Raw genomic sequence first — 72,089 nt, 5'->3', positions numbered from 1 at the left:
CTTGAGGCCTTTTTCTACGGAACTCAACGATTCGAATCCTAAGTTTTTGACTTTCGCTCGATAGAAAACAATCACGAACATAGGTCTAAAACGGACTTGAAATATTCGTAACAATTTTGGCACAAAAGATAAAGATATGAAATTTGCTTCTAATAACGCGCAATCTTATTCTTGATGGAACTCAGTGATTCCTTTTTTTTTAAATTGAACATTAAATAAATATATTCAAAGACATGATATCAGCGGTCCCGTGCACGCAACTTCTTTGATTCAGATGGCCGCTGGCCTCGGACGAAAGCGGACGCATCGCGCTTTGGAGCTCCATGACAGCTTACTCTTGACAAATAAATCATGTACGTATACGAAAAAGTATACCAGTAGACAGTTTGTATTAAAAGAAATAGGGTAAATAATTATCATCACGTAGAGCTCGAGTTTCATTTTAAATTAGATTTGCTGTTATTTACGGGGCATAATGGTTGAAAAACGCAGTAAACTATCTTAAAACAATACGATTACAATATCATTTAAGTAATTTGCTCCTTGAAATTCCGCTTAAAATGAAAAAAGTTTGAAGTATCATTTTTACTGATTGGAATTAATTTTCATTATGCTGGTATTAATATAGCGTCATTTTAAAAACATTCCTACGTGACTTCTGTACGTCAATGAACTGTGATGACAGATGACAATTTTGTGATTTTGTATTTATGTTAGAGAACTTTTGTTCTTCAAATATTACCTATTAACATTCAGTGCCGATAACCTATCGGGTATTTTATGATTTCGTTCCCAGGCCGGACGACCCGATAGCCGACCCGAACGTGGTACTACAGCTTTATATGACGACATTTTTGCGGCCTATTTTGTTGCAGTTACATGCTGTTCTGCAAACCTTCATGAAATCAAGAAAAAATAAGCGGCTATGGTCTAGCCTCAGTCCTAGCGAGTTTTTGCGGCTTTTGAGACCGAGATATACTTACCTACGAGGCTTACAGGCTGGTTTGTGTTTGTGGTTGTTTGGATACATATAAACAGTATTATACAAATTTACTAGGTACCAAATAAACAAAGTTCAAGTTCAATGACATCCTGAGCATATTTAATTTTTATACCACGTCGATGACAAACAAGCATACTTACGTCTGATGGTAAGCAGTCTCCGCAGCCTATGGACGCCTGCAACTCCCAGAGTTGTTACATGCGCGTTGCCGAGCCTATCACTCCGTACCCTCGTTGATAACTGGCCACCTTACTCACCGGCAGGAACATAACACTATGAGTGGGGTAGGGTCTAGTGTTATTGAGCTGCGGTTTACTGTAAGGTTGAGCTCTGCTCTAGATCTGGAATGACATCCGCTGTGCTGTGCCCTACCAGTAGGTGATGATATTCACAGTACCCATACCTCTCTTTTGGACGTAGTTCAAGGACATACCCTCTGTCCATATACCTTAAGTATTTGAAAACAAATTAGAATAATTATCCTAAAGCACCCAAATATAATTTAAAAGTATAAGATAATCTATATATGTAAATGCATATACAATGTTTGCGTAATTTTAAGATTTTTTTTCAGATTACTTTACTTTTTACTTTAGTAATAAATACATACAAACATGAACGCTGAAAACAATACACTCTTTTTGTTTCGGCAGTCGTGTAAAAAGCGGTACCTACCGTACTGCTTACACCGTAGCTAAATCAGTCCCCGCTTAGTGCAACATTCTATGTATATCAAATTTATCTGCAATCCTAATACATACAGTAAGTAAGTAGGTAGGTTACATTTCTACATGTATAAAATACAATTTACCTACATTAAAATTTTGATAATAGTACCTATTTTCCACCCGCCAATTTCCACCCTGCCAGGACTTTATTTATTGATAAAGATAAAGAAATGTTTATTTGCAAAAATGTAGTAATGCATAGGTGGACAGTAATTCTGGATGCGTACAGTTCACTTGTAGAAGCATGCAATTTTTTCTTATTAGCTAGGTACAGTCACCTGGAATAGTATCGATACCTTTGGGTTCAGTTGGCGTAAAGGGCAAAATTTTAGTATTCATAAGACGCGAAAAACAGCGATTTTTTTAAAATGTTGATATTTATATAATATTTTTGTTGTTTATGAAGCTACATTTTTAATGTGTATTAGAAAAGTACTCAAAATTTTAGTAACTTTACCCTGAATTAGCAGTCATTGTATGAATTAAATATGAAAGAAGTTACTCAATGTCCTTTACAATTGGTCAAAATCACTATGAATGTCTTTTACACCCATACATTTTTTTGGTAATTTAATGTATCTTGTTTAGTAGGGGGTCGTAAGTGACATTCTCAGACTATTTTATTCCAAATTCGGGGTGTATTAGTTACCAGTCACGGTAGTTACGTTAATGAAGACAGTAAACTAAATATCCCAGTGCTTAATGCTAGCCGCCTTATACAGGGTGGATTTTCTTTTTAGGTCAGTGAGGGCAGCTACCAGATCCCGTGATGCTACGAGAAAACGGTCTTAGAAGACTTTCCTTCGATTTCAAATTAATGAAGATTGGCTTTTACAGATTTTGGAAAAAACATACAGGGTGCGAGAAAAAGGAAATTTTTGACAAACCTTTTTTTTATGCCAATCGATCCCATTCCTATTGAGAATCAAAAGCTTGTACGCAATCAGAGAAAAAATCCGGCTAGAAAAATCCCAAAAAGCGAGGAAAACTTTTCCCAGACAATTTGTATGACAATGAAAACTTTTATTTTTCACATGCTATTTTTGGATTCCAATCGATTCCATTCCTATCCAGTATCAATAGTTTCCTAGGGGGTCAAGTTACGGTAATGTACTAAAAACTACTAAGCCACAAATTAACTGCAGCCTATGGATCAACTACACTAAACGGGCTCTCAGCGCCCTACGCGTCCAATATAATAATAGCTTTAGGATGCTGTTGGGGCTGCCGCGCCATTGCAGTGCATCGGGAATGTTTTGCGAGAGACGTACGGATGGCTTCCATGCCATAATGCGCAAGCGCGTTGCGTCCTTGGTGAGGCGCCTGCGCGGCAGCCCGAATAGCCTCCTTCAGACGGTGGCAGAGCACCTAGACGGCCCTTTCCAGCTTCACTGGGATAAGCTGCACAGGGCGTCTATCTGACTGTTTTTATGTATTATTAGTTTTAATTTTTAATATTATATTTTTTACTTATTGTTATTGATTTTAATTTTAATGTACCTATTTATATTGTTTTTATTCTAATTTTGTTAATTAATTTGATTATTGTGTAATTATGGATCACTTATCTGAAATAAATGAATTTATTATTATTATTATTAATAAAAACTTTTTCCATACATTTACTAGAGTCTGGCTAGCCAAAAGATAGATAGCTTTGTTGAGAGATATTTCATTGTTGTATCACCAATTGCCTATGATAGAAAAAAAACTAAAAGTCAGTTGTCAATTTATGTCATTTATTCAAATTGTTTGGGGTTTATAATGGGTTTATTTTAAATAATATTAATAATGTCTATACTGAGTGAGGTCCGCAAACTAATATTTAAGCTCGTAAATAATTACGACAATGTGCGAAGTCGACGTGTAGCGTTGTATGACGAAAAACTGCAATGTTTACAAGTCGTAAGCAAATGTAAACAAACTAGGAGGTTGGGGCTCTATAAATATTATGATACTTAGCATTTAAGCAAATTTGGCATAGTACTTATGTATTTTTGGTGATGGAATAATAATACGGTATCATCGAGCTAGGTCTTATTTACACTACATTTAATTTTTCGACTTGTTACAATGGTATATGGTGAGAAAGTGTTAACATATGTGTAGAAATTATGTGACCTGATTTTGAGTGCACGTCAACGTATATTTAACTTATATTCTTAGGTACCTTACGTGTGCACAGAAAATGTAAAATGTTTTCTAGTATCAAAAATATAATTCCTACTACAAAAAGTGTGACCAGCCCAAGATTTTTTTAATTTCCCGCCAAACATTTGTGTAATATTTCAGTAGCCAGACTCTATGGAGAAAACGTGAAATAATTATTCACAATTTTCTATCTCGCCCATCAGTCCTACAGCAATGTCTTCGTACAGTATTATGGTCCTTAAATGTAACAGGACTCATTGTGAAACAATTAAGTAAACGAATTAATTAAAACCGATTCGGTCTTTAGTCATTAAGTATTAATTATCAGTTCGTCCTGATATGTTCCAAACTTTGTGAGTGTGTTTGAAACGAAGCATTGTTCTTTATTTCAACTAGTTATTGTAGCCGAGCTCAACCAATGACACAAATAATTAAATTACGCACAAACAACAACAACTTCCACCGCTCAGAGACGGAAAATAAACAGTCATAACATAACCCTACGCCAGTCAAGCTGCGTATCCGATGAGAATCAGGAAAGCGACGCAATGGGCAGTCGGTGATACACATGTTTCGTTCTCCTAACCAACAAGAAATGCGAGCCGGAAAGGTTCAGAGTGTATTATGCACAGGCTAGTATGTTGTCGCAAGACTATAAGAGATTACACAGCGAGTAAAACAATAATAGTTGGGGGAAAAACATTTGAATGGCAAACATTATATTTTGGTAACAAAGGACTCATAAAACTATTCATTAATTTGGCATTATAGACCTTTACGTCCATAATCAAAGATAACTGCGGAAAAAACTCTTAGCGTAAATGCTTTCAAATTTAAGGGCAAAGATTACATTATAGTAATAAAGGTCACAGAAAACGACTTATTTGATATTATACACCGCTACGTCCATGTTATTTGTTTTAAATTTAGAGTTAAGAAACTGATTTGTGGTAGTAAACGACAGAAATATTAGAAAATTCCTTTACAACCTGGTTCACCTCGTATACTTATGGTTAAATCATTTTAGGGCGGGTCGTAAAGGGCAAGTAAAATAATATCAATAGGAAAATATGTCCTTTACGACCATCTTGACGATACGACATGGAAAATTTTATTATCATGACAAATGACGGGCTTAAAGGACGACAAAAGACTTGTAAGTCCTTTACAATAGTATTAATATTTAGTGGTAATAACTAGGGATGTACCGACTAGTCGGGAAAGCCGACTATGCGGCCACATTTGTAGTCGGCGATTAGTCGGCGACTAGTCGGCAAAAAAGGCCGATTAGTCGGTATTATTAATTACAGAAAGCAGGACATAAATAAAATAAAAAGCCAATATTAATCAAATGTTACATGCCCATTTTACTCAAATACGTATTTAGGTTACAAAATGAGCTTGTGTTCATATTAAATTCATGTATAGGTAATTATGTAGGTGTATCGTCGCAGTAGCATAGAACATCTTTCAGTTGATATTGAAAGCGCGACGACGCAAGGAACTTGAATAAATAAATCTACTACAGTTGCCATACATATATAATCTTTATCGGGAAGTAACGATTATGAATTTGGCCGACTGGCCGACTAGTCGGCTAGTCGGCCAAAACCATAGTCGGTACATCACTAGTAATAACCTTTACGATACTATCTTTGAACTTATAATTTATAACTAACTGGTCATTTACGCCCCTTGAGCTAAGCTGTTTTTGCAAGCTCATAGTGTAAAAATTGGGTCGTAAAAGCAACTTTTCTCGAAGTATCGAAATTTTAACTATGCAGAACGCCTAGAATTCTGAAAAAAAAATGTATACATAACTCATTTTCGTCAAACTGTCCTTTGCGCCAATTGAATCCAAAGGTATATATATATAGATATCTATCTCTTTGAAGGCCGCAAGAATATGTGACACGCTCTTATGGCTCTACAAATAAGGTCGTGTCAGATATTATTGAGGCCTTTCGTTGTGTAACATATTATTGCAGGTGACTGTCTTAATAACTAAATAATAATTATATACAATTTGAAGCTAAGGTAAGTTATATACTAATAACATCATCGGAATACACATATGAGTTCATTGAAATTGTCATTGAATTGATTTTGCGCCTTATCGAAAGCCGGACAGAATACAGTTGGTACCTAAATAACGTATTACCTACATCTGAAGACTTCTGTATTTATTCGGTTTATTTAGTATGCGCAATGCGTATCTCAACAACAATCAAATGAATTAGATTATTTACATTTAAGTACGTCACGTTTGACATTAACAGACAAGGAAAGCAAGATAAAATGTATTGTTTCTCTTTCTTCTTTCAATGGAACGCTTTTACAGTTCCTGTTCCTCTAAAAAGGCCAATGGTTAACACTAAACTCAAAATGCTCTCATCTGCATCTTAAAAAAAACAGCTTGGGTCACTGACCTGTCCCAGTAAAGTGAGGTAGTGTGCGTGAAGTGTGCTTGTGTGTGAAATGGGGTAATTTGACAGAATCTGAAAATTTTCCCCGGGCATACCTCGCCTTAAATCCTTCAGTGGCAGTGTTCTCATGCGAGTTAGTCGAGTGCTTTAGCGGGCCGAGGCTCGAGTTCAGGAAAACAGCTCAGCTTAGGGTCACTTAAACGCTGCTTTAGTGGGTTAGGTATGACATATATGACTTCTCTTATCAGGTAATTCAGGTATGACATATATGATATTGGTAAATAAATATAATTGAAGTAGGTATGGCTCATAATTTCATTTTCTTTCTGCGGTTATTATGTATGTTAACATTATGTACTCGTTAATGAACCTCCAGGTCTGTTTCTTAAGTATGTTAAGTACACTACATTGTACTAATAATCCATTCGTATTATATGACTGTTTGTGTTCTAAATAAATGAAAAAAAAAAAAACTTCTACAAGAAACGAAAATTTGTACCTTAAAGCAAAATATTTTGCAAACGGATCGTAATGGTGAATTGATCGTTTTCCAGTATAGACAGTTATTAAATCCTTGCCCGGTTGTTCCAATGCGTGTTGGTAGTTACTGGTCTTAAACGTTACTTTAGTAGGTTAGATAGCTACATGAAGTAATTAACGTAAACAGGAAACGAAAATGTATACCTACTTACATTTTTACAAAAGGATCTTAATTATAAATTGATCAAGTATATAATGCCGTTATTAAATCCTTCAGTGCCAGTGTTCTCATGCAATTGCGGAGTTATTCGAGCATAGTCGTTTAACGATTTAGTTGAGTACTTGAGTGAGCCAGTGCGCTCGAAGTCAAAAAAATTGAGCGTACCTGTGCTGCAATTGGGAGAACGTTGAAATGAACAAATCCTTGTTTGTAGAAAGACACGAGAAAATGGTTGAATATGGAATCGCCTTATAATGTAAATGAAAACAGCTATAAAGTGAAATACATATTTGCGTAGTAGGCAATCTAATATTTTCTTCTAAAAATCTTTTTACAATGAAATATTTTACAATTACTCATACCTAAACAATATTTACAAAAACGTTACTAATCAAATGTGATCGAAGTATCGCGGGGCACTTTTGGATGATACTAGCACAGGACCGGGGCAAGTGGCGTACACGAAGAGAGGCCTATGCTCAGCAGTGAGCGACCGAAGGCTAAAATGATGATGATGATGATGTGGACCATTGCCTCACCCTTACTCGACAAGCGACGAGAACAGCACCCAACACATGTGTCGATCGTTTTGAGTCAATATTGGAGTAATATCATAAGTCGATTCTAATCCTGTAGGCTTATACTGCGTTTTTCTTCCAAAGATGCGATTTCATTTTGTGCTGAAAACCTTTTCATAAGCTCACGACAGTAAAAGTGAAGAATAATAGATGGAGAGCTAGCTACGGAAATGAGTATTATGCTATTTATAGAGCAACGAAATTCCTCTAGTTAGTGTGCTATACTATCATTATTAATTAATCCGGGCGCAGTACTCGCTTAAATTTCTAGCGAAAGGGAATCGAACCAAAATAAAGTTGTTAAATAATATTCAGGACGGGACTTTATTTTCGAATACTACTCAATTTGTAATTATACTAACTATAAACTAAGTAGATTTTAATTATCACCCAAACATTATGAGATAATAATTACCTAGTGCAACTATAATAATTTAGCCGAGAACTCAGTTTATAGTGTCGGGTCTCATAAAGCGGGTTCAGAAGTTCGTGGAAGCTCGTTTGAAAACGCTGACTTACCTACCGCTTTACCTTTAAGGCGAAAATGCGTATAAGGGTAAGGCCTGAGTGGACGCTTGAGTTGAGCGTGCAGCGGGGCGGGGCGTGCGGCGTGCATGTTAAGGCTCCGTTAACGATTTTAGAGCCAAAATGTAAAATTGATAGATTTAGTCGTTGAGACTGTACTCCGTTTGTTACGTAATATCTAAATAACAAGTATTGGTTTCTATTAACACGTCTAAGAAATCACACGTATAAGAATCTTGCCTTTTAATAATGAGGTCCCGAGCGTGCGTCACCGGAAATATATGACGAGAAGGGGCAGTTTTTAAAAAATCATCAAAAAATTATAGTTATAAATTATAAAAAATTATGTATAAGAACAGTTTCAGGAAATGTTGTAGATTGTTTAATCTGTCAGCTCCCACGGCTCATATATGAGCCAGAACGCTTATGGCGACGTCATATCGTGGGATTCGACAGGTTAAGTATCAAAATTACGTTAAAATTAAGTCGATTTTCACGAAAAATGTTCACCTGTTTTGAAGTAATTTCTGGTGAAAATTGATTTCGTCTAACTTTCATTTACTCTTGTTCAGTATCATATAACAATAATGTAGTTTATGCAAGTTGGAGTACAGGATATGTGTAATACAAAATTACCATTTTTAGCAGTCCAAACTTTACGAAATTTACAAATAAGATCGACTAAATCAGTGCTTTACGCGCGTTTACCTAAACGTCCATCAGAAAAAAAAATCATTACTAATTTATTAAGTCAGTTTTCAAAAAAATGATCTATACAAATGCAAGATAAGAAGACGTGCTAATAGATACAAGTGCTTGTTATTTCTATTACGTAACAAAAGGTGCACAATTTTATCGACTAAATCTATCAATTTTACATTTTTGCGACTAAAATCGATACCGGCCTCTTAAACAGATGCAAGCATATAGGAGCGGCCTTAGTGCACGCTGCTCACATCACGCGTGAGCCCGACGTCACGCTGCACGCCCCGCCGAACGCTCCGCTTCGAGCGTCCACTCAGCCTCACTCACTCACTCACTCACTCAGCTGGCCTTACACTCAGTTGTGCGAGAAATGCGCGTCAATTATGAAGACGATCGTCAAATTCTTATCAAAACCATAACAATTTGTTAAATCTGAATCGGCTTCAAGATTGTAAGTCACACAGCTACTCCATAACATAGTCGGAGTGCACCGCGCCTTAATAAACACGACAGTTCATACGAAGAATACAATGTCTAGAGCAAACTTCATAACTTTGCTTCATAAACCATAACATTAAGTCCTAAGTTAAGTAAGAAGATACTAAAACTTCAGTTCCTGGTCATAAACTTAGCCCAAGGATGCACTGTTTTTGTTGGTGAAGTGTATATCTGTCTATAAAAACCTCTGTAGTTGCTAGCGTCCATGGGCAGAGGTGTTCGCTTAGCACCAGGCATCTCGAAGCTTTTTTTTTGCTATTTGGATATACAATTATTATTTTCCCTGGATATTGAAATTACCTATGGAATATATTTTTATTTATCACAATATGATGTATTTAAAAAACACATTTTTTAATTATTATAAGAGTTAGGAGCGAAATTTTTTTTTTTAAAGCTCTTAACTAAATAGTTCAAAAATTGAAAAAAAAAATACAAACAAGTACCATAGATATGTGGTTGACCGTCACATGAAATTGTGTCAAAATATTTTCAATAATGTTAATAAACAGAGAGGAAAATGGGGACTACGTTTGTATGAGAAGGCGGTTTCGTGGCGGTTGACCTCTTTCGTCGTAATCCATTGCAATAACGTGAAAAAATGTTTACATATTTGAACTGTATTGCAAGGACATAGGGTCTACTGATAATCAGTTTAGTATTAGTTTTCCTGTTAGTATTTAGGTACAGTCACCACACGGGATTGTTATGCCATTTAGGGTTCTTGCTAAATTGGAAATTTTTATTTGTGCCTAGGATTCGAATCCCTTATCCCTTACTTCACCCGGCCGCTGCGGAACAATTCTAAAATTTTCTAAGCAACCTTAAAAGGCTCATCATTTTGAACGCCGTTTCAAAATAAATTTGATACAATCCCAGGCACTGACACATGCAAAGGAAAGGAAATTTCCTCTTTTCCTGAGAAAATTTAATAAAGTAAATCTGTTCACCCAAAATGAAGGGCACGAAAGCAAATTATCAGCGGGAAAGAGTCACGCACGGAGGTGCCTGACAGCGTAGATTACATCCCAAAGACACCGCATGTTACAACCTATACGACCAGGCAAGATTATCACACTAAAGCTCTTATAGGTACCGTAAAACGACCTAACTGAAGTCTAATACTACTACTTCAATACTTAATTAACAGTTTTTTGGTCTTTTAATTAACATCATCTAGGTTTTACTCGTATGTATGAAATCAACTATTTTGCCTTTTATGAATATATTTTGCTTTAGAACTGCGTCATTCAAATAATGATCACACCCAACCGAAGAATTAGTTTTGAACCATAAGTATTTGAGATATTTTGGACCACAGTTAGGTGGTGTTTCTGCACTTGAAACTCACCCACATTAGTCACACAACTGTCTTCTAAAACCGTTTCAACTGATTACGTGTTGCGGCAAACATATTCGCAGCCCAGATTTGTTTTCCAATGTTATGTACCTACATGGGTCAGAAAACCTTATTGCATGATTCGTTGCACATCATGGAATACTAACTTTAAAATATATTTTCATTGATTTGCTTGTAAATAAGTACAATGACCTTTAAAACAAGCGGATTTTGTTTCTATTAAAACAGTTCAATTTCTACAGCTACAAAAATACTAGGTCGGTGATTGGAGGACGCGAGTAAACATACATGCGCCGTCTATAGGCACATGATCTATGCCTGACAGTGTTCGCAAGATGTTTCATTTCCGCTCAACTCTTGACGCCACTAATTAAATGTTTCACGAACTTGTTGCCGGATTTCATTTAAATCTCACAAGGCCGATCTTGCTTAAACAATTTGATATGGATTTCACCTTGTTTTGACACGACTTGGGTCAGTCACCAATTAGTGAGAGCCGCATACGCTAATTAGTGTTCATAAAATGCAATCAAGAAGCGCCTCGGCATCTCGCTCGCACGTATTGGTGCGGTTGAAATGCCTGATGACCATATCCTGAGATTTTGAGTGCGTGAATGCCTAGCACTAGGGCATTTCTATTTAAAGTTGTAAAAAGACCAAAAATGTTTGTGTTAGAATTGGAAATTTTATATTATTTCTACTCAGAATCACGAGCTTTTTCCATTTTTACTGAGAAAAAGTGTCCTCAAAAGTTTTGCTCCGTTTACTTACGGTTTTCAATATAAGCTTCTGTGGCCGTAACAAAACAGACAAAATATTTTTTAATAAAATTTTGGGGACACTTTTTTCTCGTATTAGGATTGAAAAAGCTCGTGATTCAGAGTGGAAATAACAAAACGGACAATTGAAAGATGGAAATAATACAAATATTCCAAAATCCAAATTGCAAGGAGGAAACATTTATAAGCATATTTAGAGTTAATTCATTGTTGACAACAAGATTGTTTAATTTACTTACAACAAACAAAGTTATAAATACAACAAAATATTCCCACACCCAAACACACCCAAAACCGAGGTATGCTGGTATTGCTGATGCCAAAACTGCAGGTCGTATCAAAACAAGTTAAACCCATATCTAATTATAAAACAAAGAATCGGCCATCGAGAAGCTAGACGCAGCAAAATGCTCACCGTTTTTATTGCAAAAGTTTAGTTTCGCACAGAATCGAGTTTTGCCTTTTTGGAAAGTTTTTCTGTTTAATCTACGTTTAATTTATTTTTGAAACGGATAGGACTGAGAACAATGATACCGTGGCAGAGCTGTCCGAGTAAGGTGTGTTGAAGTTATTCTGAAATTTTAAATAATTTAAACTAAGCAATACCGATGCACTGTCGAATTTGATTTTTTTTGCTTTCGCTGCCGTTTGCTCTGGTCACTAGCTGTAGGCATGTGATTGATTACGGAGCTCACTGCTGTTTGTGTTTGCTTATACATATATTTACGTTTCATAATAATTATAATATTTTATAATAGCATAAGAATCTTATAAACTTTTTTGTTGTTTTGTGTTGTTTTATATTAAATTGTCATATTCTTAAATCAGTGATTTTCTCTAGCTGCGTTTTCAAAAAACGTAGATTAATTATCCAATACATTGATAATGGTAACAATAAAAAATAAAGATTTCTATATAATTCCTTTCGAGCCTAACCACTAACATCGATTCGATTAAAAACCTACCGAGATAACCAATGAAATATGTTCGCATTAACGCTTTTCTACATTAGACCTGTGAATAACCCATACACTCGTACATCTTATTTGTAATGTAAATCTCCTCCCGCCGCACTGCAGCTTCCAACATTAATATTCAACGTGTGCAAAAATTCCTGTGATCGGTTTCCCCGCGATGTTACATTCAGCTTAACCAAGTTGAGACACTTTTGATCTAACTTAGGTACATGAATTATGTAAACATCGCGAAAGTTCTGGGGCATTCCGTCAGAGTGTTTTACCTAACACTACTTACTCTTTTAAGACTTTTGAAAGTAGACAGTTTTATTTTAAGTTGTACATTGCACTTTAGATTTGGTATTTTTGTGTTATTTCTACTTAGACTCACGAGCTCTTTAGATTCTAATGGGAGAACCAAATTGGTTCAAGGTTTTTATTTCCATTTTGTTGCCAAATTTCAGAGACTTTGTAGGACGGTAACGGAATGGAATGAATTAAAAATTGATGAACGTTCTAGGACAAATTTTCGATCATCTTTGATTATTTCATCGGGTACCTATTGCTTCAAAAGTATTTTTTTATAAATTTTCTAGAATATGATGTTCCTAAACACGAAGATAGCTAACTAATTTTATTATTTTTAAATCCTAACCACACTGACGCAATCTAAAGGAAGAAATCGAATAACTTATTCACCCAAAGTTGTTTTGATACTCGGGATACCAAGTTTCCAAACCATTTCTAAGCATAGACTAGGAATCCTCTAGACGGAGTTTAGAGCAATTATTTCATGAAACCGATGCTGCCAAAAATACTGGGGTGCGGGGCACGAGGTGAGCGAGTCCCGTACCGTGATTGGTCCGTTCAAAGACACGGACGTCACACAAAGACACTTTGACTCGAAAATGGAGTAAAACTACCGTATATTTGTGGCAGAGGGGGTAGCGCTACAGTAGCTATAGTAACTATGCTCAGTCTGGAGGATGTCTTGTCTGTGTTTCTAAGCAACAGTTCCCCAAATTGGCCCATTAAATTATTCAATTTGTCCCCATGATCTTTGAGTGTGCGCAGTGTTTATTGAATCCGAGCAGAGTCAATAAACGATTTCATGCTCGAATAACTATGTTAATGGCCTTCGCTACCACAACAAAAACATTCGTTGTCTAGAGGCCGATGCGAAGTTTGGAAAATTAACTTGATTTGGCATACGATGGAAATGGCTTTGAGACTAACTAGAATCGAATCGTGTCAACTACCTACTGATATGCCGATGAAAAGCTTAAATACTTAATGCAAACATTTTGACATAGATTTTCGGATTATTCTCACATATTTAGGTATATGGGGAACGAAATTTTCCATTTTCGAAATGGAAAATTTATTAATTTCTTGTGAAAATTTCCCGACGTTTTCGGGATGTTTTCCAGCTTTTTGGATGCTTTCCGCCGTAGTGTTAACGTTTCCTTTTTCCGTAGTGTTAACTTCGTATTACACCAATTAAGAATCAATTTCTTCTCTAGCAACAAAAAAAGTACGGACATTTTTGGGCATTTAATTTCTTTTAGGATCAGAGCCGGTGGTGATTCCCAGTAGAAATATTTTTTTATTATTTGTAACAGAACTGTAACTGTGTGCAACTTTTAATAAAATGACTGAATTGAGCGTTTTATATTTCGAATAGGCCTCCTAGTCTTAGGGAGCTCGTTGGCAACACTGAGTTTTTCTCTATTTTCATACTTTGAACAATGGTGACCACCTTGGCGTTTTATTGGTCATCTATCTGCTCAATGGTGTATGGACGATTAGGCTGCTTTCTAAAGAGAAATATGCTTTCCCTAAGCCGCTTACTGGGCTATTAAGATAAAATTCTTGTGGATATCGGTCACGTTTAATTCAATTCTTACAAAGAGAAATTACTAGGGGGAGTGTAATTTTATTATCTGTGGTTATTATAGTTCTTATCTGTTATTTAAGTTAAGCATTGGCAATCTTAACCTCTTGTCTGTGTACAATAAGGATCCTGACCGAATGTATTAGTCGTAATTGTGTATTTTATTAGAGAAAATTTTTTGGTGCCGTAACTAGGTTATTTTTACTCAGAATCACGAGCTCTTTTGATCCTTAGGAAAAAAAAATATTACTTATACATTTTTACTTCCTGCTATTCCGTTATTTCCGTTACTGTCATTAAAAGTCTATGAAATTATGGTAACAGAATGGAAATAAAAACCTCGGGCCACTTTTTTTTCTCCTATTAGGATCGAAAGAGCTAGTCTTTCTATTTTGATACAAAGAAAATGTAAGTACCAAAACTAAAAAAAAAAGTCAATGAATAAAAATGTACCCTATAATGTAACCTTTAAATTAGTTTAAATAAAATGGTCCATTATAAAAATAAAGCTAACCTAACCTAACCGTACAGTTTGGAATCAAATTGCCCCGTCAAGTGTGAAATTTTGTAATTACATGTATGTTTGGTATGTGGCCTTAAGTGAATGGTCGACCTTGACCTTGCAGTTAAATGAACCTCACGACGATTGATGTGAAAATTAACGAGAGGCTTAAGAATATAAAATAATAGTAGTTTATGCAACAGTGATATAATAAGGGTTCTTAAAATTCAAGGGTCGAAGTTACAAAACGAGACGTAGTCGAGTTTTGTAAAAAAAGACCCGAGAAATTTAAGAACCAATTATGAGCTGTTGCATACATTACTTTTTCTATGACAGCTGCAGCAAAAAAAAAAAAAAAAAAAAAAAGAGTTATTATTAAAAAAAAGAGTTATTATTAAAAAAAAAGAGTTATTATTAAAAAAAAAGTTATTATTAAAAAAAAAGAGTTATTATTTAAAAAAAATTGAGTTATTATTTAAAAAAAAAAGAGTTATTATTTAAAAAAAAAAAGAGTTATTATTGTAAATGAAAACATACCTCTTTCAATCAAGATGATCGGAACTTGTGTCTTTAAAAAAAAAAAACAGTTGTATTATACTCATAAGATGACTGCTAGCAGTCATCTTATGAGCCTATAGACAAAGCATTCAAATAACATTGCTTTAGATATCACTGTCAGTCATTTAATTGACACATTTAAGTGCTGGAGTAGAAAAATATAATAATATTTCATCATGCATTTTGATATTATGGTGTTTGTTTCAAGTGTATTGCCAGTTTTTGACCTTACTTAAGGGGCCCACTTTAACAGTCCGCTGGACGGTATCGGCCTGTCAGTTGTTCGGAACTGTCAAATTTTTGTTCTAATACATAGATTAGGTATCTATGAAATACTCTGGCTTTGTTTATAATGTGTTATTTGTAGCTGAGCTAAGCGCGTGAAGTGTTCAAAATGATTAAACTGAACTCAATTTTATTGTTAAGTGATAAAAATAACATGTGTACAACATTTCACCCTCTGATGATAGTATCATTTTGTATAAAATGATAATATTTTGCCAGAAGTTGCTAAGCGGGCCAGGTGTTCAAAATGATCTTGACGCGACTTTATTGTTAAGAGAATAAGAGCGTAATTTTGAACACCTCGCTCGCTTAGCAACTTCGGCTGCTGACTGTATTATAATATTATTGTATATTACTAAATTCATGGTAAAAATAAAATCGTAGCTACCTATATCAGTACTTCAGTAGGGTACTTAATCGATGCTGAGCAATAGTCTTACTTAAGTAAATTGTATACCACGTTCTCGTGTGGCAAGTACCTATAGCATATAGCAGCAGATATAATAGATACTATTAAGCCGCAGGGGAACAATTTAGACTTCGGGGTAATTTAGACTAATCGAAATATCTTCCATGTTTTCCATTATTAACTAGTGTGCCATATAATATGTCCAGATAGTGAAAAAGACGTGTTGTTTGTATTGTGTGTAACATAGGTAAAATATGGAAGATATTTCGAAGAGTTTAAATTACCCCGCAGTCTAAATGCCCCCCCTGCACCTTACCTATAGTAAACTTTGCAGTTTAAGTATTTTGGTTAACGCAATTAATAAGATTGATACTATTGATATTGATAGACCGATAAAGTCCCACCTCTAATAATATCCTTTGATTTCAGGTAAGTTCATCTCGCCCCAGAACCGCCATGTCTACAAAGCGAAGGTTCAATCCGACGTGATTTATGAACGGGTATGTTCGAACACCCCTCAAGAACCCAAACGATGGATTTATGCTTCGATAAATATGTAAATTCCTTTGGCAAGGATAGCAAATTAATGCTTAATTTCTCTGTTCTGTTTCGCATAAATTTTCTAAAATATATTCAGGGAACTCTTTTGGTAAACGCCGGCGGCGGGAATTTAGGCAACCGGCTATCAAAACAACTGTAAACTGACTGAATTGAAACGAATTGTTCAATTCAATTTTAAATGTAAACAAAAGCAAGTTACAAATGGCTGGTACTTCAATATTCAGGATTTTGTAGGAGGTAACGTAAGCTGTGCTTTTACTAATAACACTCATTTAAAAATTGTAATATACAGAGTGCTTCCTGTAACAGGAGCAATAAATTAAACTGTAGGCTGTACTCCTCAAACTGACCAACATTTGTTCAGCAACTTTTGAAAATAACTCAGGTTTTGATTTTTACTACACTTTTAATATGTAGGTATATTAATCTTATTGGAAAAATATGCAAAATCGCTGACCCACAGGACGTATCCTGGTGTAGACCTGGGTGCGTAGCCAACATGACAATCTTTAACAGTCTGTAACGTATCGTAGTCATCTCTCTATATCACTATTCCCCTCTAGTGCGACAGTGACAGTTGCGTTTCGTTCGCTACGGAGCGTTAACGATTGCAGGAGCCTGGGAGGAAGTAGGTACGTTTGTATTGAAAAATACTGTCAATTTTGGCTTGAGGCTTTAGAAAAATTTATTTACATTTACGCCATTTGAATATTGATCAGATAACATTATATTTTCTTGTTAAGTAAAGGTATAAATTTCGAAAATCCGACGCTTACAAATTATGTCATTAACATTCGGAATATGCTCAGAGCAAAGTTAACTTTTTATATTAATAAATTATTTTAATAAGTCATGAGATTAGGTTGTAAGCCCATAAGGGCTATCATAAATTACAATTTATTTAATTCATATTAAAATTAACCACCAATTGGGCCCCACAAAATCGAACTCGAGGTCGCGGCAAACCTCGACGGCGTTGGCGGGATGACCTCGACGTCTTTGACAGGAACAACTGGTGGGAGACGGGTCAAGACCGGGATACGTGGAAAGGGAGGAGGGAGGCCTTTGCCCAGCAGTGGGATACTCTAGGCTCATATAAATAAAATAAATAAAATTAAAATTAGTGACAATTAATTATTTTAACTGTCGATGAAATGCATATTCACTTTTGACTTTTAGTTAGCCTATCCAAAACGCTTCGACTATTCGTTTATGTATAAAAAACGTCAATAATATAATGTACTTATGGAAATTATTACATACGTCACTTCTCGTCGTATCTGTCATCCCGATACATTTTTTTTCTACTCCAGCACTTAAATGTGTCAATTAAATGACTGTCAGTGATATCTAAAGCAATGTCATTTGAATGATTTGTCTATAGGCTCATAAGATGACTGCTAGCAGTCATCTTATGAGTATAATACAACTGCTTTATTTTTTTTAAAGATACAACTTCCGATCATCTTGATTGAAAGAGGTATGTTTTCATTTACAATATTTTTTTTTTACAATAACTTTTTTTTTGGCTCTATGTTTTGCTGTGTGCATAATAATTCATACAAAGTAACCCATTTTCTTAGTCTCAACTGTTTTGTGTCGGGTGCAGCTGTCATAGAAAAAGTAATGTATGCAACAGCTCATAATTGGTTCTTAAAATTCTCGGGTCTTTTTTTACAAAACTCGACTACGTCTCGTTTTGTAACTTCGACCCTTGAATTTTAAGAACCCTTATTATATCACTGTTGCATAAACTACTATAGAAAGAAAGAATATTTATTAACACAATCACATAGACTTAAATAAAACCATAGAGAAAAAAATACATAGAGTGCTCACTCCATACATCAGTTTTAGTACCAAAAAGACTATTAGCATCTAGCATCGAGTAGCGGAACTATCAGTACTGCTCCTTGACAATAGATGTAGCACCGACCGGAAAGTCTTATGCTGTTGAGATAAGACTTTCCGGTTGGTGCTACATCTATTGTCAAGTAGCAGTACTGATAGTTCCGCTACTCGATGCTAGATGTAGACACTGAAATTAATAGTCTGAACTGATGTATGGAGTGAGCACTCTTGTCTTACTTATTTCTCTATGATAAAACTAACTAAAAATAATTACACAAAAAATAAGAGTTGCGCTAAATGGCTTTTAATTTCCTGTTCTGTCGTAAATTTTGAGCCATAATTTACCATATTTATATTTATTTATTTAAACTCTTTTGCACAAAATATATACAACTATGTACACATAATTTTGTAAAACAACACTTTATTTTTTTTTGTCTTAAGGGGCCCATTGATTACCAGTCCGGACTATATCGGCCTGTCAGTTAGAACAAAAAGTTGACAGTTCCGAACAACTGACAGGCTGATATCGTCCGGCGGACTGGTAACCAGTGGGCCCCTAAGCGGAAGGCGACCAAACTCATTCATGACCAAAGAAATGTCGATGTCTTTTCAAGGTTTAATTTAAACATCTTTTAATTCTAATACTTCTTGATGAATAAGCTGATGTTTACTTCGACGATATTTATTGCAAGCGAAGCCTAAGGACCCTTCTCTAATGGAAAGCCACATATATGTGAAATACTTCGTATTCAGCGAGTGGTTGGTAGAAAGCGTTCAGCCACAACTTAAGTGTGACGTCTGAGGGTCGGGTCGCGTATTGAACCCGCCTCCGGTTCACAAGTGTCATTCCAATAGTTTATGAACATCGTGGAGTCGAAATATCTAGCAAAAAATCTATCTCTCGAGCCAAATGATCGACCCTATGATAGTTTATTTCAATATGGAGCAGCTGTCGCATAATAGTTATTTGTACAACAAGAGATCAAAGTTTGATATTTCTTCGAGTGCTTATTTTGAGTCCCGTGCAAGCGAAAGATTCTATAATAGATTCACGAGCGTAGCGAGTGAATCTAATTTAGAATCTTGAGCGTAGTAAGGGACTCAAAAGCGCACGAGATGTAAATAACTTTGATCTCGTGTGGTACACAACATTTTTCACCTCAGCAGTGAGAACATATTAGAGAACCCGAAAAACGTATTCCTTCTTCATTACTTACTCTATTCACTCATGTTTTCTTAAGATATACCAACAATTAAATTTTCACTTCAGCAGCTCGAACAAGGGTACTTTGCTACTTAAAAACAGTGAGCAAAACCGCATTTTGCTCATTTTGTCTCACTCAGTGAGCAAAATGCGATTTTGCTCACTGTTTTTAAGTAGCAAAGTACCCTTGTTCGAGCTGCTGAGGTGAAAAATGTTTTTTCGGAAGTTTAGCACATGTACATATTTAGAAATGTAACATTTAAGTAATAAAATACATACATACATATATATAATCACGCCTATTTCCTGGAGGGGTAGGCAGAGACCACGGATGTCCACTTGCTACGATCCTGACATACGAGTACCACATACCTCTTTCGGTTCCTTCACTTTCATAACATACCTCATACACGCTCGCCGGTTTAGGGTGTTCTTGACCTGGACTTACATTCGGGTCAAAATGTACATTCGTATCGGCGTTTTAGTCGTAAAAGTACGCTTGCAAGGTCACATTACACTGGTATCCCCAAGCACTCGACGTATGGACACATCGGAATAGTGAAAACACACGGCTAGGGTAAGCCGCGAGAAATTGAGTCCCTTCCGCACAGTAAGACACAACTTTTGAGGGTTCCGTACCCCATACGACCTTTTACGTTTGAGGTAGGTACCAATGTAGGTATCAATGGTACCTATCAAAAATCATACCCAGATAAGTAATTAATGTAATAACATAAGTATAAAATAATAAATATTAGCTTTTAATCTTATGCCTTGAACATAAGTACCAAAATGCATTTATTTTAAATTATGTACCTACACATGTGCCTGCACTGCACCTCCTAGTTATAGTTTAGTTTTAAGAAACATTTGCTGTGCCCTAACAGGGTTCATGTGTGAACTTACCCTGATGTAATATCTGTCCTGTACTCGTACCATATGATTATTATGCAATAAATTATGAATTATTATGAATTATGAATTAGGCACCATGGGGTGACGGCGAATTTCATACTGGATAGATTGGGTGTAGAGATCAAACGACGCTTGCTACTTGGGCCTTTGGATAAGTAATTTAATCACAATTTTACAGGTGTCAGTGAAATATCAAAAACACTCCATTTTTTCTCTTATGTGCCCTATGATTGGTCCCGTTACCATATTAGATTAGGTACCTTTAAATGTTAGCTAAAATCGACTACAGCGCGCAACTGCCTTTAGAGTCTGTTCGGAAAGAGAAGAGCCGTGGAATGTATTGGGCCCCGTACATGCCACGACTCTTGTCTTTCCGCACATACTCTACCAGTATTTAGCTTGAAAATGGCAACCAATAAATGTCCAAAAGAACACCCATTAATAATTAAAAAATAAACTCCAAATGAATCCTTTTGCAACGCAACACGGATCTGTCTGTTAAGCCTGGTTTAATTAAGCATACATGTGAACATAATGTCGGAACGTGTAAACAAATTGGAATCTCGTTTATACCTTGGACGCCTATTCGAAGTTTTAAAATCAACTTGATTATTTATTGATATGATACGAATTAGACAAGCCTCGCAGTGCATCCCACGCTTATTGGTGTAATGTGGATTTTATAAGAGAAAATAAGTGTCCCAGAGGGCCTAGCCAACATGCCAATCGTTTGCGCCGTAGCGAACGAAACGGCAATCTTTCTATCACTCTTCCATATTCGTGCAACAGAGAGACATTAGTGCATCGTTCGCTACAGAGCAAACGATTAGCATCTTGACTAGGCACAAGGGCAATTTTTTACATTCCTTTAACATTTTAATTATACTTTGTGTGACGGTATGAATATTTTCTTTTATGAAGAAATACTTAATCTAATACCTTTAAACGAGCAATTCTGGCATATTTATTTATTTATATATTTATTTATTCGTATGTATATAATATATATATTTCAGGAATCTCGGGAACGGCTCTAACGATTTCGAGGAAATTTGCTATACGGGGTTTTTGGGGGCGAAAAATCGATCTAGCTAGGTTTTATTTTGAAACCTAGAACATGTCTCCTGATGCATGTTTGGCGAATGCCGTACCCGACGGGTATTGACAGCTATTACGTCGGGGCTGAAGAATAAACTGCCGATAGAAGCACTATTTGGACATAAATTGTAGCTCTAGGGTGCCAGCCAAGGTGAAAATCTCTTGCGCTAAGACAAAGATACGCTTTATGTCTCTCTATCACTCTTCCATTTTAGTGCGACAGTCAGTGTTGGCCGAACGTTAATTGCAATTGACCATTAACCAGTACAAATTGAACCATAAACCGTAACGGACGATTACAGTTTATAGTTCAATTTATAATGGTTAATGGTTCAAAATAGTCAATTGCATTAACGTTTAGGCCAACACTGACGACAGTTGTGTTTCATTCGCTACGGAGCTCTTTAGGCAAGTTGGCTACACACCCAGTAGTGTGAAAAGTGTTTTCTAAGGCAAGCAATTCTTCTTTTGCGATGTCACTGTATTGACGTCGGAATGTTTTCAATGCAAAATTTTCACTTGAAAATATTTCGAAAACTTCTCATATTTTGGTATAAGTAGATCGATATCTAGGTACATTTTGTATGTCGATATTTAATTATTAGAAATTAGTAGCGGTTAACGCATGTGGTTTCAACAATACCTTTACATTTTGCTATGATTTTTTTTCCTCGGTAAATAATACTTTCGTAATTTATCATTCTGCATGATCCTATCTTCAACAGAAAATAATAATTTACTTTTAAGTGGTAGGTAAGTAAGTACGTACCTACTACTTACCTAAAGTTTAAATTGATACAAAAAAAAGTAAAATTTAACCTCAAGACCACCTCATGACTAAACCACAAATAAATGCTGACATATACCTACTTATGATCACTGTTTAAATCCACCAAAGGTCAAATAGTGCCTTTAGTTCTTACCATTTAATCTTCATCCCGAAATCGCTACCCTGATCCGGTCCCTACAGACTGCACCGTAAAGAGTTTTGACACGATCTAAATCCCCAGATAGGATCAAGATAGGTTGAGTAGTGTTGCCTGTTTAAACGTGAGGAGAAAATCTGCTAAAATAAGCCTACCTACCTGCACTAAATAAGGCCCGGTTCTTAAGCTCTTCCAAATTTTATTCTGTTATAAGCGAGAATAGACTCAAATTTTGCGTTCTTGTTCGATGAGTTGAGTTACTGATGGGCCGGGCCTTATTGTGTATCTTACTTAAAGGCTTTTAGGATTAAAAAAATAGGTATTGGAAAGCCTCTTTTTAAGAAATCTGTAGGTAAATTTATGATTTTCGATGCATGCTTAAATAATGTCCCAATTTTTTTACTATATGGAAATTTGTATAAAAAAAGGAACGAACGAATTGGGAATATTTTATTTTTACATATCACCACTTTGGCCTAATTTTTCCTTTAAACCATACAAATAAAAGTATGGTATAAGGGCCGTACCTACTTGTATTTTATTTGTCCCTTGCCCCTGTTGATATTTTTCTCCAACTGAAATCAGTAGGTACGATGTTAGGTGCTAAAATATCATATGAAAAAAAAGTTGCCAAGTGGCATATTTGCGTGCTAAGTGTCAACAAAAGTTGCTAAATTTAGCACATTTTACCAAGCTGGTAACACCGTCCGGAAGACCCGCTCGTTGTTCCCTCATGGCGGCGATATTAGATTTGGGGTCATCTTATATGACGCGGGACTTGGGACTTAAGGGCCTTTTCGCCGAGGAAATATTGATGAATGAACAAAACGTGGCGACGTGATATGTATGTGATCAATACAGATACTTACGTATTAAGAGAGATCGGCAGTGATTGGCAAAATTGCAATAGGGAGACTTTAGGTAGTTTTATGTCGATTAAATCGTATTTGGGCGTTTTCTAAAATAAATATCGAAAACCTGATTCTTTCAAATCTGAACATTCTTGGGCTCATTCTACTCAGAATCGACAGCACTCTCCACCCTTCCATTAAAAAAAGATGTCCCAAAATGTCCATTCCATTACGTCACTTTTTATTATGAGAAAAATTTTCATTTGTATGGACGTGACTAGGGATTGCAGAACCGGTACTGTTTAAAAGAACCGGGAATTTCGGTACCGGGCAAAAATGGAACCGGGATTTCCCGGTATTTTCGGTACTTTCGGAGCTGCCTTCAAAAATCAGTTTTCACATCAATCTTCAGTAAAAAAAAAAGCGTAAAACGACCACGAATCTTTCTTAAAACAAAAAAAGTAGCACAGTGAAGGTACACACTTCTTTTGTACCATAATATGTGTCTTTAAGTCACAGAGTGTTGGCCGAAAGGTTAATGCAATTGACCATTTTTGACCATTAACCATTATAAGTTGAACCATAAACTGTAACCGTCCGTTACGGTTTACGGTTCAATTTGTACTGGTTAATGGTCAATTGCAATTAACCTTCGGCCGACACTGAAGTCACACAATCATTAATATAATTAGTTTTTTTTTTTTTCCTAAACTACATGTGATATTTTTACTATGTTTGTTGATCGGCAAAAATTGAATTGTGGTTTAGTAATATGATGATATTTTTTTTAAATATGTAAGACGTTTTGTGAAAAAGGATAAAATAAATTGATAATTTTCGCATGCGTTCAAAATGGGCTGTGGACCTTCGAACATAATAATAACAGAAAAATCAATACGACAAATCAAGAAATGATTCAGCCAGAATTATTAATTCATTTAAAATATCATTATCATATGTGAGTTTCTTATACCGTGTTTGAATTTGAATTAAAAGTAGTATACAAATATGAAATAACTAACTTAATTGTTCGTATAAAATTATTTATCGTATAAACATTTATGCCCTTAAAGTATCAAATTACGCAGTTTTATATTGTCGGCATTGTCAAACCCATTGACTTTTTTTTAAATTTTATTTCAATGTAAAAGCCGTAAAAGTATTACCATCAGCCTTAGATTGATAAAATATATTTATTTTCTTTATAAAACATGATATTTCATGCTAAGTAACAGAAAGCAGTCAAATATTGTACCGGAAATTTTAGTCCAGAAAATCCCGGGAGTACCGGGATTTTAATTTTGAAATCCCGGTTCTTTGCTTGGCTTTAAATCCCGGGAATTCCCGGTACTTTCGGTTCCGGTATTTCCTGGGAGCAAACCCTAGTCACGTCTAGAATTCCCGGGATTTAGAACCAAGCAAAGAACCGGGATTTCAAAATTAAAATCCCGGTACTCCCGGGATTGACCATTAACCAGTACAAATTCAACCGTAAACCGTAACGGACGGTTACAGTTTATGGTTCAACTTATAATGGTTAATGGTCAAAAATGGTCAATTGCATTAACCTTTCGGCCAACACTCTGTGACTTAAAGACACATATTATGGTACAAAAGAAGTGTGTACCTTCAATGTGCTACTTTTTTTGTTTTAAGAAAGATTCGTGCTCGTTTTACGCTTTTTTTTTTACTGAAGATTGATGTGAAAACTGATTTTTGAAGGCAGTCCCGAAAGTACCGATAATACCGGGAAATCCCGGTTCCATTTTTGCCCGGTACCGAAAATCCCGGTTCTGCAATCCCTAGACGTGACGTAGTGGAATGTACAATTTTCATACAAATTTTTGGGACATTTTTTTTATCATCAGGATTGAATATGGTAGTGATTCTGAGTTGAAAGAACCCAAAAACACCAGGATCCGTGAGAATCGGGTTTTCAATATTTACCTATTTTAGAAAATGCCCATTTTATAACCCGCTATTAGGTACCTACAATCAATCGGCGAGATAAAAGTAGGTAATAATGCAGTATCAAGCTTAGACACAAATGTCAAACACAAATACTTTAAAACCAGAGTTGTTAACCCTCATATTCCATCCGTCTTCATCCAGAAAACTGTCAAAAACGCTCAACTTACTTTATGGGGATATGCGGTGAGTTTTATATCAAATTCAAAACGCATATTATTATCGGGTTTTAGAGGATCAACTTGTAAGGTTTGTGAATATTCGCAAATTCTTCTCAAGCTCCGTCTCTGCGTCGATCGTTGTGGCTCGAATAGCTCGGTAATCAACAGCGGGTGAAATCCACCCGTATTTATTTGCAGGGCACAATTACCAGGGACCCTCGCTACTGCAATTTTGCAAATTGCCGATCTCGGTGCCGTTGGCGAGACGTCTCGGATTTCAACTCGTTTAGCGTGTTTAAGGCAACTGCTTACATACCTGCTGCGGGGGCAATTTTAGGATTTGGTCCTCACTTACTTAAGTATTCGGCAAACTTTTGAAGAGATGAGCTAACTACAGTAGAAATCATCGCGGGCCTCGGTTTACCGACCCCTGGCCTATTTAATCGATATAGGATTTGGCCCTTGATCGCATCTTCAATTGGGTTTTAGGCAAGCAGAGCCATTCTCCTAGGTTGTGTCTGCAGCAGGCATTTCCTACCTTTCTACATTGACCGTAGAATAACTTGCTCGTGCTATAGTTGGATACGTATCTGTAAATGAATGTGTTTTTTATACCTATATCTGATTTTAACTGTTACGCAAAACACTGTGAAGCAAAGATCTCTCCCCTTGATCTCCCGATTTACGGCGTTATTCATAAACGTCTGCTAAGTTAATCAGATGATGATCAACGTTTGACCCTCTCTATGGCATAATGGCAAGCAGGCATCTTGGAAAATTCCGAAATTTCTTCGACCGGTATACGCTCGAAGACGTTCCTACGTAGGGTTTGCACGACGGATCCGAAATGTATGGGAAGATCCGCGGATCCGGATCCAGATCCGGATAATTTCATACATTTCGGATCCGGATTGCAAACCCTAGTCCTACGACAGGTGAGTGAGTTGTGGCTTTAGACTGTCACGACGTGGACGTGAATGAAAGTTGTTGGAAAGTGATGAGTTCGCATAGGGCACTTTCAACATGTAATTACAAGATCCGTGGTATACCGTGGCTTGTCGTATAATAAACAACATTTTCCTTCAGAGCGTGACATCTGTACAGTCAGCAGCAGTAGGTAGTTGCTAAGCGGGCGAGGTGTTCAAAATCGCTCTTATTCTCTTAACAATAAAGTCGCGTCAAGATCAGTAAAATGGCCCTACCTTAATAAGGCCTTAAGTAATCATAATGCCGGCCATGGTGGCCTTGCTAAAATATTAAGAAAAATAGGAAAACCTCCTGGAACTCATGTTTATAGAATGTATTTTAACGTTTGTGGGTATTATATGAACTGATGGCAAATTAAGCTTACATGACACGCGATCAACACCCGATGCTCGAGCGTTTTGGGGTTCCATCGCACTTGAATCAAAATGAAATAAAGTTAACAAATAATAATTATTAAAATTGAGATTAACTATTTTGATAAACAGGACCATTCGGTAAAATAAAATATAGTTTCTCTAAACTACCTTTGACGGTGCAGCTCTACCTAACCCGTCTACCGCCACCCTGCACTAGCGCCATTATTGTTGTTGCTCATTTCTGTTTTTGTTTTATATTTTTACATTTTTGATAATTAATTTATTAAAAAAAAACCTTTAACTCTGCATAGCTACTTGTTGACTGTCATACTGTGGACTAGTGGGCATAATTATCATTATAAATGTAATATTTTCATTAAAAAAATATCAATGAATGAATCAATCAGGCAACTAGTGGCCCATAAGTACATACATACCTTAAAACTAGCACACATATTAATAAAAGTATAAACTAAATTAGTAAAAATCACATTATGATTGCGATACATTATGAATTATGATTAATGTTGACATTGTCACACTCACCTTAGTCCTTTGAAAGGAAAGAAGGAAGACTAAGGGCTCATTTAGACGATGCGAGAATTCGCATGCGAGTTTCACCAATGCAATGCAATGTAATGACATTGCGGGTTTTGATCGGCCGGTTGAATTGGACGTAACCAACAGTCCGCAATGTAACTAAAATCGTATGCGAGTTTGCGCGCCGTCTAAATCGGCCCTAAAGCTAAATATACCTACGCTCAACGATTACACCCTAAATTATTATCTACTCTTTTTTGTCTAACTTTAACTAATTTTAAGTACTGCAGAACCATTCGCTTCAGTGTGGATCCTGCTTAATCTGTTTTTCTCAAGTGTAGGTGCCAGCCTTATACATATTTGATGGAGCATGTCATTGCCTTAAGTACCTGTTAAGGCCCGAGACGGTAAGCCGTCTAATTGTGCATGACGTTATGATCCTAAATACATAAACATTATGGCTTAAAGTCGCTTATAGGGGCTGAATAATTTAATAGAATATTGTTGAGAAAAATACAGTAGGACGAGGTAATATTTCTTTTTGCTGCAAACTTTTCCTTAAACTATTTCCAATGATTTATAACTCAAGATAGGTTATAGGCGTTCCAAAATTGAAGCGCTTACCTTGTGACAAATTGGACAAGTTGCCTTTAGTCGAGGCTGAACAAGCGAGAAATGTGCACGTGCTAACGAGCTCCCGCGCACCGAAAGAGAAAGAGACGACCTTATGTTTAACAACGAGTGTGACAAAGATGGATGGAATGAGAAAATTAATCAAAAATAACAGATTTCTTCGTGGGCACAGAAATAAATATGGAAGTATTTTTTGTGCTCCTCAAGTATGAGTATAACCTATCTATGGTTATATAATATCATTGACTATTTCACAAACGATTTCGAACAGTAATTCTTGTAGTAGAGATGCGTTTTTCGTGGTAAGTATGTTGCCGCTATAGACTTAAGGCCTTATTCATAAACGGCTTCTAACTTAATCTGTTGATGATCGTCGTTTGTCCCTATCTGTCGTTATGCCATAGAGAGGGACAAACGACGATCATCAGCTGATTAACTTAGCAGACGTTTATGAATAACGCCGCTAAAGGTTAATAGGGGTATTACTGTAATGTTCTGATCTGTTCTGTTCTTGACAAGTTTTCACAGACAATAAAATATGACATTGATAGATCAAGGCGGTTTGTTTACAAAGGGCATACCGGGAAAAAAGAAATCAAAACACAGCTATCTGCCTCTTTATCGCTCGAATATGAAAGAGTGTTAGAGAGGTTAGATAACAAAATTTCGACTCTCGTTTGCGGTAGACCCTTAGACTGTGACGGATTGTGGAAGTGGCCCACCCTAGGCAGAGTTTCGCGTAATATTCCCTATTAAGTTTTGAACTTGTGAACCATTAGTTGTAGTAGTGGACTATAGTTTTCACGGTAAGCATAATTGTATTCCCAGATAAACTAGGTGCCTAAACGTTGCATGTATCTGTTTGGTACGTTGATGCTCGAAGCAATGATTAAGAGGACAAAGGAATGCATCTATAGGCCGCGTCGGGACCTGCTGCCATTGTTGGTTAAACAGAGACCGGTCAGTAATATAGACCATCAATCCTTACAAATATTTGTATAGTCATTGTTGAGTTGAGACATGACGCGCTCCTAATGTTCAGTACAGAGCCATAAAGATTGATCACTTAATCTTCAGCTGCTTTGGAGCTCAGCTCTTTTATTCGATATTTTCCCTTCCTTAAGACGGGATTCCACCAATGTGCTTCACTGTGCGGTACAATTATTTTTGTACTGGATATGCTTGTACCGCACAGTGCCGTACACTGGTGGAATCCCTCCTTAACGCATGCTTTGCATATGTAGGTTTTTTTATAAAACTATAAATTTTCGATGATTCTCTTTATTGCAAAATGTAAAATTGTTTTAATCGCAGCAATTGGGTCCTACTTAAATTTAATAAAACTTTGAGCTCTAAAAACAGCTCAAAGTTTTATTAAATTTTAATAGGACCGATTCTTATTTTTAGAATAGGATTTTTTTAATACATTATTCGTTATTTTTATTTATTAAAGCTCCTGCTACATGTGTATAGAGCCCGCCAATCTTTATTATTCACTGGTCTCAGATACAGCCATTATCGGATCTCAAGTATATGTCAAGGTTAGCGAGCTGCATACAGGTTTCTCCATGCACCGCACTAATGGAGTGGAGCACATAAATATACATTATTAAGTTTTCGAAGCGTGAAATCCTGTTAGTTATTCAAAGCGATGTAAGCCAAAGTGTTGATGACTGATAATAAAAAAACAACGGGTTGCACTCAGGGAGTGCCGGCAGAAGTGAAAACTCAATGAAAATGCACTATGTATAATTGTGGTTAACGCCATCTAGCGTTAACGTTAATTACTTGAAACCCCTAAGCACATCACTGTTAGTATTCTAGTTATATTAATACCAGTTAGAGCGAAACTCACTAGATGGCATCATTTAAATCAATAAAGAAAAACTCAATGACATTACATGTAACAGTTGTTCGATCAGGTCACGTGTCCGTCTTACGGTCACGTGATCGTCTTACGGTTACGTGATCGTCTTACGCTGTCTCGAATTTAACATTTTTTCCCCACCTCAAAAAGTGCACAGCGCCGCTAAAGAAGTTTTCACTTCAAAAAAATAGGTATGCTAAACAATTGCGACGTTATTAATAATATTACTATAAAAGCTCGTATCCCGTAGCTTATGTGTGGTGTATTACATTGCGAACCGAATTATTTTGTATGGTTAAAATTTGAATTGTATTTCTTAGCAAAATCTATCTCAATATACTTCTTAGGTCCTACTCTAACCACCGTTTAAATATTGGCCCGTATTGGATTTACTCACTGTATAATTTATTGCTGGGAATACAAAATAGCAAATACTCGGATAGCTAATTGTAAGACCTGTGGTAAGACCTAATGACAGTTTCTAGGCACGTGATCCCTCGTTATCTTATTTTATACCATTATCTTAATCACACTTGCGGAAACAAGAAGAAATGTGAATGTAGCTATTATGCAACGATTATGCCATGTTATGCATTTGGCTTACTATTTAGGCTTGTGTCGGTCGCGAACTAACAACTGTTAAGAATGAAATCCCGTGAGGGACCGAAAGGAACTAAATCTTTTTGCGCGCTCTTAATCGGTCTTTAGGTCCTTTAGTTCAGTGGGATTGAGCGCTTGACTGAGTGAAACGGAAGACGGAGGGAAGAAACTGTTCAAAATGTCGCTAGCACAAGTGCGAACGAAACAAAGAACGACGTGACACGCCAAAGCCCGAAAAGTATGAAGGAGGATCTAATATTTTTCTATATAATATATATATATTTATTTGTATTGTGTCAAGGTGTTTTAATGTTAATATCGACATAATCATATCGTACAACTTGAATTATATTTAGTTACCAAAGATTGGAAAAAAATTGGAAAAGGTGTAAAACCGATTCCTATTCATTCCCGGCTCCCAACAAGTTCAACGACCGACTGAACTAAAGGAACTAAAAGACCGAACTAGTTCGTTTGACCGTTTGACCGAGAGCGGAGCGCTCTCTGTAGTGAACGAGCAGGCACAAGCCTATACTATTACCTTAGATCGTAAGTCTAGGGTTGCCAACTATTTTTTGGTAGAATATAGTATTTTCCAGAATAGGGCATCAAAAATATAGTACATTTCAAAAAAATATGGTACTTTTAGATAAAATACTAAACATAAGTGTAACATACGTTTAATCGGAAATATAGTATTATAGCGTACTATATATTTTTCCAAAAGTATATAGTACAGAGAGCCAAAATATAGTACAATACTATATAATATAGTACGGTTGGCAACCCTAATCGTAACTCATGTCTTGCAAAAGGCAATTAATAAAACCGCGCAACAGAACATTGTAAGCATTATAATAGAATTGTAAATTGAATTTGTGTAATCGATATCTAAAAACACCGTAGTTGTTTACGCATAGTTGGGTCCGTTTTTGTATTCGACAAAATGCGTAATAGACCTACTGCCGTATTCGAACAAGATATGTCAAATGTTAGACATTGAAACGATATGGATTGTATATGTCAGTGTCAAACACAGAACAAGTTAGAATGGCGATGCGAGCAGGGTACGTGTCGCCGCCGGTTTTGAGCAAACGCTCGCATGCTACTCGCCCGCGCTGACCGAAAAACGAAGTAAACATACCTTTTGCGCCAAAATAACCTTCAGATTAAGAAGCCAGACATCAAATCTGTCTAAAGGAGGCGTATCCATTCACCATGCACACAAGGCGCTAGCTAATTTTTACTACCGTTGCGCGAGTGTTAGTAAATGTGGAGAGGAACGAGCGGCGACACCGGTTCCGATACTAACTGCGCGCGATAGCCATTCTAAACTCTTTAATATGTTCTGTGGTGTCAAACAAGTGTCAAAGGTGACGTTTTTTGTATGAAAAATCTCTTATTGTTCGAATACGGCTGCTAGTTCCCGTGTAGTTATTTACTTATAATACGATACAATATTTTGGGTGTTTTTGGCGCTACCCTTTAGCTCACTGGAATGAATCGTTCCGGACCGATTTGAGCTTTAAACCTTCATGAAAAGAGCGCACTACCATCTTAAAGGCCGGTATCGCACTTGCAAACCTTTTGGTGTTGCAGGTGTTCATGGGCTATGGTAAGTAATTGATTCAGACGATTAATCTGTTCCTTTTGCCTGCTATATCATAATCACTATCACTACATAGTATAAAACAAAGTCGCTTCCCGCTGTCTGTCTGTCTGTATGTCTGTATGTATGATTAGATCTTTAAAACTACGCAACGGATTTTGATGCGGTTTTTTTTAATAGATAGAGTGATTCAAGAGGAAGGTTTATGTATAATTTGTTAACCCGTGCGAAGCCGGGGCGGGTCGCTAGTAAACATATATACTTAGATTGAAATAAATATAATTGAAAGAGTATTTTCTTCATAATTCATCCTACAACTACATGTATGAGTAAACCAGGTATTACGTGATATCTCTCGCAATATCTCAATAACACGACTCCTTATTTAGCTAGAAACGTGATTGTCAGCACTTGTATCCACTTATACAATAGGTACACAAGAAAATATCTGCAGGTTCCAGGAATTCTCGGGAATTAGATTTCTTTATTAAATCCTGTGTAAGACTGTTTTTTTCGTCATCGTCTGATCTTATTCAAGTTATATTTTTATCACGTATTTACTAAAGATTTATTTATTATACGGAGAATATCAGGCTATTTCGAGCGTACACTGACAACAGGCTGATATTTGAATCATGTTATTTAGTTGTGCGTCTTGCCTGCGCCAATACATGTACGGACAAGTTCGTATTCGCGAAATGCACGGTAGGTAAGTACGAGGGCAACACTAAAAGTTTTGTTAACAAAAAAATCTTGCATAAATATTAATGTGTAAAAAATGGCCATACAAAAAAGGCTTGCAAAGACTGAGCTGTGTGCGCTTCAGGGTAATTAAAGGGAGTTAAAGCACACATTAAAATAAAGAGTGACTGCCTAATTACTTCAGCTTTTTCTATTCTTAATACTTTCAGTTTGACCCTCATGTAACTAAAACATGATTCAAACATCATTCTGAAGTTGTTCGCAGAAATCGCGAAGCGTCTGGTTGACCTAACTGGTAACCGAAGAGCTGGCGGCTACCTCGCACAACGTATCAGCATTGCGATACAGCGAGGAAATGTCGCCAGCATCCTTGGTACAATGCCTCAAGGGCCTATTTTAGACTTAAGTTAGTTTTTAATTTCTTTTAGTAATACACTGTACATATCTTGTTTGTAAAAAAATGATTATATTCTGATGTTAATGTATGTTCGAAATGGCCTGTTAGTGTAGCAAATGAAAGTACATTACCATAACATAATACTACATGGTGGGCTAAATTGCGGTCAAATAGGGACGCGTCTTAAATGAAATGAAATCTTTTATTTCAGGCAACTAGTGGCCCATACATAAATACCTTAAAACTAGCATACATATTATAAAAAAATATAACTAAACACTAAAAAGGCGTTACGTAAAGTGAAGAGGATCCGGGAGCTATTCGTGACTAGTGTAACAAGCCAAGTTTGTAATGATGAAACAGCTAAGCTAGGGAAAATTATTCAGTTTTCAAACCGACGCGGTGAAAGTTGCTGGCAAGTTGCTTTTGATCTTCTTTGTTGTCATAACAAGCTTCTTAGAATACGAGTTATTACCTGAGTTAATCTTATCTGGTTATAAGATTTTATACAACGCTATTCACTTAGGTATGTACTTAGATATAGGCTCATTGATGTCTTATGTCTTAAACTAATTTTGTATTATAAAGCAGAAACGTCTACGAACGATGATATTAAGCTTCTTTAGAAACAAATTAATATTATGTCCTATATGACCTGGCAGCTTCCTCGCTCAACGAATAAGCGTTGAAATTCAGCGAGGAAATGCTGCCAGTATCTTTGGTACTATGCCCCAGGGGCCCTCTTTAGATATAGATTTTTAGTTTTCCTTTTTTAAGTAGTTTTAGTTTTGTAGGTAGTTTTTATTTAGGTTATTTTATTGTTACTTTATGTTCTTTATGTTGTTGTTCAATACAATAAATGAATTAATATATATATATTATGTCTTGCTTGTTTCTTTTTAGATGGACTATTAGATCCCAAGCTGGTAGAGAAAAGCCATAGGATATTAAAGTTTGAATTTCTTAATCTCTATGGCCTCACGCAACATTTTAGCGGCGTTATTCGTAAACGTCTGCTAAGTTAATCAGCGTTTCTCCCTCTCTATGGCATAACGACAGATAGGGACAAACGACGATCATCAACTGATTAAGTTAGCAGCCGTTTATGAATAACGCCATAGGATTATATCGTTTTTCATTGGCGAGAACCAGAGGCTTATCAAACTGTCACTCATTTTATCACGGAAATTGATAGTGAAAGCGAGTACGTTGAAGACGACAAGTGAAAGAGCCAGCAGAAGCCTATTTACAGAAGAATTTTGATTCGTTTTTTGATTTTGTTGCAGTTGCCATCTAAATGTCACTTTTTGGGCCTTAAAATGCAACATTTGCGGTAACTACCCCCCTTAACAAACAAAGAGTGGGTTCATATTAGAACAAATTAAATTATTTTCAGAAAATATTTTAATCTGTTGTTATTTCAAGTAGAAACACTACTATATTAAATTATAAACTGAAATGTCATATACTAAGAAAAAGTGATCCAAGCCTCCAGTGCCCCAGGCTGGAATCGAACCAGCGTCCTCTGCTATCGCGGCAGGTGCCTGTTGCCACTCGGCCACCGGGCCACAGCAGCATAGGTCGAATTTTGCCAAGTATATGCACTTCATACTGAAGGCTTATGGCGCCCCCTGGCCACCTCTAAGGTAGAACAGTATAGTTCGAGCTTCTAACTGAATCATCTCAGGTGATACCGAGTTAGCGAGAGACTGGTTCTTAGTATATGACATTTATTTCAATTTATAAAGAGTGATTGCTATTTGCTGGATACCTACTCGTAAAAATCTAAAAGAATGTACCATCTGAAAGCCTAAAATCTGCGTTTCGAGTCCGTACCCGCCCCGTACACCATTAGACGTTAACGTTAGCAGTTTATAAAACACACAAGCCAGCACAAAAAAAGTATTGTTGCCAGTATTTTCTGTCCAATAATTTAAAAATTGGGAGTTTCGATGTTGTTTATGCAACTTTTTTTTTCATTTCTTTGTAATTTTACACGTAACGCACCCAGAATCAGAATCAGAATCAAGTATTTTATTCGTGATAAACTTAAAACTAAAATTACATACAAGAGAATAACTAAAAACTACAAATATTCATTCAATTAATTAGTAAGCGTTAAAGTTTACCACGAAATGGGCTCGCCTCAGCATAATACTGACCCGAAAGTCAGCGCTTTCAAGCTGATTTCCCAGCGACTAATTATAAATCATACGATACAATGATAATTTACATTTCGATGAACGATTTCACCGTTATTTCTAGAAGTTCATTAAAATATTTTCTAAAGAGTTTGCGGCTAAGAAATATTTTGTCTTTTTTGAGAACGAGAGAGAGCAGAAACGATGATGACGCCTGATGATGGGACTATTTTCCATTAAATTTAAACAGGATTAAACAAAATAATCACCGTCAATATGGACATATATATATAAATATGTTTATAATTACACAGTCATCGATAAGTACCGTAAGGGTACTTTAGCCCTTACAAGGTTACTTTGCCCATCCATGAAAACCCATTTATTGAAACTATAAATTCTTAAAAAGACACGTAATGGGGGACCTTTTGTATTTTTTTACCTTTTCAAATAAGATAACATCCTGTTTAAATTGACTGTGTCTGTCGTACGTGATACACTTTTCGCGAGCAGTTTTTCTTCAGGGGACTGTTTAGATTAGTCGAAAGATTTATCGTTGCGCCTGCCCGTCAGGTGCGCGGCTTTATTTATGATGAGATTGTTTAAGGGATTTAGAGACGGCCATGATTCATCCTGTATGAGGTAAAGCCACTGAGTAACTTGAAGGTTAGTGGGCGTAACATAACTAAATAAGTATAGGTAAGTACTACCAGGCGTGGCTCACTCCGCGATTTCGTCGCTTTGCTACAGGTAGCTAAAAGTACATCCGTTCAGCCCCAATTTTGGGGAAAGCCATAAGCCGCGCGTGGCGCTGTCGCCACCTAGCGGCCATATCTGTGCTGATCGTAACAGACGCGTTTTGTTAGAGAGTGATTCTTCTGTACTTAGTACTATTATTTATTCTGTGGTACTACTGTCTCTAACCACTGATATGATATAACTATAGAGTATACATAGGTTATACTCATACAAAAGGAGCACGTAAAATACTTTAATAGTTATTTCTAGGTATACCTACGAAGAAATTTTTTATTTTTGATTAATTTTTGCATTCTAGTCATCTTTGTCGTAATCGTTGTTAAACATAAGCTTGTCTCTTTCTCTTTCGGTGTGCAGGAACTCGTTAGCACGTGCACATTTCTCGCTTGTCTACGCGCGATTAAATGCAACTTGTACAATTTGTCATAATGCTTCAACTTTTGAACGCCCATAACTTATCTTGGCAAAGCACCTAGTCCTTTAAAGATTGCATATACTTGAGATATTTGGGCTTGGTCACTTTTTCTTTATTTAACATCTATTTAAGTTAATATATACCTAGTAGTTTGACTTAACAAAGTGATTTGTTGCATTAAGTATTCCGATTGTTCAAGCTTCGAATGTCTTGTAACGTCTAAAGTTGCAAACAAATCGTTGTATATAATGCGTACATATTTCCGGCGCGGTTTTTCACTTTCCCGACGGGTGCCCATTATTTTCCGGACAATAAGCCACACGTTATTCCGGATTTTGATGCATATCTTTTCGACAAATTCAGCCAATTGTGGGTTTAAAATGTGATAACTTTACGGTTATATTAATGGATATGTTTGATATTTGGTTAGTTAATGCTATTTGGTTTTTGTAATGTTGGCTAACTGGTAACTAGGGAAAATAGAAGCAATATATATGTACCTACCTCGCTTGATGTATAAAAAATGTAAACATTCATCTTTCTGCTCTCATATTTTAAGGGTACCTATTCAACACAGGGCTTGGAATTCGTTTCATTTTTCAAACCGTATTCGTTCATTCGCGTAAGAACGTAAAGGAATTCGTTTCTGCTTGCCGTTGCCGGTTAAAGAAGATACTATTGAGATACTATCAGTTTATACCAAATTCGTTCGTTTTTTATTTTGAACGAAAAATTTAAAACATCGAAGCAAGATAAAACGAGCAATTACAAATTGCTATCGAAAAGTATTGTTAAACTCAGACGTTTGACAGAACATCTAAGATATATGTATATTATGTTTACCATTTTGCACCTCCTTTCTAATTAATAAGGCAAAAAATGTCATAGAATTAGAATAGACAAGAACAACTGTCAATCTTCAAAAGTGCGACCAAAAATGAAATGCAAGTGTGTGCGTAAATTGTCTATGTGAGTTCAAAAATAGTGATGTCATGTTACAACATATTAATAATCTGTCGGTGTTTGGTTGCTTTATCGACAACTTTTTCAAATGTGTTATTTTAAACGTATTATCCAGCGTATTTCGCTAGCGGTGCAAAGAGGAAACGCCAGCAGCGTACTAGGTACATTTAGCCGGGTACCTATGGCCTAATAGCATATAATTATATACCTTAATTTTTATATTTACCTAGTTATAAGTTTGTTTTGTTTGTTTGTTTGTAAATTACCGTTTTTAGGGTACCCTACCCCAAAAGGAAAAAACGGAACCCTAATAGGATCACTCGTGCGTCTGTCTATCTGTCTGTCCGTCCGTCTATCACAGCCTATTTTCTCCGAAACTACTGGACCAATTAAGTTGAAATTTGCACACATATGTAAGTTTATGACCCAAAGATGGACGTGTAACGTAAACAAATGAATTTTAAATATGGAGGCCATTTTTGGGAGGTAAATGAGAAAATTAAAAAATAAAGTTTTTTCAAACTATATCGTGTTACATATCAGATGAAAGAGCTCATTGTAAGAATCTCAAATATATATTTTTTATAATTTTAGGATTAATAGTTTCGCAGTTATTCAAGAAAATAGGCAAATAATGACCATCCACCCCCCCCCCCCCCCTTATCTTCGAAACTACTGGGTCTAAAATTTTGAAAAAAATACACAAAATAGTTCTTTACCTGTAGATGACAGGAAAACCTATCAGAAATGTGGTCAAGCGTGAGTCGGACTTAATGTACGGAACCCTTGAAACGCGAGTCCGACTCGCACTTGGCCGGTTTTTTTTCAAACGTTAAAATTTACGACATTATGACGTATAAATAACACTTGAACTCCGTGTGCTATCAAAATCGTTACAGACTGATCTTAGTCTAACTCTTACTGTGTTGGAAAGTGAAGTTTAAATTTACTGCTAAACATGTGCACCTTCAAAAAGGTATAACAATCGTTATTATTTGAAGTCGGTTATAAAGGTTAATATCTTAATGATGTCTTGTGAAGAAATTATTACATAGCTATTAATATACCGACAAGTTATCGATACTGTCATCTGAACATTTTGTCAAGCCCTAGCGTAAAGTAACAGTTTATGTTTTTACACAAAATATCTTATATTATTGAGTAATATGATAAAATATTAGCACACAAAGGAAGAAAAACTTATAATTAACTGTATAAACCGGCTTTTTACACTTTTTATGCTGTTAATTTGACAAAATATCGTCAAGAAAATTTCGCTCGGAATATCATAATTCCTCTGAAATGAGTATTTGCTAGCTTTATTTGGCCCCGTGACACTGAAATCCGGTACACTACAAGACACTATCTTCATTGTATTACTTAATCAAATAGTTTTCTTCCGAATTTGTGTATATTTTTCAAATTGAAAATTACGGTGATACGCTCTTGGCCGTCCGCGGCCGTTGTCAAACTCCAAAATGGTCACGTTTTCTCATTTGTAGTCTGACTCTTTCGCACTCATGCGATGTTCATATACGCAAGGGCTTCCCTTTCGCACACTTCAGCTGTCTGTCAAGCGCGAGCGACAATTACAAGTCTGTGAAAAATGTAAACAATATCTTTGACGTGACTGTGAAGGGTCCCATAGATGTCATGCCGTTGACAAAGTATGATTAAGAAAAGAGAATAAAAGAGGAAAAATGTTTACATGTTTATGACTGTACTCCATTTCACTCAGTTCGACCTCGATACAAGCAAAAGTAGCTCGATGATTGATACATTTTGCATGATAAGCTATATTTCTGTTTTCCCATGAAAATCCTTTGTGCGGGGAAACTGGAAAGTTACATTTGTATCGGTTATATAGAGCAGGGATGTTGCGGATGCCGATTTTTTGACAATCGCGGATGCGGATTTATAAAGGCTCACATCCGCGGATGTGGATGCGGATGCGGATGTCAAGATAGGTTCATAAAAAACGTCAAATATTACATTTTAGTAATTTTTATTTCAAATAACCGGCCAAGTGCGAGTCGGACTCGCGTTCCAAGGGCTCCGTACATTAAGTCCCACTCACGCTTGACTGCTCATTTCTAATAGGTTTTTTTGGCTAATGACTCAATTACCTAGCAGTCTAGCACTTACGCCGATGCTAAGACGTTCCTGTACCGACCTGTTTCACATCCGCATCCGCATTAAACTCCGCATCGATTTTATGCGGATGCGGATGCAGATGCGGATGTACAAAATAATGCGGAAGTTCCGCGGTTGCGGATGCGGAGTGAGGTTTTTGTCTATAGAAAGCAATATTAGTATTTATTTATTTAATGAGTATAATATAGTAGGGCTGGTTTATTTTATTGTATACTTTGTTTACTTAGAGGTGACATGAAATTTCACGAAAGTTAAGATTACGTAAAACTTAGGTTAGAAAGCTTTTATTATTTTTTTGGCTACCCGAGTCTAATATAATATATTAGACTTTAATTAGTAATTTTATCTTCTATGATAATTATCTCTGTGATAAAATGTACAAACTTTATAAAATAAATTTCAAAGCAAAAGGGCTTTGTGCTATCTACTTTCAGAGATGTTTTTTCTCTCGTCTAACATCTATTTAATGTAGATTGTATCATATAAGTAATCATAGAGAAGTAAGACAAGAGTGCTCACTCCATACATCAGTTCAGACTATTAATTTCAGTGTCTACATCTAGCATCGAGTAGCGGAACTATCAGTACTGCTACTTGACAATAGATGTAGCAGTACTGATAGTTCCGCTACTCGATGCTAGATGCTAATAGTCTTTTTGGTACTAAAACTGATGTATGGAGTGAGCACTCTGTATTTTTTTCTCTATGATATAATTTAAGTTTTAATAAAGACTAAGTCCTTGCTGGAGTGTCATTGCATTTAAATTGCATTCGCTTGCATAATGCCATCTCGCTAAGAGAGGGTTAAATTAAACAGAGCTTTTTTATAAAGTCGTGTAAAATTTCTTTGGCGTCTCGACTGTATAATATAACATATAACACTCGGGTATCATGAATTTTCTTAATTAACTAATAAACCGGTGTAGGGCGCTTATAGGGTTATTATTATAAGACTTTTGTACTGTAAACATGTTTAAGATTGCCCACCATGTCAAACATTGCCTGACTAGATAGACATTGATTTTATACCAAAAAGGCTATCTATAATAGTGGCGTTAATATAAATAATATTAATATTTTCTGCTTATATACGTCCCACTTCTGGGCACAGGCCTCCTCTCATGCGGGACTTCACTTCACATACACCTTTGAATTTATTCGCAGATGTATGCAGGTTTCCTCTAGATGTTTTCCTTTACGGAAAAGCTAGTGGTAAATATCAAATGATATTTCGTAAACTCATTGGTACGAGCCAGGATTTAAACCCGCAACCTCCGAATTGAAAGTCGGACGTCATATTCACTTTAATAATCATACGAACTCGCTGCCAAAAGCCGCTCAAATACAATAGAAGTACTTACATATAAGCTAGTTAGTAAAATAAAGAGAACATTGAAAGTTTTACTCCACGGAAAAGCTGTTTGTACTGTTTGCACATTATTAGTAAAATAATGAAATGACAAACACAGAAAAGCTGGAGCCGTACAAATACAAAGGCGTTTAATTTATCCTTATTTTCTAAACCGTAAATACCATTTGAACTATCTCAAGCGACTTTCTTCCGCTTATAACAAAGCTGGCTAATAATATATCTTGTTGAGAAAAGCTTGAACACAGAGGTATAAACTAGCTAGAGTAACAGTTTCATGCGACCATACCATATACCATATACCTACCTAATATATAATATAAAAGTATACTACGTGCGTATTTTTTTAACCGGCTTGTGGACGAGAGGAAACGCGAAAATGTCATGGTAAGCGGGTTGAAATTAAAAATAAGTATACAGAATTGAAGAACTAAGCAAGACTCAAATCATGATGTCAAAATTATTACTTTTATCATTTGGATTCTTGGTGAAAATCGCCCTTGAAGTTGAAAATCTTGTCTATTCACCCCGTTTTACGGTACTAATTACTGTTATTTATTTTCTAATAGCTGTAACTTTGTTGTAGCTTTATGATGTGACTTTTAATTTAGACGTTTGACACAGTGATCTGAATATTGATCGTTTGATTTTTTTGGACCACTTGGCACTGATTCTAGGTTAGTCACGGGTCACGGTATAGTCGGTCCACGCTTAGTTTTCAAGCCAAGTTCTATGTCAAGCATAGAGCTTAGGGCGTATACGAGTAGGTATGCATTCTATTACAAAGTAAGCGTAATCAGTCTAAACATGTTTTATTGGCTTTGTCTATCAAACTTATTTTATCCCCAGCGCTTTTTGCCATAAGCCAAGAAATTATTTTACCGAAACTTCTCATTGCTTTCTACCTTGGATCATTTTGTTTATGATTTGCTGTAATATACTGCTATTACTGCTACTTTTAACCCTTAATCAAATATCGGGAAATTATTTCCCACTTCGTTCTAATTATTCGCAATAACAACATTTTTTTTGGTGTTTTGAGCTTAAGTGCGTAAAAAAATCTGGTAAGTGCATACACTGAATACTATCATAAACTAGACTTATTTTCCCTGTGTTTTGCTTGAAAATAATTGTGATAACGATATAAATTAGCCAAGATTTTAAGGTTTTAGTAAGTGGGAAATAATTAGCTACTAACTAGTAAAAAGTTCGTAACCGTATCGGACAATGGGAAACTATTTCCCACTTATTCAAAATTATGCTATTCCATAACGGATAACGGGAAATTATTTCCCACCGCAGAACCCCCCTTTCCCCCCACTTATTTTTTTAAATATATTTTTTCGTAATCTACGCACCCAAATTACCTAAAAACCATTCTTAGTTTTCAAAAATCTCGTAAAAAGTGTTCCGTTTGATTAAGGGTTAATCCTATCTTCTCATTATGTAGCCGAGATATTCAGGCGTTATCCTCCTTTATACGATTCTGTTACTCTGGTCCTGCTAAGTTGTCTGTGGCTCGCCAAGATCGTTGTTTAGTCCCATTGTCAGCAGAAGTGGCTACAAATCGCAGGCATTCGCCGCAGATGTACGGTGGCAGAGTATATCCTTCCATTCCTTTCCAACGATCGTCTCAAGATCAGGATAAAACTGTAGGGTGATTTTGTTATGGCTGACCATACTTTGCGACATTAATGTTACTTTATACTTTAGTCTTTGAACAACTTTGTTCTTCGGGGTCATATAATTATGATGACGCAAAAACAGCTGTTGATTAATTTATTTTGGTGATTTATTACCTACTCACTTTCTTATTTATTTTGGTTCTTTATTAACTTAGACCCATAGATTTTTTTTTTGTAGAATCACATATTTACCTATTTACTTCAAAGAGTACCTAAGTATGAATTATTTATTTAGTAGAAAAACGTGTAAAATTCAATCTATTTATGAGCGATGGATCTTTCTACCATTTTCAGCCAGCCACCTTTTTCTTGTGACAAATTAGTTTGTCATTCTTATTAAATATACCTTTACTATATATGATATATATCTGATCGCTTTTGCTTAGTAGCCGGGGTCAAATAGCTGCCTTGGTATATATAGATAAAAGCTTGGTAAGCAATAACAACGACAGCCATTGCTTTGCAAAAATATACCTACACTAAAACATTATCCAATAGACACTAAGGTCGTTTTTCCCCTGCTCTCGGTTTTGGCAGGGATCCTGAATATTAACGGGTGGATATTTGTTTTAATGTGCATATCAAGGCGCGAAGCCTGCCAAATACATAAGGCTGTAAAGTGATATTTTATCGACAATTCTAGGAGAATGTTTATCCGGGAAAAATAAATACTAGTGCATCTTACCTCCTTATCCTATGGCCACAGTACTTCAGCGTAAAAATAAAAAAATACCCGGCTCAATATGTAATTGAAAAAATGCAAGTGGGTTTTTAAAAACCTAGCTCGGTCCGCCACTTCTCGTGCCGTACACGTGACATATATAGTAAATAAAACGACGCAAAATTTAGAATGTAGAACAGTTCTGCAAAAACGAAGTTCCATATACAGCGCTTCAATCATTTTTTGTAGAAAAGTCAGGATTTAATAAAAGTGGACGAATGTTCGCCGCGCATGGCCCGAGTTGATTTCTTTTTGCCTCCAACTGACGCACGAAAAAACTCAATCGCTACCCCATTCTGCTCGCGGTTAAGTAACATGATTTGGGAACTATTTGCTACTACAGATTGTATGAAATGTTTTATCATTACAGTGGAACAAATATTGGTTTCCACGTTTTTACACTTTTATTTTTACATTTTATGTTTTGGCGTGGAGAGCTCTGTTTAAACATATAAGTGGAAATAACTTATTCCATTACTTTGGATGAGGGCGCTGGTTGGTATTTAGGCTGCGAAATATCATATTGCTCACTTAACCTGTCGAATCCCACGATATGACGTCACCATAAACGTTCTGGCTCATATATGAGCCGTGGGAGCTGACTAGGGCTTCCAAATACCGGACTTCTCACAATACCGGTATTAATACCGAAACTGTCTTCATCAATACCGGGATCCCGGGATCCTGGTATTGAATATGAATCGCCTAAAAATATATAGTTTTATTAAAAAGGGGAATTAGAAAGGCTCACTGGAATACCAGATATGTCCTAAAAGCTATTACAACAATAAATAATCAATGCCGCCATCTGCAATAATTTTATTTCACACTCCAGGTTGGCAATAATTTTATCCAATTTGTTGACTTCACCTCACCAGTCACATTTGTAGTCCAACTTAACCAACCAGACAACATATTTTCAAATTTCCGTCAACATTGGTTATCCTTGCTCTTTCGTTTTATTTTTTTGATAAAATTATAAGAACTAATTATGTTAATGTTAATGTCACTATCATCATATTCATCACTCACATAACTTTAGGATTCATCCACCACCAACCACCAAATATTTATCTGATGCATTAGGCAACGATCTTGTTTCAATAATAAAATGCGGGCTAGAGACCAGTTAGAGTAAGACCAAGTAAAGTCTGCAACGATTTTGACAGCATACGCAGTACGCAGTGCAAGTGTTATTTGTACGTCATAATTTCATAGAAGTTTGACGTTTAATATAACACTTGCACTGCGCGTGCTATCAAAATCGTTGCAGACTTTTCTTGGTCAACTCTAGATGCGTCTGACGTTTAGTAAGCTTTTTGATACAGCCGAATATAAAGGATTTAAAGGGTTTATACTGAGCATTTCCCTCATTTTTTAAAATACCGGGATCCCGGTATTGCCTTTAAAAATACCGGTATTGAAAAATGCGTTTAAAAAGACGGGATCCCGGGATCCCGGTATTGGAAGCCCTAGAGCTGACAGATTAAGCAAAAAATTTACAAGAATTAATTATTTGTAATATTTTCACGTATTTTTAAAGAAAAGCATTATGAAAATCTCAGCTGACGTGGAAAATTTGACCCTGTGTTCCAAAATGGCCTCGATCGCTCCATCTTTTATTTATAGTTCGGCTAGCAATTCCCTAAATCGCGGCCTATTTTGTATTTATTTTACGCCTAATATGCAAACACAGTAATAATTTACTATTCGTTAGCAAAGTAATAAGCAAAAATTACTAATTATTTTGAGTCGGTGTCAATATTTTTGTTCAGTTTAAGAATCAATTTTTAAAATCAAGTAAAAGCTAGTAACCTACTTTTCCAACATTCCATATTCTTTGGCACCCCCGAAGTCGTATGAATTTGCTTAAAAGTTTTAAGTTCATTATAACTGGCAGTCCTAATGAACTGTTGAACTTTCAAATAAAAGTTGCCTTCTGTGAGTTTAAACTCTTTATCTTCGTCAGCCTTTTCATAATCTACTTTTATGAATCGGCTTGAATAAGACAAATTTTATGGGATAAAGCTTCGTGTTATGAAAGGATGGAAATGTGAAAATTCGTGCGCGTTTAGCATTAATATATGATTTTATGTTTAATTTTGCACCTCACCTCGTTTTTAAATTAAGACATATTCATAAAAACGCTTCAATTTTCTCTTTAAAGTTTAAAATGTAGGTATTATGAATTCGTGAAAATAGAGAAAAACATTTTTATAAACGGTACTTTGCCCTGTGTGCGCGCGCTATAGATGTCGGCTTAATGGTGTTTTAAATACTGTTTTTAAACGGCAAGTAAAAATTATATCGGTACCCAAAAATTATTGATAAGATATTTTCTTCCCTTACACCAAATTTAACCTAAATCCAACCAAATCAGAGAAAAATTCCAAAACTTGATCAGTGTTTATTTTCTAAGAGTTTCTATGAATTAATTCATCCACCTGGCCAATTTGCGGCAGGTGTTTCATACAAAACAAATTACGCGTTCGCGTGCAAGCCGCCGCTAGTTTATTTTAGTTGTTTGCTGATGACACCTCGAGATGGTTATCTGGTTAGTTATTTCAACAACCTGTTAATTATATCGTGACTGTCCTAATTGAACTGGACCGTAGCAGGGTACCTTAAAGAAGTTAATTTTGACACCCCCCATGTAAGTATGTCAACATATTGATATTATAAATGAAGGTAAATCTGTCTATCTGTCGTTATCTCTTCACGCTGTAACCGCTGATCCGATTTAGCTGAAATTTGGTATAGACGCAATTTGAGTCCCGAGAAAGGACACAGAAGAGTTATTAATATCAATAGGCGATAAAATGTTAATAACATAACATACTTATCTTTGATATGATATGTACACTTAGCTTGTGTTGAATTAATGCTTCAATTGTATTGATGCGATGATGATAAAATGATGTCAAAAAGCTCGAATAGCCCTGCGCGCAGAAAGCGATTGAAAATGATAACCGTTTGATCATCGTATCATTTCTACTTACCGCACAAATTCATTACCGACGCGGCCGGCAAATATCTAACTGCAGCGGACAACAATCGGGATTTCTGGATAATTAGACCCTTTATTAGTGTTGCCAAAACTGTTTGCACAACGTAATGACATTGAGATCCCATTAGGAATTACGTTGCGTCGGCTAATTCAACTAATTTAATGTTTGCTTTGACTTTACTGTATGTAATAATCGGCTGAGTTTGCGCGGTTATGGAAATTATTTTCAACTATCAAGCATTGCCTTTGATTAACTCAGAAACACACTGCACTGCATTGCTGCCGGAAATGTCAAAGACAGAAACATCTATTTTTACATATCGTCAGGTGACGAGCAAAAGTCACTAATTACTATAAAATATTTAAACAAAAATCAACCTTCTTTTCGTACTAATATGGTTCACTATGGCTATGAACTTGTGGTGGTACTCAGTGAGTTTTGCTTGTCATCTGACGATATGCGTGTTCATTGATTATTAGAAGGATTTAAATTGGCGGCGGCAATCATATTTTATAATACGCTTACAAAATCTACACCACGGCCTTTAAATATAAATAATCGCTAAATCGAATTAAATAAGTGTTCGTGAATTGCATCGTGGTTTTATTATTAGACATACTTATCTTATTAGTGTATCTTAAGTTGGCATTGATGAGATCATCTTGCATGAATGTTGAACTTATCTAACTTTTTGATCTTTAAAAAATAACGAAATTTTGTTGAGCAAATTGTTCACCGACTTGAACAGAACAAAGTGAGGTCGTGTATTTATAAACCTTAATTTCATAGAAATTTGACATTAATGATGACATTACAACACTTTGAAATTGTAAATGACTGTGACCGTATTCGTCGCAGACGTGACTAAGTATAAAATTATTATTCTCGTTCACAATAATAATTGTATATATACAATAATCACTACATAGTATAAAACAAAGTCGCTTCCGGCTGTCTGTCTGATCCTATGTATGCTTAGATATTTAAAACTACGCAACGGATTTTGATGCGATTTTTAAATAAATAGAGTGATTCAAGAGGATAGTTTATGTATAATTTGTTAACCTGTGCGAAGCCGGGGCGGGTCGCTAGTTCACAATAAAGTAGAGTAAATATTAGGTTTACATTTAATACAATATATTTATGTTGTGTTGATCCACGATATGTCAGAAGTCCAATCCAAAAGTGAATTCGATCTGAAAGGAATTTTGTTGTCAATGTCTAATGAACTAAATTACTAAACAGCCTGCAAACTATTACCATTTCAATAATATCATAATGAAATTAATTATGCCCCGATATAATTACCTTATTTACCCTGAGAAGTTTGAGTAGTTTCGCTTTAGTTTCCGATTGATATTCATCTCAATTGAGTTTCGTACAGCTTCCTTATAACTCAATTCATGGAGTTGGAAAACGGGCCGCTTATAGGATGATTTTGATATCCGGGTTAGATGCTGGAGACATAGACAGGCCATTGAATAATTTTACGGTTTAGACTCACTTGTTTTAAGTCACTCGCGCGACATGTTTCGGAGATCCTAGGTCTCCTTTCTCAAGCACTAACTCGGCACTTTCTAGGCGCGCGCGCGGCGTGCGACGCGGCGTGCCGCAGTACGCGATACACGGCCGTCGTGAACGCCGCTCGCACAGTTAGTGCTTGAGAAAGGAGACCTAGGCTCTCCGAAACATGTCGTGCGAGTGACTTAAAACAAGTGAGTCTAAACCGTAAAATTATTCAATGTTAGTATGTCTCACAATAGTTTAAATTCGATAGACAGGCTAATTCGAACGTACACTGATATCAGAATGAGTATAAGTATGTTTATAGTTTATGCGTATTTATGAGTAGGTAGTACTGGTTTTCTCTTTATTTATTGCTCTCGTCTTCCTTTATGTGTATCCAAAATTCTCATATGCTATTTGTCCATATAAAATTGTCTTTCACCTGTTAGTGTTTGATCCTTTCGCATTTTCTCAAAGGTTAGCTGGAAGAGATCCCTTTTAGGGATAAGTTCGCCTTTGTACATAACATTCTTATTTTTGTTTTGTTTTTGTCCGGTTTATGTAAACCTGTTTATGTGCAATAAAGTGACATACATAATACATACATATTTGAATCATGTTGTTTTAGTCAACGCTAATTTCTTTATAAAGGACTCTCGGCTTTTGCCAACGTATTTTCTTATCGGGACTCAGGAGGACAATAAGTAGTACATTGTAGGATCGGCCGGGAAACCGCTCAAAGATGGACGAGTGAGTTTGAGGGCCGACATGTTAGTGGAGTGGAGTGAAAGAAGTCTGTGTTGTACGGAACAGGGTAATGTTTTCAAAATCACGGGCGCTTTTCCGAGCCTTGAATTCATGAACGCCAAATGGACATTCCGGGGATTCAACTAATGAAATTTAACCGTTTCACTACATAACAGCATGCATGCTAAACTGCATAGTTTACAGTACACGCATGTGTTTCACCTTATTTGTCGTTGCAACTTCCAACCCAACCCAATCTGCAACCTAATCAATGTTTTATCGCTCGCTAATAGGATGATATGGGCCAGCATCGCATACTTCGGCGAAGGCCAACTCGTTGGCCAACTTGTTCCTGTTACAATCTCTTTGATAAACTTGCCCGGTGCGGCTGCTATGGACTAAATAAAACCTAGTAAGAGACTATTTGAGCGTTTCATTTTTTTTGTCATTTTTATATATTGTGACCTTTTTTGCCACTTTTGTGTTATTTCTACTCAGAATCACGAGCTCTTTCGATCCTAATGGGATAAAAAATGTCCCAGAGTTTTTTTTCCTATTGTGTTACCATTTCCCTATATACTTTGTTTGGCGGTAACAAAAAGAAAAGTTTGAAAAATGTATGGAAATTTTAGGACACTTTTTTTCTCCTGGTAGCGAATGGAAAAGGGCTCGAGATCCTGACTAGAAATAACACAAAAGAGGCGAAAAAGGTCACAATATATAAAAATGGCCAAAAATACAAGAAACGCTCATTTGCAACCTTTTTTTCCCCCCACCTTTTCGAATTTCTGTTTGGCCTACTGGTTGGTATAGAATGTCTGAAGGCATAAACTCTTTTTTCTACTCCAGCACTTAAATGTGTCAATTAAATGACTGACAGTGATATCTAAAGCAATGTCATTTGAATGCTTTGTCTATAGGCTCATAAGATGACTGCTAGCAGTCATCTTATGAGTATAATACAACTGCTTTATTTTTTTTAAAGATACAAGTTCCGATCATCTTGATTGAAAGAGGTATGTTTTCATTTACAATAATAACTCTTTTTTTTTTTAAATAATAACTCTTTTTTTTTTTAAATAATAACTTTTTTTTTTAATAATAACTCAATTTGTTTTAAATAATAACTCTTTTTTTTTAATAATAACTCCTTTTTTTTAATAATAACTTTTTTTTTTTTTTTGCTGCAGCTGTCATAGAAAAAGTAATGTATGCAACAGCTCATAATTGGTTCTTAAAATTCTCGGGTCTTTTTTTACAAAACTCGACTACGTCTCGTTTTGTAACTTCGACCCTTGAATTTTAAGAACCCTTATTATATCACTGTTGCATAAACTACTATTGTACTCTTTACTTATGTGTACCTAATAAGTTTGAAATAAATAATAAGAAGTGACATTACAGTACGTAAAAAATAAAGTTCAGTGTATGTTAACTGAAAATGTATTTCCTAAGTTGTGAAATTTTCCTTGTGGAATAATTTCGGAAACTTCTTACAAACTGGAACAAATTCTTGGAAAATATTTTTTTAATTTTTGTAATGGAATCTTCCTTTATTTCTTGTGTAAGACCTTTTTTAAATTTGAGGAACATTTTGCTGGTTATTCATAAATGTATGCCTGTCGATGCAGATGTTTTCAAAGCTTATTTCTACATCACGTGTACGAGTACGAGTAGGTTGTGTTTTATGTTCAATAACTGGTAAAATTGTTAACTTTATAAAACTATTAACTTTACTCAGGTCGATAACTACCTACTTGAATTTAATGATACACAATTTATTGAAATCCATAGTATTTTAAAACACAGAAATTTCTTGTATAACATTTTGACCAAATAGTACTTTACCACATACAAGGTCATAGTTTTGGACAACCGCAACTAAACTTGGCTAGTTCCTCGCGTTTGTTTGTAAACTTAACGTGCAGCTTAATTTGATTGTCTGCAAGTCAATTCATTCCTATCAATTTAGAGTTTTACTGCTTGTGTTGAGCTTTCGATTTTTATGGCTAGGAATTTTAAATGGTGGTAGGTAGTTTCATTAAGGATGATTCACGTTAGACCGGGCCGTGTCCAGGCCGGAGCTTCGTTTTCTATGGAAAGCATCACGTGATCACCAGTCATCTGTCATAGAAAAGTAAGCGCCAGAAGCTCCGGCCCGGCCTAACGTGAGTCATCCTTTAGTGTAAGGCCTGAGTGGACGCTCAAGTTGGGCGTGCAGCGGGGCGGTGCGTGCGGCGCGCATGTTAAACAAATGCAAACGTACAGTAGCGGCCTTAGTGCACGCTGCTCTAATCACTTGTGAGCCCGACGCCACGCTGCACGCCCCGCCGAACGTTCCGCTTCGAGCGTCCACTCAGGCCTTACACCTTATGCTTCCTCTTCCTGCTTCGCATACCTAAACTGTGGAATGAACTGTCGCCCGCGCTATTTCAGGACCAGTACGACCTTTAAGAAAAAGCGTACCTACTCCCGTCTTAAAGGCCTGTCTTAAGGGGCCCACTGATTAACAGTCCGCCGGATGGTATCGGCCTGTCAGTTGTTCGGAGCTGTAATTTTTTTGTTCTAACTGACAGGCCGATATCGTCCGGCGGACTGTTAATCAGTGGGCCCCTTTAGATGTTCACAGGCGATGGTAATTAATCTTTCGATTTGTCTGTTCGTTTGCCTTCTAGGTACATCATAAAAACATTTCTAAACAAACCAGCCATATTTTATCAGTTACAAATGTATTGGCAACTTTAAATAATCTCGCTTATGATTTCTCGCAACTGTCATCTAATTTCGGAGGTCGCAGCGGGATACTCTCAGTCCTTTCCAAGTAAATTGAGCATTCCGTGAATTAAATAGCGTTGGCAATTTCCAGCGCCATTGTAAATTTACGAAAGCCGCCAACAAATTCAATCTTAAAATTATTTCTCCTTTCTGTCCATTATAAATCAGGGACTACACTTAATTACTTTAAGGGTATTTTAAATCGCTTTTAGTGTTTTTTTCTAAAATGGGACGGAAGGGCGAAGTGATAGACGAATCTGCTAATTTTAATTGAAAGCCAGTTAATTAAATACAGTGTCCATATTTGAATGGTTTATAAAGAACGTTTAGAAATTAAATACTTCTGTCAGGCGTGTCTCACTCCGCGATTTCGTCGCGTCGTAAGTATAAAAATTTAATTGTTTATTAGTAGCTGCTTGATTAAAATCCAGTTATTAAGTAGGTACGTAGGTACTTAGATATCTACTAAATCTGCGCTAAACTATAAAAAATCCACTATTAAGGAAAAAATATTATAGATAAATCCATTGGCGGGGTATAGTTTGGCCGATGAGATTTAGTACTGATTTCGACATAAGGGTGGATAAATGTAGTTTGAAAACTACCTTTTACTGATAGCATTATCCAATAAGTATGGTTAAATATGTCATACCATAAAGTTACATTACAAGGGTTTTCTACCTAGAAATGTATTTTATCTTTATCTATGGGTTTTTAATGAAATTGAGCAAATTTACTGCGGCAGAGAAAGGTAATCTATAGGTAGGTATACGCATTAGTAAATTGTTAGTAAATTAAATGTTAATTTGCAATTTATTGTATATAAACATAAGGTAAACGTACCTACTAGTGCTCAACATGCTAATGCCCAATAGATGTCACCCTGCTGTCACCTCTATTGACAATGACTTAAGTTTCAAGATGACATGTACTGGGACCGCGTCGAGCACCAGTACGTTTACCTTACACCAATAAAAATTAAAATCTTATTTTCACTATCGGTTCATTTGGACTAATATGTTTTGATATTTTTGGTTTTGATTAAATACAGAAAACGAAAAGATAGAACCATCTAGTACTCACAAACTAGAATAAACTAGTTTCACGAGTAACGATTCGGCAAAATCCATCCAAATTTCCTTTCGTACCAACTCAAATGCACCGCAGAGCATAAAACTGCAAGGCTAACTGACACAGTTCGATGATTCTGTCCAAACTCCAAACCTATCTCTATTCTAATTTTTATCTATCCCTATTTTTAGACACTTTTATTTTGCTTGTATACGAGTATGTGCGCTTCAAATCTTATATTAATAATGGATCAGGGGGGCTACCGCGAAAACCGAAATTCGGAAATTGCGGGGATCTTTCTCTTTTACTACCAACTACGGGGTGAGGTGGGATGTCTTACTTTTCTGTGTTTATCTTTAAAGTTATGAAATGGAACTACCTAAAATTATAAAATACAAATGGCCGGAACATTTATTAATAAAATTAAGTTTGCATATAATGTAAAAATAAAATGTTATCGAGGTTTGAATGTCAGTTTTGTCTCTTCACCCTGTTTAACGGTACGTTCTTGATAGCGTTTATGCCAGTGCCAGACTGGTGGTAGCTAGCTACACAGTTATCTATTATATGACCAACTCAAAACCATAAAAAAATTGCTTCAACGCAGCCACAATCAAATACCTGTTAACATATAAAACGCACCCAAGCAATTTTAAAATATAATTTCGCACCCAGACCTGTACAAACAGCAACACTCAACTGTCCATGGTGGACCTTATGCTTTTTGTAATAAGGTCTATATAGACAGTTAACAGTGTGGGCGACGCGACGGTATAATCATATTTCACACGGGATAAATCCCCTGGTGAAAGTGGGCATTTCCCGGACATATCGACTTGATTTATGGACTGTTTAAGTACTTTTAAAACTATGGGGAAGGAAAGTCAATTTACACTTCATGTTGGTAAGTTTTTGCTCGTATTCGAGTGCATACATGCACTAATGAACCAAGTTTCGGAAGTTGGGTTCTTAAAAGGCAATGTGAATTTTAGGCATTTCATGTTTGGTGCAAAATTTATTCATGCTTACAATCAGATAAACCACAATTGCCTATTTCTATTGAGTTTTTAATTTAATGATGATTTTATATCACTTTTTCTAAGTATCTACTTGTAAATAAAATTGATTTGTTAATATTTTTTGCATCGCCCAAAAGTGGCAAAAGTAAAATGTTATATTGTGTTAAGTAAACTTTTTTAAATCCATCAGCTCATTAACTAAAAGTAAATGGTGGAGATAAAATTCACTAAACTACAATGTTCAAATATTAACATACTCTTTCGGAAGCAATTCGTATTCATCATAATTGTATAAATAATTTTTAGAGTGCACATTCCGGATATCTATAATTCATGTAATATTTTAGAAGCATGAAATCAAATTATTCTCTGAAATAAAATGGAACGCTTCCATTCCCGCAAATAAAACGCTAACCTTAACTTGGTTACTGCAAAAAATACGTAGAAAATATAGTGAAATTGCAGAATAATGGGCTGCAGAGGATTTTATTTGCAAGAAAGAAACTACATATCCCAAAACACAGTTAAAACCGGGATAAGAGTGCAAAGTTTCATTTAGCCGAATCCAGCTGACATATACGAATGTGCGGCGCAATACGGAACCAGCCGTGAATTGTGATTGGTTGTGCGAGCGCGCGCGAGGAGAGGTTTCTGGCGCCAATGTAACGTGAGATCCGTAAGCAGTTAGTTGCTTTCATCATCAATAGAGGGTGCATCCTAAAGGACCCAGGAGTAGGAGTAGAAGTTTTAGCAAAATTCCAATATTCGGTATAATTTTTATAATAGCGATTATAGTACGGCTCTTCTGAGGTGAACTTTTCGCTTCAAACCGTAATCTTTCAAACAAAGGCCATTGTCTCTATTATCGCAAAAGCGCTTGCTCCCGACTTGGCACGTGCCAGTACAACATTCATATTGAAAAACAACCGGTATCGTCATAGTATTAAGGTTCAAATTTAATGTCACTGATATTCTATATATTACGTTTTGGTAGTGTAGGACGATAGACCGCCCCGAAGCGATACGGCACTCATATTATTTTGATACTTAGTGTGGTGTTAAAAATGAAACACGGTTATTTATGATAAAGCGTTGTATATTTGTTATATAACAAAATCTAAGGTAACAATGTAAATTTAAGATTAATAAGTTTAACATAGGTATAATCAAAATTTTTCCGTGTAGGTATATAAACAGTTATACGTACTACTAGATAAAATCGTGTCATAAAAAATCAGATATAATCAATTTCTTTCTTATATTATAACCGACCTTTCTTCTGACCGTTGACACGTGACGTTTTGTTAGAAAAGCTGTACGCTTCAAAGCTCCACGTTTGCCTTATCAGTGTTTTTATTGTTACTATGCGTCGGCATCACATCAGAGGTGCTAATTTCACAGTATCGTTATTTTAAAGATAAGAAAAAATAACAATGCTTGCAGCTGCACCTTTGTAAATTATTACATTTACCACCGCAAGCTAATAATTTAAATAAAACAATATTATAAATAACCGCGTTTCATTTTTAACACCACACTAAGTATCAAAATAATATGAGCGCCGTATCGCTTCGGGGCGGTTTATCGTCCTACACTACCAAAACGTAATATCTAGAATATCAGTGACATTAAATTTGAACCTTAATACTATGACGATACCGGTTGTTTTTCAATATGAATGTTGTACTGGCACGTGCCAAGTCGGGAGCAAGCGCTTTTGCGATAATAGAGACAATGGCCTTTGTTTGAAAGATTACGGTTTGAAGCGAAAAGTTCACCTCAGAAGAGCCGTACTATACCATCTGACCGTCCAACATGGTTGGCCTAGAGTCAGGCCGAAGTTAGTCTTTAAAGACCCTTTACCTATCTAGTTAAGTACTCTTTAGTGTGGCAAGATGCGGAAATAGTTAATTATAGTCATTAAAATTTGATTAATTGACCAAAAAGTTACCATTTCAACAATCCAATAATGACGTATATACCACTTGAAATACAAAATATAACACATTTGGGGAAAATTGTATCAATTTTGTTTCGACTAACTGTCTAACGTTCGACATGAAATATTAGTGTTAACATTTATCAGTTACAACTTTCAAACAAAAAGTATAAAATCATTCTGTAATCAGCGTAAAAAATAAATTGTAAGCTAAGTACCCTTTATGTTGCTCATTTAAACTTCCAACTCGCAGCTTTGTAAGCTACGGAAATAACACTGAATACATTACAGGCGGAACGCAATTTGTCCCTACCCTACAATTTATGTCTACGGCCCACTTTATGCAAAGGAAGTGCCGAAAAAAAGGAACAAAAGTTTCTTGTTTCACTAATGAATACACACGACCACATGAAATTACTGAGAGAATAAGGCATTCGCAAATTCGCATTGGATGCTCCACACGCCGCTCCGGAGTGCGAGCGGGACATCTCTATATATTGTGCATAGCGCTCGCTTAAGTGGGGGCTAATGCAAAGTTGAAGATTTTATATTTATATTTTACACGTTTTAATCAAAAGTATATTTTCAAGGGCAGACTCCAACCAAAACCTTAAAAAGGTCAAAGTTGACTTGATAAAAAAAATGAAAGCATGACAAAATTTAATTTTTATTTTATTTGATTATTGTAAAAACTTGGTTCCAAAAACAGATTTCATACAAATTAATTTAATAATTTAAAATGCGCAAAATAATCTAACGTAGGGATGCCCCTACGTTAGTATCAACCACAGCTGCTATGCAGCTGTGGTTGATACTTGATATAAACAACACATTGTGTCAAAATATTTTTAAGAATGTTAATATCCAGAGCAGAAAATGAGGACTACCTTTGTATTGAATAGGCGATTTCGCGCGGGTCCTCCGCTTTCGTCCTAAGGGCTTTTCTATTTAAAGTTGTACAATTTTTATATTATTTTCACTCAGCTCAGTGACGCCAAAATTTCATACAAATTTTTGTTGTCCGTTTTGTTACGGTCATAGAAGGTTGTATTGAAAACCGTAACCAAATGGACCAAAAATTTTGAGGATACGTTTTTTTCAGTAAAAATGTAAAAGCTCGTGATTCTGAGTAGAAACAATATAAAAATTCCCAATTGTAACACAAAAAATTTTGTTACAACTTTAAATAGAAATGCCCTTAAACATCAGTGTGATGTGACAACCACGTAAGTCGGAAATTGTGTGTCTAGTCCAATTTACACTTTCGCGTTTTATTGGCATGTGGCAGTGCAAACGAAGACGAAGGGAGTTCCTTGGCGATTTTCGTAAATTAAACTTTGGCAGTAGCTTTCGTTTACGTCAGTAATAGTTGTTTTTGTGATGCCAGTTTAAAAATAAAGGCTAAGAATTGTCTTTCTGCACCTGTCAGTCAATTAAGTCTTCAGTGTATGTGTTTTATGGGTAAGCATTATTTTCGTTGTCTTGTTTCGGTCCACTCTGTCACGCTTGTATTTCTGTATTTTATCAAATAAATAAAAAGAGACAAATTATGTTGAATGTTTTTTAGCTGTAGATACATACTAGTATTACATATATGATCTGTGCTGTAGATTACATTGTACATGAGAAAATTTAAAAACTATATTTCATCTCATACAAAAATCTCCACTTCGTCACATCTTATGAGGGGGGACAAACAAGACAACGAAAATATATTTGGCCCTTATAGCAAAATATGCAATCAATAAATGCAATATAAACGCATCCAATAAATGTCACTAAGGATTATACTAGACTATAGCCAGGATAGTTTGAGGCCCGAGAAAGGGCATAGTTTATAGGGTTCCGTACCCAAAGGGTAAAAACGGGACCCTATTACTAAGACTCCTCTGTCCGTCTGTCCGTCTGTCTGTCTGTCACCACTGTCACCAGGCTGTATCTCATGAACCGTGCTAGCTGAACGAACAGTTGAAATTTTCACAAATGACGTATTTCTGTTGCCGCTATTACAACAAATACTTAAAAGTACGGAACCCTCGGTGGGCGAGTCCGGTTTTTATTAATCATCATCATCATCTCACGCAGACGAATATGCGGGCAGAAGCTAGTATAATACAATAATAATTTGTAAAACACTACTTCATTCATAAATTGACAACTAAAACCAAGGCAAATCACTAACCAAAAACAAACTAAACAATACTAATTTACCACAAAACATATATTAAGTTACATAACATAAAATTAAATCTATCGCAGATATACCGGTCTCATTATATCGTATTATATAACCACTTAATCAACACAGATAAAACTGGAACTTTAACCCGAAAATAAACAGTGAAAACGGACATAAATAACAGGGGACGATTAACAAACCGATGGCTACTATAGACGAAGAGGTAGCACCGGAACATCACGTGACAAAATTAACTTTTCGTATGTACACTGTAGTCACGCTCCGTGATTGTTTAGGGTTCTAGCTAAACTGGACATTCCACAGCGTAAGTATTGACTAATCAATTTAGCTATAAGGACCCTAAATGACTCCACATTCGCGGAGCACCACTAGAAGTTGAAATTAAACAAATGTAATTGAATTTTGTAAGCCCTGTGTCTTTGAAAATTCAGGTTTATAGCTTTATCCACAACGAAGTCAGAGGGATTCGAAATGGGTGATGTCTAAAGGGATGTTAAACGCAAAAGGTGACAGTTCCAAACAACTGACAGGCTGATATCGTCCGGCAAACTGGTAATCTGTGGGCCCCTTAACGTTGTTCATAGTCGTAGCCAGCAGTTTTCGTTTCTACAATACCTAATACATAATCTTATTTATTGCAATGTAAAAATTAAGGGTCTGTCTATCACTGCCTTTGCTGGCCATTCACTCTGGTCTCCCACGAACAGCTATGTACAATACGCCTCTGTTTAAACTGTCTCGGCTTAGCCCAATGGTTGACTGGTAGAGAATGCCTCAAGGCGTCCACCATTTGTACTCTTTTTGTGTAAATTTGTGCAATTAAGTTTAGATAAATAAATATATACGCCAAAATCCAGTAACAGGGATAGTAAAGCAAATTGTCTAATTTCATCACCATTTTTCGGGGCCAGCTCTTAGACTACTAGAACCGGACTGTAATATATTCGCTAACGGATCCCAATTTGTCTGACCTAACGCAATATTCGGCCCCTATCGCCCAATGTACCCTGTTTACTACTTTAACATGTAGACTAGGGTTTTACCCTTTTGCTTTGCCGAATAATTTATAAAAGTGTAACTTATGTTACTAGTACTAGTACTACTAATATTAACGGAACGAAAAATCCATCTAGCTAGGTCTTATCTCTGGGAAAACGCGCATGTTTGAGTTTTTATATGTTTTCCGAGCTTTGCTCGGTCTCCCAGATATTATTATTAAAACGGGTCACTTGTACCTAAGTCAAAGATTACTAGAAAAGTTTCGCCGTTTTGCGGGAGCACGCGTTGGTGGACCGACGCAGACGCAGTGAGGTGTCGCGCGTACTCCCTTTGAAGCTCCTCGTTATACAGCTAAAGACGTGTCGAGCAATCTTCGACTTAATATAAGTGAGTGACTCGTGACTGTGCCTTACGGGAATATTGTTATTAAATAAATTAATAAAGTTTCCATTTTTATGTCACGATTTTTGCCCCCAGAATATCATAATCAGGATTCTAACTTTGCATTACTTTCCATTATGAAATCACCCACCGTAATACAACTGGAATGAGGTTAGTTTAGAATACATTTACTTACCTACAGCGTGTTCTATTTATCACCACGTAGCGAAGCGTTATGCTGTACGATTCCAATATCATCGAATTACGCTGAATCTGTATAGTGGAGGAAGTTTAAGCTTGTTTAATTGTTTTCCCATTTGTACTACTTCACTACACAAAGGTGTATTATCTGTGGAACAATCTATATCGATTATCTACCCTATCCATATATAAATTAGATTCAATTTCGATGTTCACGTTGAATAGAGTTACGCTGTTTTGTGTTTAATCGCTCATTTGCAACGCTCACTGGATAAGCACCCCCGGTTCAAACCATTCGACAGCAAACGGATTCCAGATATTTAACAATGTAATATCTCTTTCTCACTACATTTATGTGGGAATGAAAAGGATAGCGCAGTTAGTTGAGATATTAATTTGCAACTACGGTTTGAGTTGAGCAACTCTTGAGCGTAGCGAGTAGTTATTAAATTAAAACTTGATGTTCGGGTTAATGGTTAAAACTAATTAATTTGTGATGGAATAAATGTGTTTGACAGATGCAATTTGATATCCTGGAAAAGACGAGGGCTGATTTTAGTAAAGTTAAATGCTATTTTAAAATGGCATTTAGAAATATTTAAATTGTATGTATGTACATTGAAATGGAAGGCTATGTTTTGGGCCTTTAAAATGCTTAGTATATCATGACTATTATGAGTATCATGACTGTGTGTAGAATTTGCGAAGTTATTAAGATATGTTTTGTTTTTGTATAAAATAAAGGAATCGTATTATTTTATTGTTATTGTTGTTCAAAGTCTATTGTAATGGGGCTTAATAACCATTCTTCATGTTAATGAAATCCCGTGCAAACATAATACGTCCATTCATACGGGCCTTAATTATTCGAACGAGGGTTAACTAAACACTGTCCTATACTAGTGACGTTCTGGGGCCTATTTCCAGAAGTCTAATATTATTAGTGTGTTACCACAGTAACAGACAGTTCGTCGACTAATGATATTAGTCTAATACCGTTAGATAAATGGGCCCCTGTGCCCCTGTGGTGTTCCCCAGATTCTATTATTCTATTCTATTCATGAAATTGGATATAAAAAAAAAACTTTAATAAGACATTAATTCTTCTTCAGTTTATTTATCTCATTTGTAGCAAAAATATTAAATAATGTACGCGGCTAAGGCTATACTTCTTATTTAAATTATGTATAATAAATATAATTTTAGAACAAAAATCTTAACTAGCATAATTAGGTAAGTACATTCTCCTGCAATAATAATAATTATGTTACTCTTCGAAGGCCGTAAAAATAATTATGTGTAACATATTATTGCAGGTGAGTTGAGGTGACTGTACCATAGTAAGCACCCTCAACAAACAAAATTTAAAATTATTTTGTCGTGTTTTTTATAAGTTTCCGATATACATTTCTGATGATGTAATATGTAATCATTGAAGTAGGTACGTAAGTATATTTATTATTGACTAATGTATACATTGGATACAAGTCCATAATTTCTAGACTTTTATATTTTATTATGACATAAGTACATTTAAAATGTACAGAAAATGTGGGTTTATTCCTTGAACATTCCCAGGAATATTCTAAAGCAAGGAAACCCGGAAACGGCACATCACTATCTACAGTGAAATTTATATGTGGACACAGTTTGTCCCTTGTTAAATTAACTGGAATCCCTAACATTATCCGAAACTTTCCAACGGAGCCTTTTATAACTAGCCGGCAATAAGCCGCTGTATCTGTGTAGTTGGAACGAACAGGCTCATTCGAACGCATACTGATGTCGGAATGATTAATCTAACTGATGTCATTCAGTAATCGTGCATAGGTATACCGCTTTTACTTGTCCATACGCGAGCAGGCTTGTCTCACTCCGCGATTTCCTCGCGTCGCTTCAAGTACAACCTACAAGTACATGCGGCCTACACCAATTTTGGTGTCTAGACATAGTAGTTGCCGCGCCTACGGAATGGGGGCTTGCGCTTGTCATATCTGTCGTAATAGACGCGTTTTATTAGAGAGTGAATGTTCTGTACCTTAGTACTATTATTTTACTCTGTGGCGCGGGCGATACGCTTAATTCTGATGTCAATGTTCGTTCGAATTGGTCTGGAACTAAAATTGTTTGAAAATTTTCTGTTTCATTACAAAGAAGTAAATCGCAAAAGTTTACACTTAAAATTGCCGTTGACTATAACTAGTTCAGAAGCCCAGGTTATCGATAAAGGGATTTGTTTTAAATAATCGTTATTCATTCTAAATCTAAATGATTTTTTTTTCTACTCCCGTACTTTTATTTGTCATTTAAAGGGTCGTGCACACATCTTTAAAACCCTATCTTATAGTTGTGAAGACAAATCTTTAGTATATTCTCCAAAAAAGCATTTGTGCATACACGCAGTATCCTTTTGGCACTTTTTCGATACTTGGTGTAATGACCACTTAAAAAATATTGTATGAAATACGTTGTTGCCAACCTTATTTTTAATGTCATCTCTGACAAATAAGTGAACCATGGACATGACTTTTTTTAATTTTATTTATTCATTCATTCTTTTCCCGCCCGTACCCCCCATTCTTTGCAACTTCTTGAATGTGGTTAACTATTGTGGTTGTTGAATAAAAACTTAACTTTTGTGTTAAAAAAACAGTGTCTTTCAAGTTAAAATGAATGAAGACGAAAACTTAGTGTCTACGCCTGAAGAAATATCAGTGATAGCCCAAGAAGTCACTAAAAATAGCTAGGTAGATACTGTAGGTAGAAGTCCACTAGATGACATGAAAAATATTTGTTAAATTTACAATTTTATTTCAAAGTAAGCCTCAAATTGTTACTCACGCCACTCGCCTTTTTGACCTCTCTTAAACAACGGTTGCATAAAATACTATTAAATAGGTACCGTTGGGTGGTTAAATACGACTTTTACGATAGTCAATTCCTTTTCATTGTGCATCGTAAAAACACCCTGATGAAAGCTAGAGGTTCACTCTAAACGTCAAATAGGTAGTGCACTATACTGTACGTGTTTCACGGGCACTTTTAACCGGGGCTCCGTCGCATGCATCGGGACGGCAGTAAAATCCCGAATCACGGGCGACCACAATGAGGTGGACGCTTTTAGCGGAATTAAACATCGAAACCTACCTGGATACTCGTGTTTTATTGAGAATAGTTCTTTTTAGGGTTCCGTAGCCAAATGGCAAAAAACGGAACCCTTATAGATTCGTCATGTCTGTCTGTCTGTCTGTCTGTCTGTCTGTCTGTCTGTCCGTCTGTCTGTCCGTCCGTATGTCACAGCCACTTTTCTCCTAAACTATAAGAACTATACTGTTGAAACTTGGTAAGTAGATGTATTCTGTGAACCGCATTAAGATTTTCACACAAAAATAGAAAAAAAACAATAAATTTTTGGGGTTCCCCATACTTCGAACTGAAACTCAAAATTTTTTTTTCATCAAACCCATACGTGTGGGGTATCTATGGATAGGTCTTCAAAAATGATATTGAGGTTTCTAATATCATTTTTTTCTAAACTGAATAGTTTGCGCGAGAGACACTTCCAAAGTGGTAAAATGTGTCCCCCCCCCCCCTCCTAACTTCTAAAATAAGAGAATGATAAAACTAAAAAAAAAATATATGATGTACATTACCATGTAAACTTCCACCGAAAATTGGTTTGAACGAGATCTAGCAAGTAGTTTTTTTTTAATACGTCATAAATCGCCTAAATACGGAACCCTTCATGGGCGAGTCCGACTCGCACTTGGCCGCTTTTTCGCTGCGTCATCGTCATAGCTAGCTACAGATACATGCCGATATACTCAGTGTACCTGCCTTGACAATATTTTATTTGGCTTTCGCCATGTTGAAGATTTAAAGTAGTACTAAATTATTTTACTAGGAGACTCGTTGACAACAGATGTCGAAAGTCATCGAAGAGAAACTTCGCAATCGTAAACGATTTTCCCTCAAAAATGCAAAAAAAGTTGCCAAAGACGCAGAAAAATTATATTGAATGCAGTATAACATTTAGACCAAGAAAAATACGAAGCATTGCATATAATTCCAATTAAATCAATAATTTATGTAAGCTGTTTATAGCGAACATTTTATTTGTTAGCCTGTTGTGTCCCACTGCTGGGCAAATGTCTCCCCCTTCCTCTTTACCCTGCATTCGTTGATTATACAAAAGCCTTTGACAGCATTTCACACAAATCGATATTTACTGTTTAGAAGAACATTTTCATATTATTTATAAATTTTGACATCCATATTTTAAACCTTACTGTATAGAAATAAAAACTGTCTATTTTTGGTAAAGGGAAACTACGATTTTTAACCCTGGGAATACTGCTATTAGATATATGGGTTTAAATTTATTTTGCTTCACTCTTTCGAATGGATAACTCGATATACCATTCGATTCGTAGTGCGATATGTGAAACGTTATCCGAAAAGCTTTTCCTGTAAAATATTTTCCCCAATAGTATCCCGCAGTTAATTTTGATATATATTTTTATATTGAATAGAATAGAATAGAATAGAATAGAATAGAATATAATTTATTCGTAAGCACAGACAATACATAATATAAAAGAAACACAAAATAAGATTAAAGTGCCACGAAATGGCCTCATCTCAGCATGTTGCTGGTGGCTTCCAGCGCTGGTCTTCCGATGAGACCATCAAGTGAGAAGAATTTGCTTTACTCAATAAAGATTGTCGAATATGTATGAATGTTATGCGTGCGTGGATTGTTTTATTATTAACTTTTGACAGTAATAAACAGAACGAAATATGTATGTGTAACGTTTATTTTGCAACACCTACTTTTTTGATTAAATTCTCTGTTTCCGCTACCCAACGGATGGTTGAAGGAGAACGCTCTTTAGCGATAATGTCGCTTGTTGTTTGTTTCTATCTTTAATCAATAGTTTTTCTTAAGTTGTATATTTTACTGAGGTATCTAACAACGAGTTTTCTACCTATCTTTGTCATACAATTTTACGTTTATTTTGTAATTATAAATTTGGAATTTTATTCAATAAAAATACTAATTTATAACCTAGAAAATGCAATGATGGCACTTAAGTTACTTAATTAAACACCCAATACAACGTGAAATCCGGAGGGATTGGTTATTAAGAACGAAATTTACAATTTCAATAACAATATTAATGTTACAAAATATTATCATTACCTACATTTTGCCTGGCACAGCGAATATATTAAAATCGTAATATTGAACAAAACACTAAACAGCTTTATGCGACCAAGTCTTCAAACAGGTCTTAGCTAACCTTAATAACTTCTTACCAACCGCCCCCTCTTTAACCGTAGATACAGAATAAGTAATAGTATTATCATACCGTAGACCAATAAGCCCACCCAATAAGCGTAGATCATATTTAGTTCTATAAAACTATACGATTTTGCACCGCCTACAACTTATCTGCTTTGCCTAAAGGTTGATTGGTAGAGAATGCCTTATGGCATGAAATTCGTCTTTTGTACACAGGATTATACACGGAGATTGGAGATGCGGCAGTCTCCTTTCCTCTTAATATTTTGCTGGAGTAAATAAATATAAAAATAAGTATTTACAATCATCCGTCCACAACGATAAAACCACCGCTTCCCGTCCAATGATTCTTTATAATTCAATTGTTATCTACGGTTGAACGCACAACAGGAATTATACATATTATGTGAAATCAATTTAATTCCTTAAATTTATTACTTTTGAAGAATTTATCACAAATTGATGCGCAATTTCCTCGGGCCGTGTGATTCGAATGTATTGTTTTGCGGAAAACAAAGTTGGTTTTTGGTATTTTGTTTTATTTAATTGTCAAATAAAATAAATTCGATGATAATTTGGCTAAATCTTTAGTCGGGTATGAGAGAGGTTGCAATTTTATCAGTTTAGTTGCCTGAAAGAAAGATTTGATTTGACAAAGTGAGGCGATGGTATTACAAATGTCATGTCTGGATGCAATGTCCATTAAATTATGATTCTTGGTTCGGCGATAGCGTAGCTACAAACATCATTAATGATGATAATTGATTTATAATACGGGTGATATAAATTATTACACTTTTAGTAAATGGCCAAAATAATTGTAAGTACAAAATATTGAGTACCGTTTATAACCAATTTACTTGTTGTTTCAGATATTTCATCCTTACATGTTTGTAAGGAGTGAGAATGCCGTAAAGTGGTCTGCTTTGATGTAAGTATACTTTAATTTTTTGTAACTTTCTTGTCATTTATCAGCTAGAATATAAATTTCATTTTTTATTCATTTCATGATTCCACCGATGTGGTATTTAATGATAAAAGTTGTCACTCCTGTGGACAATATATACTTAACAGCATGTGTACCTACATAATATGTAACGATTTTGTCTTCCTAATTTAAGTAATAATGGTAAATTTACCTCGTGATAAAATGGTTTAAACGAACAACCTATTTTTAAATTCTAATGGATAATTTAAGCGCTAGTGGCCTCGCGGTAAGAGCGTGCGACTTGCAATCCGGAGGTCGCGGGTTCAAACCTCGGCTCGTACCAATGAGTTTTTCGACACTTATGTACGTACGAAATATCGTTTAATATTTACCAGTCGCTTTTCGGTGAAGGAAAATATCGTGAGGAAACCGGACTATAATCTCAATAAGGCCTAGTTTACCCTCTGGGTTGGAAGGTCAGGTGGCAGTCGCTTTCGTAAAAACTAGTGCCTACGGACCCCAGGCTCCCATGAGCCGTGGCCAAAATGCCGGGACAACGCGAGAAAGAAGAAGAATGGATAATATTTGAAAAAAGAATTACCCAAGTCTATAAACCTTTACCTAACTTTTACAATTTTTAAGTACCTACTTATCAAAAAAAAAATCTAAACGCGCAGACAGACGAAATGGGGTGTCTAATACAAAAAGGGAACTAACTGGAAATGTATTTTGGGCACGTACCACCTCGGAAGCTGCCCCTAGGCCTCTCTGTGACTTTTAATTAATTTTGGAAAAGTCTGTAATTAAACTGAGGATGCTGTGGAGTTTGACAATGCGTTTTGCAGTTGTTTTCATAACGCAGGGAACCTGTTTTTGGGAAAGCAAAGCTTTGAAATGTGGGAAAATAGACAAAGTTTTACTAACCTTTATAAATATATGGTGAGAATCTGCTATATTTTCTTACATTTTTATTACCGTACACTGTACAAGTTACAATAATCCTGATAAGGTGCTTCGAAAGCGAGGTAATTTTGAAAAATATATATAAAACCAAAGATACTTCATGGCTCCTATACACGATGGCTCATCATCATACTGGCCCACTAAGATGGGCCAGCGTGTAGAGAGGGTAGTGGTGTCGGATGGCTTATGGCGCGGCGGGATGGCGATGGCATGGCCGCGGTGTCGGTTTTTCGGCCGCACATCAAAGGTAGTGGGCCAGCGATGGCGCGTACGCATCTACACGTGGCCCATTCCATAGTGCGTGCTCTGAACCATCGCATGGCCATCTCGCTTGTTCAGCGCTGGGCCATCGTGTAGAGGAGCCATCATAGTTTAGCAACACTTACGCTACTGCAATGCTAATCAAAGCATCATTAGCAATATTTTTCACAAGTAAATATGCGCTAAAATATCTGCCACAATCTTATTTGCAGTTCTGATAAAAGTATGTATTGCTGTGTAGGTAATGTTAAACGATATGTTAACTGTGTACGTAACTGCGCAAAACATTTGGCATCATTCATTCTTGAAATTTGGAAAAATCTTTATACCATAATTACGCTTCACTAAGTTTGTTAAGACCTACTTAATTAAGATATACAGGAAAATCTTTCTGGCACTCGTAAACTTACCCTTTTACAAAGTAAACAAGCACAGGATACCATTACAGATGTAATTAGAAGATTGTATTAAATAACTTGACTGTTCATCACCTTAATTAAATTGGGCCCTAATAAGATGGATTATTAAGGCGTCGGGTTTCGACTGATACTAGAGATTTGTAGCTTATCTGGCAACACGCTAATTAATTAGGAATGGTCATAAACATGCCTTTTATAGCTGGCAACATCGTAGTTCAACGTCTATTTGTAGTGATACATTTTACATGCTTTTAAGATTTTTTAAGTAAAATTATTTTGTCAGATTGTGAAATGACAACCAAAATTCACACCTCTGCAAAAAAAAAAAAACAAATATCTTTTTTAAAATGGTTACGATATTAAAATGTTGTCTCGATATAAAATCGAATCGAAAGTACTACAAATCGAACCTTGCTCTCATCCTAAATTATTTAGCCTAGTAAGATTATACTCTACAAGAAGAATTTGGCAGAAGTCATAAATTATATTTAATGACATGTTAAAACATATTTAATTACACAAACGGGTCTACCGCGATATAATTTCATTGTTTTTACCTTTAATTCCGTGACCACAGCTGGTGCAACTCAGCTGAAACGTCGGAATTAAAGGTAAAAACAATGAAATTACTTATATCGCGGTAGACCCGTTTGTGTAATTAAATATGTTCCTTATTTGTTGTTGTTATTTGTTCCTTGGGCTAAAGGTCGGAGTCTGTTGTGGGATGCTACATGTGTGAGCACCTTTGCCGCATCGCATCTTGCACAGACAATACGTGCAGCTGGGGGGGCTGCGGAGAACGCCGCGAGACAGAAACATGCCAAGTACTCAAACTTGAAGCCGGTTTACGATTTTGTCCCTCTCGCTGTTGAGTCGGCTGGTCCTTGGTGTTCCGAGGCGAAGGTTTTTGTAAGGGAACTGGGAAAACGCTTGCGGGATAGGGGTTGCGATCCTAGGTCTGGTTCGTACCTGGTCCAGCGTATATCGTTGGCTATTCAGCGCGGGAACGCCGCTGGTATTTTGGGGACATTTGTGCCGGGTACTTACCGGATTAGGATATAGGTTATTATTATGTATTTTGTAATGACCAATTTCCTTTATAATTTGACGATGCGTGTTGCGGATGACATATGTGACAAAATGCATTTTAATTTGACGAAACCTGAGGTGGATGAGCTTTCTGTATGATGACGAAGCCTGCGCTGTGGATCCTATGCTACCTATGCTGTTATTATTATGTTGGTTTAATAAATAACTTAATATTTCACAATTAAATATGTGTACAAAACGCGAGAGTTTAAAGTGTTATGTTAAAATATGTTGTTAAATGTTTTATGTCATTATTTCTACGCGTAACCCTGAAGGGATAATTAACGTCAAAATCTTCCGAAGTTAATACCTGCTGATTAATATACTTATACATTCTTGGAAATGCCTCTTATTTATCTTTCGTATCTAAGTTTCGTCCAGTAATTCGAACGAGAAAATTATTTAATTTTTATTTGGGTCTGACATGTTTTGCGAGTTGCTTCGGTAACTTGAGGCATCTCAGGAAAATAGGTTTCATTAAGTACTTTCATCTACCTACTTGAATATAAAAAGTAAAAAAAAAAAGCGCTGGTGGCCTAGAGGTAAGAGCGTGCGACTTGCAATCCGGAGGTCGCGGGTTCGAACCCATTAATACATTCGAATACATTGGTACGAGTTTTTCGGAACTTATGTACGAAATATCATTTGATATTTACCCGTCGCTTTTCGGTGAAGGAAAACATCGTGAGGAAACCGGACTAATCCCAATACGGGCCTAGTTTATCCTCTGGGTTGGAAGGTCAGATGGCAGTCGCTTTCGTAAAAACTAGTGCCCACGCCAATAACTGGGATTAGTTGCCAAGCGGACCCCAGGCTCCCATGAGCCGTGGCAAAATGCCGGGACAACGCGAGGAAAATGATGATGATGAATATAAAAAGTAAAAAAATGTTAAGACTCGTGTATTTAAGCTCTTAGATAATTTAAAACTGTTCACATGTGTAAAAAAAAACGTTTATTCAGAAATCTTGCTTACAACTAATTACATCATATATTCTTCTGCCAAACCACAGACGTGTAACTTAAACTTAGGTATCTGTATGACAGTATTTTTCATAAATATTCATAAAATGAATAATACCTAAGTATTTGACGTTTTCCTCAAAACCAATTATCCTGCAAAAATGTAGCGTGGACGAACTTTCCAAATTCGATTCATAAAATCCGAACAACAATCGACGTAAAATCGAACAAAACACGATCCTAAATTCGCTGGACGATAGAACCTGCCATTTTCGGGGCCGGGTGGAAAGTTTGGTCCAATCTTTGTGCGGTGAAATAATTTCTATGGAGGCTATTCAGGTCCCAGCGAGGGGTTGTGGCACATCGCAACACCTGCATGTGACAGCGCCGCAGAAATTGTCCGACATCACAATATTACACTCATTGTTTAGGCACCGTTTGGATTCAGACTGCATCGGCATTACTGCTGCAGTATTGCAGCGCGATATAACTGCAAACTGTATTGATGCCGCTAATGTCAAAAATCCGGGAGAAACTTCGATTTTGATATTTGTGGCATTAATGCAGTCGGCAGTATTGTCACACTGCAATACTGCTGCAGGAACCGTCGAAATGACAATTTGTCGCGACATCTATACCGTACCTGAGAGGCATAACACTGTAAGTCCATTCTTTGTGATTTTCGTTTTTTTACAGTATCGTACATAATTTTTGATGCTCCATCGATCCATATAACTATATTTATCGATAAAACTACCAATTCCAAGTTTTTCAAATGCATTTTACTGTAAGTGTATAACCCTCTGCCTGGGAAACATTTTGATGTAAGTGAAATACAGTAAAATGCTACTAGGTTCATTTTAAGGTATGTCCAGAGAGTTTACGGTTCAGAGTGCACATACACTATTAATGCTAGGCATATTGTAAGGTATTTTACTGTATGTCCTGACTAAAACTTAAAATTTCTATATTATAATCAGTTTAAGTTGATTACAATGGTCATTTGCATTTAAACGGACTTGTTATTATTATTGAAATGATATAGCAGTATTTTCAATCTCGTTAAGGACCTTTAATATGACTGTAACTCCTCGAATTTGAAATAAGCTTAGAAGCAGAATACTGTATGTGGGGTAATTTTTTTAGTTTTATTGTAAAATATATCTTATAAGTACAAACAAAATGATAACTTGAAAGTAACACATAATAATTTCAAATATATTTACTGTTGATTAATTTCAAAAACTGTGACATAAACCTCTTGTGTGTCATTTTATGTTGTTCGAAAATCCTTCTAACACAAATTTTGACACAAAATCTCTTCTCCTGTAAAATTACTAAAATGGCACTTACAGTGTTATGCCTCTCAGGTACGGTATATTAAATTGTACGCTTCATGCTTCCTGCAGTAATGTCGCGCTGCAATACTGCAGCAATAATGCTGGTGCAGTCGGAATCCGAAAGTCACCTTATTAAACTCATTGTTAACGGGCCCCCGTTGACTGTTGTGTCGATATTTTGAAATGATGGCTGTATTGAATGTTATTGTTAATGTTAGCATCACTCACAACAGTCATAATTCGGTGTTACTGTAAGTTCTTGGCACTTGGCATAATTTTGACACAATATTAATGTCATTGGTTCGTTTGGCTAAGGTGTTCATTTAGTTAATATTCATTTTATCCATTATTACTCCGGATGCTTTGTAAACCTTTATGTCAGGAAAAAAGTCCATCATTTGTTGTTTCTTTCTAATTCATTAAAGAGTATGCATATTTTATACAAAACTCAATAAATACTTCTTATACAAAGTGCTTTCATAACAAAAATTGTCGTCTTGGGAACAAAATTTATTAGGGAAAGAATTTACTTTAAAAGCAATCCAAGATATACTTAAGTAAGTACCTACCTAATAACCGAAGCGTAGTATTAGCGTTATCAAAATTTAATTACAATACTTTTGATTTACTTCAGCAATTTAAAATTATTTTGTGAGTTTTATGTAGGTAGTTACAGACTTTTTAATATTTCACTTAAAATTTAGATTAAGTAGGTTTTTATTTCTCTACGAGAGCAATCACCAAAATGAATCCGTATTTCGTGAACAGAAAGAGAAATTTTCGTTTGAATGAAATCGTAAGTGGGGGTTGCGAATAAGACAGAATAGCTTTTCAAGGAGTCTTAAGAATCTCGTTGAGACGTGTTGGCTATTTATTTTTGCCTTTTAATTTAAGTACCTACCTTTGCTTTGTTCCGGTCACTTTGTCTTTTTATAGCTCGGTCAAAGGCTCGGTAGGGACAGAGATAACTTTAAAAGTAATGCCTCTTTTAATCTCATTGTCGTGCCAATGTCCAGGAATGCACATTTCGGGATCGGCCAACAATTACCGGCCCCTCGCGGATCTGTTTAATAAAACGAAATTACTTTTCCACCTAATTTTTGTTGTGAAATGGAACTCCCTTTATTCCCGCAAGAAATCTTATTGCCTTTTTACGCCCACGTAAAATTATTAAGATGTTTTAGTGGCGCGGTAATGTTAGATTCTTTTGGACAAAAATGTTTGGGATTATTTTATTTATTTTAATGAGGTGTACAATAAAGAGGAATTACTTGTATTCCTAAGTCGTTACTTGGTTAGGTCTAAATTGTATAAGTTTAGTCAGCCACTGCAACGGTTTAAGTGAGAATTGCTTAAATTAAAGCATAATCATACCTACTTAATAAATTGATTTATGTACGATAGGTATATTACACTGCTACCACAAAAATAAGAAACAGTCAAGGTCCGATTTTAACCGTCAGAGTCCCTAGTTATGAAAAAAT

This window comes from Cydia amplana, chromosome 9 (genome assembly GCF_948474715.1).
Source record: "Cydia amplana chromosome 9, ilCydAmpl1.1, whole genome shotgun sequence".
Lineage (NCBI taxonomy): Eukaryota > Metazoa > Arthropoda > Insecta > Lepidoptera > Tortricidae > Cydia > Cydia amplana.
Note: the sequence above shows the minus strand (reverse complement) of the source record.